The sequence below is a fragment of the Nyctibius grandis genome, chromosome 22 (assembly GCF_013368605.1).
Source record: "Nyctibius grandis isolate bNycGra1 chromosome 22, bNycGra1.pri, whole genome shotgun sequence".
In the NCBI taxonomy this organism is placed as follows: domain Eukaryota; kingdom Metazoa; phylum Chordata; class Aves; order Nyctibiiformes; family Nyctibiidae; genus Nyctibius; species Nyctibius grandis.
The window spans coordinates 2,063,685-2,135,773 of record NC_090679.1 but is presented as its reverse complement, the minus strand read 5'-3'; positions in this window follow the sequence as shown (position 1 = coordinate 2,135,773).

Genomic DNA, 72,089 nt, shown 5'->3' with positions numbered 1-72,089 from the left:
ACTTTGTTAGCCACTAATCACAATTCACAGACAAAAAAAATGCTGTTGAAAAAAAAAAATGACAAAATCACAATCCATGTTCACTGGTGATAATCATACCATCTCAAAGATCAGAAGGACTGCGTGGAGCTTTTGCTGCAATACTAAAACTCAGGTCAAGAGTATCTAGTGAGCTGTGATAGTGGTTAGCTTAACAGCGAGTGTTAACTGGAAGGATTTAGGGATTTTGAAAAAAAAAACCAAAACAAAAAACAAGAAAAAAAGAAGCTGGTGTATCTAAATCATGTTCCTTTTCACGGGTCACATTGCATTTCAAATGAAAACAAAAAAGGACCAAAATGCAATTTGCTTCAGAGTACAGGCTAAGAGGGAGCCTGCAAACTGAGACTGATGCCAAGATAGTTTGCATATCGTTTGGGCTTCATTTCTTTTCCAAGCTTTACAGGGAAAAAAAGGAAGTAATTCTCCCTAGAGAGTTTTTTTTATTTAGCTTTATGTTTTGAGTCTCACGTTAAGAGGAAAACATCACAGAAGCCATGAGAGATTATTGATGAAGCTGCATTATTTCCTCACCATATGTTATTAAGTGACAAAACATCAGTGGAATATGTTTTTTCAAGAAAGATTTTGAAAGACTCAGGAGCTTTGTCAAACTAGCATAATCCTCTTAGATGTGCCAACACTGAAATAAACTTTATTGCTTCTGGAATTAAGAAGTATAAGGCTGAATGGGGAAAAAAATCATTAAATGGTTTGGTTTTGTGGGTTCTTTTTCCCCCCAATTTCAAATGTTCATATTCAGAGGAACTCTTATTTTACCTCCTGGATTTTAAGTACCAGCCATCTGTATTATCCACAGTATTTGTGGATAGATAGATACGAACAGTGTTTATATGAACATCTTAGAAGATATGCATTTGCACTTTCAGCTGTTGGAAAATATTAGTTGAACATGTTAAGCATGATAATATGAATCCAAACTAGAGGTCAGCTATCATCATGCGCTGTCATTTAAAGAGGAACCCAAAATTACAGTCTGATGAGAATAATGACTAGGTTAAATCTGTGCCAATGCCCAATTTATCATCGTTTCATCTGTTTGTGACATCCTCTTTCAAAAAACAGAGCTGCACTAGTTACATTTTATACTAGATATTCTGACCTAAAAGTGTATGATATTACTTAGACCTTTCAAGAATTTGGCAAGGCTTCTCCACTTTTACTGTGGGTTAGCTGCTAATGTGGGCACAGACAGAAGGGAAAAAGGGATGGACAGTAAACAACAGGAAAGATTACAGGAAACATCTTCTGTTACATTTAATAAAAAATATTAGATAAAAATTCAAGTACTTTTTAGTGAGGTATTGCTACAAAACTGGGAAATAGCACAAACAATCCATTGCAATGACAAAGAATGCTAAAAAAAAAAAGGAAGGTTAATTGTAAGTGAACAGTCCCTATGGATATCTCAGAAGATATGTCTCTGTTTCTTATTGACAGGTGGTACTGTAAATTAAATGTGGTATTATGAATTCAAATTGGATTTCAACTGCTCATCATCCATAGTGTGGCTTTAGAACAGGCTGAGATGATTATAGTCTTACAACCATAATGAAAATTGGTATCTTTTGTGCCATTTTCTGGTCTCTCTTCTTTTTTTTTTAAAGTGGACAGATTTGTGATGTTCATATAATATTTATCATCTCAGAAATGTATTATTCTAGATTGTATACATGTGTTACTTTTGATTTGGTGAAGCAACAAATGCATACTCCATGGTACAAGTATAAAAGTATAGCATTTGGAGGGGTTGGGTATTTAACATGGACAAGCGTCAAATCCAGAGCATTAGTTTTCAGTCATTAGGAACAGAAATGCTGACATGATGTTATAGTAGGGGTTACCAGTCTCAAAAAAGCTATAAGACTCTTGGAAAAAAAGTACATATGTATATCCTCCAAATACAGGCTGATTTAGTTAGCCTAATAAACAAGCCAAATGCAAACAATCACCACAATAAATACTCCTTTCCCTCTTTCTCAATTCCATTTTTATATTCTTGACCTTCCAGTTTGTAACTTCATCCAGAATTATGCAATTTATAAATATGTTTTTATGCCAGTATACATAAGCAGCAACACAGGCCCAGAGATGTCCCTGCTAACAGTGCCGAAAAGGCACAGAAAAAAATCACTTTCTCGTAACAGTAAAAAAGAGCAGCTACTGTAAGAAAGAGGGAAAATATTAACACTAAACTTCTCTCTCATGCTCACTATGGAACTTCTTCCCCGTATCCTCTTGCTTATCTCCTTGCTTCCTGCTACTGGCTTAAAGGAGCAGTACAAGATCTCACCATAACAATACAGCTGGGAAAGAAGCACCTGCAAAATGTGCTGGGATCACAGTACTGGGAAAAGAGCAATCATTTCAGAGATACCCAGATACGGCAGAAGCAAGGGTTCATAGAGATCCATTCTTTCAGAAGGAGCTAAAAATAGCAAAACAGGAGTACTCCGTGCATGTAAACCGTGATGATGACTCTGATGTGACCGTTGCTATCCATCAAGGTAAGCACACAGTTTATACACACACACACACAGCGCTCCTACTAGGATTATAAAGCCAACCATGCCAACAGTAGGAAAATCCTGAAACAATTTAGCTATGTAATCTCCTAGAATGTGTCTGTGCTACAGCCTCCACTCAGGGTAAAGAACAGATAGATAGTGCTAATTAATACCAACAGCTGTGATGATTTTACAGCCACAGAAGCAACAGTTAGTTATAATGAGCCTCCATCACATATTACATTTATAATAGAAGACTCCCACTACCAAAATATTCACCGATAGAAGCTTTAATTATTTGACTAGGAATCTATTATTAGCATTTCATAGGACTATACAGAATAACTTAATCTGTTATTTCAAGTCCATTTTCCAAATTTCTCCATTAAACAAAGCAAGTGAAAAGTATCTGATTCAAAATAAACAATAATAATTAAAAAAAAAAAAAAGCACCTCCACACACAGGCTTCAGTTCAAAAGAACAGGGTGTTTTTCTTTACTATTGTTAATAAAATGCAATTATTCATGACATTTGGAATGATTAAACATAAATGCAAGAATAAAAAGGAACGTTCAACCTTTCTGAAGATGGAAAGGGCTCATGTATCTTTATAATATCCCCGTAATTTAATTAATATATTCCTCACACCATCTGGTCTGACTCACTCAAAATGTAACAAAGTAGATCACAATTAAAACATTATAAATCTAACACAACTTTAGACTGAACACTTTAGATTATATCATCATTGTTAAAAGCTGGGCTGTCAAGAAAGTGACAGATGATTCCACGGAAGCTAATTCAGCAGATACTTTACAATGCTCCCTTTGTTAAAAGCATCTGTATATTGATTTCCATATTTGTATTTTAAGACAATGGCATGCTTAGAAAAAAGGAGCTTGATGTACAAATGAGGCATGGAATATCTGTCACTTGTCAGATCTGAACTGAAATCTGGAGACATAAAAATGTCAGGAAATAAAATATTTTACATCTGCAGTGAATAACTAACCAGGCAACTATTACTCAATTTCTTTTGGGAAAAAAAAAATAGCAGAAACTGGGGGAAAAGATCGTATTTGGCTTAGTTTTTACAAGTCTTCTCTCTTTGCTTTTAAATACCAGTAAATTTGAAAATAGCAGCATCATTTTGAGATGTAGATATTTTCTTTCCCATTAAATTTTACTATAATTCAAATATTGTCACGCATTTTTCAGTATCAATTTAATTTCTATCAAAAACAGTTTCTCCAGTTCTACAAATGGGCCTTTCATTATGAAAGTCCATGACCAGGTCAGCAGATGAAGGAGAGACATATTAATTGTATTTATCTATTTTTGGTCAAAAGTGGCTCAGGTCATCCTGACAGAACTAGATTCAATTTGTAAAAATCCTTTCTTGTTTATTCAAATGCAAATAAGTAAAATCAGAATGACAATAACAATTACCATTATTTATCCTGAGCATCTACATACAGATAAGATGTGAAAATATAGGGATAGAAACACTTTTAGTTCATCCCAGGCTCACGCTTTTTTTCTTTTTTTAATAAAATACGACACTGCTTGGGTCACAAACTAGGTCATTTTTCAACAAAGTGGGCAGAAATCAGCAACTTGCAAACCACAATAGTCTTGGGAAAAAGGGGGACTTTCCTACGTGATTGATCCCCCACGGGCAGAATTCTCCCAAACACAGGCAGATGCGACTAATCTCATAGTGAAAATGTGTCATACACTTCCCCAAATTCCTACTGATAAAGAAATCTCTTTAATTTTAAAGTGGTAAGTATCACAAGCTAACAAAAGAAAGATATCACTTGAAACAACCTTAAATATCATACCTTAAAATACATATCTATACCTTAAAATATAATGAGATGTAAAGAGTGTTCCTCAATACTTATTGTAGCGTAAGGACCAAATGCAACCCTGGTATATCAGAAACAGAAAACCTGATTTTTTTTTTTCTTTTATATATACATTATTTTCTGATCTTCACCTTTCACTAGAAGAAGTAAAAGCCTTTAGTCCATAAGGTTTGTGAGAAAAAGAAAATCCTTTTAAAACAAGAAATAAAAAACGATTGATGCTTTGATACCAGATTTATATTTGCACAGTGCACAGAACAGTCTCTTTCCTGGGTGTGAGTGCAATCCACTGAAAATCTGTATGGCTTAATATGATAATATTTGTATTAATTTTTTTTTTCTTATCCTTCAAAGCACTGAAAAAAAGGGTAAATTGCAGATCGACATAGTACATTGTGAGTGGCACCCATTTTAGTGCTGCGGGTGCATTTCCCCAGTCTAACTTTTCCCGTGCTTGGGCTGTAATGGAAGAACATATTTGCATATTGACACAACCCATCAGAGAATCACTACTCCACTAGCCCTGCCAACACGAGGGAGAAAGAGGGTTCTCTTTCACACTAACATCAGTTAATTTATCCTATTTAAAGTACCATAGTTTTGAATTAGGTATAATTGAAAACCTGCAAAACAGGGTAAAATGGAGTTTTAGCTGAAAAAGTAAATAATGAGAGATAAAGTGATGCATGTTACCAAATACCATCTATCTAGATTCCCACCAGTTAAACAAATGTCAAGGTATTGATCTGTTCACACAATAGTTCAGCAGGGCCTAGTCTTGAATTTCCTACGGCTCTCAAGAAATTCAGATGCAGCTTTCCTGCCAGGGCTGTGTCATATATCTGAAAGAGGGCTGTGCTGGCGTGGGGGCCCTGGGTTTTATCAGGAGGCCCAGCTACTGCAAACAAGACACAATATACTAGGGATTTCTTTGACAAACTTCAAGGACTCACATGCATGCTGAGAAAGGACTTGTAGCACCCTTGGAAGAGTATCATCACCTCAGCGATCTGTTCCCAGAGCTATTCACCGCACCCCACCGTTCTCTCCAGTGTAATATATATATGGGAGGATTTCATTCCTTTAGGAAGCTTTTGGCATTTGTCCAGTTCAGCAAGGAATTTTGGCTACTTCTGCATTAAGCACTAACTGCTTTTATGTACTGAATCCATATCTAACGTAGATTTAAGAAAATGGGCCAAATACTGCGAATGGGCTCCTGAGAAACAGACCACCACAAAAAGAAGGCAAAGCCCACGGTGGCAGGCAGCTCCCCAGGCAGCTGCCCAGGCACCACGTGGGCCAGCACATCGGGCAATTTTCTCTGCTGCAAGTTTCTGCAGACGCCACTTCATCCATCACACTTAGATCACACTGCCCGCACCAAACTTTTCTACATGACTATGGAGTTCAGAAGCCATTCTTAAAATACTTCTGTGATGCAGCTACTAATTATTTGGTTTGGGAAGCCCGGATAAAAAGTATATATCTAATGTGTCTGTGACTCAAACTAGTCTATCCAGTGCTGTTTCACTAAAAAGGAGCCAAATCCAAAATATTAGCATCATCTTATTTCGAATATGTGCTCAGCCTTTTGTGAGTTGCATTTTAGTATCTCAGGCAGGCACCACTTGATTTGTGAAGAGAATTTAGAAGCACAAGAGAGATGCTAATTTCCCAGCTTATTATCCTGCCTGACTTCCCCTTTATATTTTCCTTTTCTTCCTGTCATGAACTGAGAAGGTCCCAGATGGAATTTCTAAATGAAAGCATTTGTGTCCACTGCTCCCTACAGAAAGAAACGTTAAGGGAGGAAGTCTGTGGGAGTACAAAGATTGGGTGAGGAGTGAAAGGGAGAACAAAAGGTATCAGTGGGAATATAGATGAAAACAGGCAGGAACTGAGAAGAACTAAGACCATGCATGAAAAAATAAATATTAACTGCTATCCTATACACATATGTCCTTTCAACAGAATAGGGAGCTCCTCAAAACTACTTTTTACCCACTTCCTATTCAAAGAGCCAAATCTGGTTTCCATTTTTTATTAAAAAGTAGATCAATAGCTCTTTCACAAGTAACAATTAATCTGAACATTTTTTGGTTATATTTGCTTACAATGTGGTAATAAATGTATTTCTCATCGAAAAATATATTCAGCTGCTTCACATACTTTCACTTTTAAATCCAAACTATGCGAGTGCCCTCCGCAGCACCAGGAGGGGCGCGCGTGCTGGCAGTGCCAAGTGCTCTCAGCTGCCCTGCGCAGCTGATGAACCTCCAGCGCCGAGCCCAGCGCCCGGCTCTCAGGCCTGGCAAGGCATGGCAGACTCACAGCACCTCTGCTCTTTCCGTTTCACCTCCTCTGCCCTGCTTATAAACATCACCACTGTCATTTTATTACAAACACTTAGTGTAGCAAAGTGCATTAGGATAATATTTTGCTTTCAGCTTACTTGTTACTTGTAATGACCATAATGGGCAATAAAATCTGTCACTAATGTTTAGCTTGGTTTAATCAACATTAAACCACAGTGAAGAAACAGAATTGCTGATCCAACGATTTGGAAACAGATTCTTTGCGTCACTGTCATGTTTTTAGATCCTGCTTGCTAGTGATTTATAGCTGCATGTTCCCTGACCTATATTAAAAGAGAGCGAGATGACTAACTACTTCAGAATCATAAAAGTAATTGGAAGACTACTTTGTAGTTTCAAGGGAAAGATGGCAACATGGGTTCTGAAAGACCCTTTCACTGGAGGGGTAGCGGTAGGGCTTTGTGTAGCAAACTTGCATGGTAAGATGGAAAAATCACACCTTTCTTCTTTAGACAGCCACCCTGTCACCTTTTACCCAAACTCATGCAAATGAAGAAAACGAGCACTGTTCTGTAACTGAATAGCATATGAAGTAACAGCGTGGAAACAAATGAGATGAAACACACCATCCACAGCTCACTGTAGTCACCTACAGAGCTGAAGTAGATGAATGAGGGACATCCATACAGATTTTACTGCCGCTAGTATCTTACTTTTTTCCTCCTTGGCAGTTGCACAGAACACAATCACATGTAGTGATTTGCATTAGAGAGTAAATGTGTGCTCCTTTCGTTATTCATTCACAGGTTAGATTAACTTTGTGTATCAAGACATACATAAAAATGTAATCATTTCATTGTCAGGAGCCTAAAGCTAACGTTAATTACAGTTTGAAACTTCGATTATTAATGCATCTTTACCTATTGGAGTGTGAAATAAGCAATAGTAGTTGGAATACACCAATTAAATTAGCTTTTGAGACTGGAATTCATAAATAGGACACTATCTTGTATTTACAGTTAAAATTGTAACACAGCATGCAGGAGCTGGAGGGTTCCATATTCTAAACAACAATACACCTTAACAGGCATACAAAGACAGAAAAATATTGGCCTTTTTCCATAAACCTATTGCTAAATTATAAATATACAAGTTTTATATCATGTGGAAGCAGTTGCTGTATTTATTCTATCCAGTCAACTATTACAAAAATCTAACTCACCTTTCTCATTAATACACACACCCACATCCCCAATAAAAGCAAATGGATTCTGTAGACAGAACTAAGCAAATATTGAATACAAGTATTCAAGAATAATAATTCAAAGAATTAATAGATTTTTTTTGTTAGTGAATAACTTTTTTTGTCAATTTTCTAAGTTTGTTCATCTCACTTCGTTAAGTTGGAAAGTCTACAGTAAGAAAATGTATCACCTACTAAGTTAATATCTTAAATACTTGGAGAAGAAAATGTATATAAAATTTACAGGGAAGCTGTAATGTTTTGAATATACTGTAACTAAGGACAGAGAAAAATTAAAATTACTTATAAAAATGAAGCCTCAAAGAACAACAGATTTCAATTTCTGTAGAACATACAATATTCCTTTCAGTTGTGCCAGTTATTCCACTTCTAAAAATTTACTATCTTTAGTTCAACCACAGAACAAAATTTCCCTGGCTATCTTTTGCACTTTGCAAATTCTCTCTCACTTTATAATCTCTAATTTTACTGCGTTTTACTTCCCTTCCTATATTTGTTACAAATTATTGCTTTTTAAAACTAGTCTTTCATCAACTTTCATCTTTCCTCTCCTAGTATCCCTATTTTTGTTCAAACCACTTTCCTTCCAATACAAGGCACCTCGGAAAGGCAGTGTGATTTCTGAAATGCTGCACTGAAACATACATGCACTTTGTGATCGTTGGAAGATCTTCCTCAGCCTTCAATACAATTAAGAAACCAACCATCATACTGTAAAAACAGTGGGATTTTTGACACATGCTTTGAACAAGTCCACACCTAGAGGAATGTATTTGATAACTGGATCACAATTTTGTTCATGTTTTGTATTAACTTATACATGTTTGTTACAATTGGAATTGCCAAATTATTATTAATGTGAATGAAATTAAATTTCTACCGAAGAGAAATTGGTAAAATGTCATTCCAGAAAGAAAGAGATTTAGAGATATTTTTTTTAGTTATATGCTGCCAAAACCAAATTTGACTTTCCTAACTTGATATCATTGAAAGCTGTGAACTCTGCACCTCAGTACACCATCAACAGCTCTTGTTTAAATTAACCAACCTGCCATCAAAAAGAGCAACTTTCTTTGGACATCTCTTTGTACGTGAGTCCATACACAATTCATTTGCAATTAATATGGAAGCTTAGAAATCTTCATCATGCATATTTTAAGTTTTTTACAAAAGAGAAAAAATTTTGTGCAATAAATTACTCATTATTAGTTACAGACAGCTTTAATTACAGGTACTGACTTTGAAAGAAAAAGTCTGCACAAAGTGATCTAATAAATTAGATATGAACAAGAAGCATGAAATGACAACCTGAAATTAGTATCATAAAAGGAATTTGTTCTTCAAACTTTACAGTAGATCATAAGCTTAAATTTAAACAAAGAATCTATTTTTTAGTGCTGCTTAGAAAACTTACTCCTTTGTACGCAACACCAGAAACCTTGTTATTCGTAAGGGACCAAAAAGCGGGGATGAGTGAACAATAAGTAGCAATTCAGAGAAGGATTTTCAACATCTTTCTGAAGGCATGAGTACACTGGAGGAAAACATTTAGAGAGTGAAAGTAGTGTGGAAATAATTAAAATCCTACAGAAGACAGTATTTAATCCAGCATAAAGGTAGTGACATGCACAGATGACACCTTATTTCAAAAAATAATCTGATACAAAATTAACCCATCAAAAAATTTTACTTTTTACTTGAATTTATTGCTATTGGGGTTTTGGTTCACTGTATTGTTGGCCCCCAGTTTCAGCTGGTGACAAGAAAAAAATAGAAGTGCTGGTCCACGTTTACTCCTCCTAAGCAAGTCAAACAACTCTATATGTTATCTAGAACAGAAAGTCACTGAGGGATTTCTGAGCCTTCTGTATGTTCACTTCAACAAGTACACTGAAAATGAGGACAAGAATTGATAACCTTAGATCCAAATCTAATTCTGCCAGAAGCTTGTTTGGACACCCCAAATCCAGCATTTCTGGAAGTTTTTCAAACATCTATCACTTCTATGTGCTGTGGTATGACACTAAGAGTAAGGCATTTAAATGTGATGGGGAAGGAGCAGTTTGGAGTCTTAAACTATTAACCTCTTCTGCTGTTGTGTTAAGGGAACTTAATGCTACCATGACTCTTCAGCAGCAAAAAAAAAATTCGCATCAAATAATTTTTAACAAGAACAGACTGAAAAATCTTATTTAAGAAAAAATAAGGAAGAGCACAAGCATTAAATTACAGGGCTCCACTAGCCTTGCAGTGTTCTGGTAACTAAACAAATACCTTGCCTTTACTCTGTCATTTAAAGTATCATCAAAACCTCTGGTGATAGGATCCTGTAATTCATAGTTTCTTGTATTTATTCTGTAAAACCAACAGATTATATATTTCAACTACATTGCACCATACTGCAGAATTCATCCAAAGAGACTGTGATTGAAACAGGCTTTAGTTCACTTCTAAAAACCTGCTGGAAAATTCATCTCACTGAACACCTGCACTGTTATTTCTGTATTTGTTCTGACTCATTATTAACTCATCTTTGCAAGATAAAACACACAGAAGCAATAAAATATTTCAAACTACTAGATTCTGATGGAATATCTAAAATTACAAATATATTCAGAGGAAAATCTCAGTAGAATTCATCTCGTTACCAATCTGACACTGTATTTCACACAACACAGTAACTTTATGCAGGGAAAGTTTATGTTCTTTGCAATTTTTGATGGGACCATATTAAATTAACTTTGTAGTTTTACATCAACATAAACTTCAAAGGATAATGAAAATACTTTTAGTTATTTGAAGCTGTAAATTGATCATAGTATTCAGTAGATCAGAGGCTTTGTACATTCTTCTTTACTGTAAAGCAGGGGGAAACTCAGTTTACTACAGTTATTCAAATGTATTCAGGGTTTAGAAGGGTATGCTGGGCATAATGATTCACGTAGGTGCTCAAAGAGTTGTTTAGCAGATGACATACCAAACCTATACACTCAAGGGGTTAGGGTTGGGGTTTTTTTGTTGTTTTTAATTCATTACATGTCCATTTTCTTTGCTAGGATCCTTATTAACTTTGTGAATCTTCTTCCTTCTTTAATACAGAAAAAAACTCTCTCTCAAATTGTAGATGTTAAATTAGTAAAAAGAGCACTTACATACCTTTCCCAAAATGTCTGTTAATATATATTTATACAAATGCACATGAGCAGAAAGAGGAGATGAAGAATTCAACAGTATCAGTAAGTGCCTATAAAAACATTTTCATCAATACCTATACATAACGCTTTTTTTCAGTATTATCTGGCAAAATAAAACACTGAGATTGACCCGCAAGTGAAAGAAGCATCAAATATATTTTATTCTCTCTTATCTTGCCAATATTCCAATGATAGGTCAAAATCAGAAACATATTCAGAGAGATTTAGTAGAGAGAAAGCTGCACAGGGTCCAGATGGAGCCATAGCAGTAGTCTGCTAATACACAAGACACTCTTGACTTGGTAGGCTTATAGCTTTACCATTCTTAAGACTTATTTCTTCCCAGTTACAACTGCAGATAAAATAAATATTGCTTCCAGTTATGATAATATTGCTAAATATACTCCTTGCTGTATTTAACTCCTTGTATTAAGGGGAAAGACAAAGTAAACCTGTCATCTAGCAACAGACCTAAGGAAAAGCCTGGTTTTTGATACTGTGAAAGATTAATAAAGTTCGTTCTTTTAAAAACAGCAGCAAAAATGAGTCACATAAACACACATATTCCTACTGTAATATCCCATTAATGAAGCTGTACCAGGAAATGATAATATTTGATCACAGATTCTATTTTGGACCTAAAGAACTTTCTTAATGAAAGAGAAATGAATATGTCTTTATGAGAACTCACAACTTTCAGTAATTGACAATTCCCACAAAAAACATCCTAGAACCCTTTAAAGAAAGAGATAAATATTTTTCACTCCTCTCCTACACTGATCCAGCTCAGGTTATATATATCTTGACCTGAAGTTCTTAACCTTTCTTAGGCTTTGAACTAACTTTGAAAATTATTTCTTCTCTGCCTCATGGATCACTGGTATGGCTATAACCCTGACTGAACACAAAAGCTTATGGTCAGTGATTTCTATGAACAGTGATTTCAAGTTGTGAAATCTTGAACACAAAGCTGTTAAGATATGTCCTTAGGTTTAGGGAGCATGATCATTTAGGTTAAATCTTTAAAACTTTGCACACCTGAGGTGCATTTAAGTCTCATTTCCTCCAGGTCTCTTTCTCAACCAGACCCTTCTTTTCCTCTTGACTCCCAACTTAATGTCTCTTCAAGCCTCACTCAATTTTATGATCCTTCTCATCTTTGCCACCTGCTCGGAGCAAGTCCTTTCCATCCTGCCCTGTCTCATCTGGCAAGTTACATTCCTTTTGCCAAGGACTTTGTTAAGTCTGCCAGTTCCCTCCTTTGAGCCAACCATGCTGATTGAGGAAAGCTACAGTGGAAGTAACAAAATATTTTCCCTGCCTTCAGGGAGTTCTAGTTTCAAAGGCACTCAGTGTACACGAGAGTAAACTCATCCTTTAAAACACCTTTTTTTGGAAAGTGGGTATTCAAAAGGACTGCCGAATCTCATGGGGTCAAGCTTAAGTAGCAGGAATGTATGTGCATAGAACTCTTGGTTTGGAAAAAAAAATTTCAGATTAAGTTAAAAGAATAATCAGAACACTACTGCTTTCTATTTCTAAAGATCTTTAAAACCCTACACAGAAGTGTATATGGTGTCCCAGCATTTATTTGATGAGCTGAAAGCATGATGCAACTCTCAGAGGACTGTACAGGTTTCAGTAGATTTTCAGTCAAGCAAGTTTGTGAATCATGTGCTTATGCTCTGTCTGATGCAGGTCAGTGCCATTCACTCACTTTTCTAAGTACTGAAGTGATTCATTAAATTCTGGAAAAAGAAAGAAACACTCTAAGGCCAGCTTTTACAGCAGCAGGCAATGCTTGCTATTTCACTGCATATTTTATATCCATTCATTGCTGAATAACTTAGCCACAATCCAAAGCCATTACACTCTTAACAACCTGCTATTAAAGTGTAGCAATGAGGTATCTCATGAAGACTCAGTACTGTCTGAAGTCATGACCAATTTTTTAAAATGACAATTAAGATGGAAAGAAGTTAGTAACAACAGTAATGGCTGAATAGAAAAATCAATGAATGCCTCTCCATTTTGGGGAGAATTTTAACAAATAAAGAGGAACTTAATCTTATGTAAACTAGCCTGTCACGGAAAAGAAAACACATTCTTGAACTCTAATCCCTTTACCAAGCCTAGTCTGAGCCAACCCACTGATATTTTCAGGAGATGCTGGATGATAGACAGATTCTCTCAGTAGCTCTGAAGTTGTCTGGATGCCAGAAACCTTGTGGGCAGCTGCTGTGTTGAACTTTCATAAGGGTTCAGATTGCAGTGGCCCAGAGTGGTAAGGTGCAGAGAGAGGAATAATGTAAGATCAAAGCTTTGGGTTTCGGTGATTTTTTTCTTTCCGTGCATTCTCCTGGACATACAACATGAATTAGCACTCACAGACCCTTTGAGCTCATGAAGGTTCACAAAGTGTGAAGGAAGAAAGTTAGGGAAGTCAAGGCTTGTTTCCTACCTGTGTTTTCAGAAAATGCAATGATGTGCATTAAAGACATTAATACATATTTTATTATATGGTAGAAGATGAATATCTAATTATCTATGTTTCTGTTAGTAGGCATTACACATGACCACAGACCTGAATTAGTTCTTTTTTCACTACTGGACTCTGCTTCAGAAAAGTATGATTAAAATGGGGAAGATAGATAAAGAAATATTTGAATTAATTGATGTTACATAACCTGACCTTCCAATCTGCTCAAATAATAAAAAAAATAAGAGATATTTTGCTAAGTTAAACCCATCCAGACAAGAAGATGTCTGGTAAGAGAGAGCTCTTCAGTTTAACAAAATAGAAATTTGAACTTCAATTATCAGGTGGAAGAGTGAGCCAGCTGTCATTTAGAAATAATCAGAATAAGCAGAACGTCTTTCAAGAAAACCAACCAACACAACAAAAAAGCTCCTGTACTTCAGCTACATGCTATAATTCTGTTACTTCACTCAGCGACATTCCTCCTTCATTGTTTGTATAAACACGTACACCTTGGTGACAATGTCTCAATAAGGTCTAAAATACCTATGCCTCAGAGACGAGTTTTAAGACAAAATATCAAGGCAAGATATGGTCTACAATTTTGTCATATTCTTATTCAATCACCAGCACTGTAATGTGACAAGCTTTTAATTATTCGAGGTATTGTTTGTAAATTCTCTCTATCCACATACATCTAAGTCTTTTGTGAGTACTACTGAATCCTTGGCTTCAAGGATAACTTCTTTACAAAACTGTTTCTTCTTAACTCCTATTAGAATATGTTAGCTCAGTACTGGTCGTATTGGGAAGCAATATGTTCAAGACAAAGTTAATTGCCAGAGTTCAAAAATTCAGTGATGATTAAAAAATCACATTAAACTATTAAGTAGGGCCACGAGTTGGCATCAAGTGACTCTAAAATCTTTTTTTTTTTTATTTCAGCATAAATTTGGAACATTCCTCCTTCGTTCATGATTTAGCCTTCTTTAGTTACGTACACCATCATCTTGATAACAGCAATAAATGATAAATGGGTCTGAAACATCTATTCAGAAATTGAATTCCATCCATATTGCCCAGCCTCCTCTCTAAATGCCACTAAGAATCAGTACAAGTGATAAAATCTTAACTGAGTATCATCAATTAGATGCAGTTATAATGAAATAAACTGTATCATAATGTAATCTGAGCAGTGCAAACCTTTGAGGATGAAGCCTCAAATGAGAAAATGGTGCTGGGAGATATCTCTAGCAGAAACTAGATCAAACTTTCTCAGTTCTTTTACCTGAAATGAGGACTTAGAAGACCATTTTAATTTATAGTAAAACTCTACATTCTTCCCTCATGCCCCCAAAATTGGTGAAACACCTGCAAATCAGAGTGCACATACAGCAACATAAATTGGACACACTTCTGACTGCAAAGAGAAAATCCCCAAGGAAAGAGACCAAGGAACATTTTCTTTGAGCTCTGTGTTACGCTGCTTCAGTAAGACAATGACTCCAAAGAAGGGATGAAGCTGTTTGAATATTAGGGAGCATAATGAATAGATTTTATTCTATTTGTAAACCACACTGGATCACTGATAGGAAAGAAAACAAAACAGCTGAAATCTTCTCAGAGCACTGATGCGGCCCCAGAAGATTTCCTTCCCCATATTTGTTGCTTTGGGTTATGTCAGTTTGTTTTATAGCTGCAGTAATTTAAATGCATTTTCCTCTCTTGTGAGATGCACTCTTTCAACTTTCCTTGCGGGAAGCTTGAGGCACTGATTTATGGTCAGATATGTTCACACATATCTGACCATAAAACATACTGTACTTTAGCATTTACTGCTAGAAGACAGACAATATTCCAGATTCAGTGTCTGAGTTATATTAGCCCTCTTGTTGTATGCTGGTATCATAATATTCTGTTAAAAATAAAAAAGATCTGGTTTATTAAATTATTTCAAAGTTTTTGCAAATGTAGCATGTCAACCTTCATTAATGGTAAAAGGGAGACCTATAATATTCTGATTTTACTTATAAATGAATCTTAAGTCTTAAATTTTCAACCCACCCCCGATAAAAGATGGAGGCCAGAAGCATTTGAAATTTCCATTATCAGATTTAAAACAGACAATTTTTTTCTCCTTATAGTTTATAGAAATTGGATAATAGTGTTAGAGTCAGAAATGCATAGAAGAGGGAATCATCCATGCAGTAAATTCCAAATTTGTTCTTTCTATAGTTTTGAGTTATAAACAAACCTGATTAAAATTGCAGGCAGCCCACCTGCTAGCCTGCCTCAGTGCTCAGGTTGTGGGCTTCCGCGGCTGTGAGAGAACTGGGTGATAGGCACAGCAGGGACCGGCCAGGCTTACGTGCTCCTGGCTCCTCCGGTGGCCTGCCCAGCGAGGCGGTGAAGCCAGGCTGGTGGAGTGAGACTCCCCAGCATCGTGATCAGGGACAGATGAAGAGTCAGGTATGTATGTGAATACCTGTTCAGTTGGACTGTGCCTACTATTTGTCCTCAGCCAAATAAACCACCCATGCAACACACACCACAGTTTCAACATGTCCGTGTTCAGAGTGAATTTCCACATAGACCTCTAGGAATACCCCATATAGATCTTATATTTCACAGCAAAGGTCACTAAAACATAGTAGCTCAACAGTGTCAGCACGTCACTGTCTCGTGGTGCATATCACATAAGAAATACTCTTTGAATTGAAGTTGTGTTGATGCAGAAACTTCTGAGGGATACGAACTCTCAGTAATATCTAAACATCCACGCTAATTTAAACTCGAGGAAGAAAGAATGCAAGAGAGATTCACTTTTATTATAAGCAGAGATGAGTTTCTTTTTTAAGCAGGTTTCTTGCTCCACTGATATTCCTTCTTCTCACAAACATAGGGACATGCAGCAGAAAAACATCACTTTTGCCCTGTCTGCAAAAGCTCATAGAAAAAATCATTGAAAAGAAATCCATCCCATGATTACTCTGCATTTGCTATGTTCACGGATCAGATGACCGCCATTTTTAGTCAATGGAAGTATAGAAGTAAATGGTTTTCTTTAAATTCTTCTTGTTATTTATTGTATTAACATTTGAACTACTAACATAGGCTCATTCATGCAACATTACTAGAAAGAATGAAAAATTGCACTGCCTATGTAATTAATTACCCAGATCTCAAATACTGAACCCTAGATGTGCTGTATAATCTAAACTTGTAACTTCTAGAAGGAAAATCATAAGCCAATAATGCACCATAAGAACTTGAATCTTATGAAAAAAGTTTAAAAAAAAAAGAAAAAACCCTACCATTTTTTAGCTATAAGATCCCAATAATATTTGTAATATCAGGTGTACAAAAACTCATAGGCAACAAAGATTGTCACAGAATCAAGTAAAGAGCACCAGACTCTCCTAAGAACAATCTAAAGGGTCAGTCCCTGCCCCTTTCTATCATAAGATTATAAAACCAATACCTCTGATTACAATACCTAAAAGAAAGAGGTAATCTGTCCAGCACACCAAATTCAACATCTCTAATAATCTTAAAGTTTTCAGTTCTGTTGTATTCTTTTGAAAAGCATTATCGAGAACATATCTGATAGAAAGTGCTCACAAAACACCATTTTCCTACTGCAAAACTGCTTTCCAAACCAGGTGCAGTTTCTGCTTTCATTATCAATAGTTGGTCTCTCAGGTGGCAACAGGCACAGATGTCAGTGATGGAAAGTGCTGCTTCTAACAGAAAGACAGCCGAAATATTTTCCTCAATGACTGCAGGTAGTAAGAAAGTTTTCATCTGACTTCAGCAGTATGGCTGTGTCTAGACTGGTAATTAGGGTTCACCTTTAGGCTTCTTGCTTGGAAACAGGCTTTTTCTATAGGAATCAGTCTACAGAATATTTGTTCTCTCTTTTGTTCTTGCCATCATTAAGGGACATTAGAAAGAAGAAGGAAAGAAATACGAAGAAGAAAGAAATATGAACTACAAAAGGTACAAAAGTTATTGGGGCATCCTGTACAAACAAGCAAAGGTATGTCTTGTGTGTGACCTTAAGGCCAAATCCTGACCATCCATACAGGTATAGGCATGTTCCCCGATTCCTCTTAAGCTTGCAGGTATTATCTGTGAGAAGAACAACTACAGCCTACAGTTTAAAGTTGGAATAAGACTACATACTTCATGCAAAAGAAATATTGCCTGAATTCCTACCACTTATATTTGTGTGTGCATTCAACTGCCCTGCTGAGAAATAATCACTACGATTCAAACATCTCCTCAAGTAGTCAGGGTGACTAAGGTAATTTTGGCACCAATGTAGCTGCTTAATGTTAAGGGATGAGTCAACAGCACTCTTAAAGAAAAAAAGAAGAAAACTGGAGAGGAACCACTTAGAAATTAAATTCTTTATAAAATAAATTTCTTTATAAAAGAAGTACCTAGACAGGTACTGAAATAGCAGAGACACAGCAAGACTGTAATTTGAACAGGTATGACGGGGCTGTCATTTCTCTGCTTCCCTCAGCACACTAAGTCCTGGCAATACCTACACACTTGCACAACAAATTCCTTATCCTCCTGAAGTTAGCAGGCATGCAAACAATAAAAGTGCATACAAAGTTATTATTACCATTTTTATTGGGATAAATAACTGTCCTGTACAGGGGAGAAGACAGACTAGAATTCCACAGCAGAATCTGGGGAGGTTGGAAAGTGGGGTTTAAACTTTAAACAGTCCAACCTGAGCAGAACACGGGTTCCATGTTCTTGTATAGAGAAATCTGTAACAGCCACAGCACTCCTGACAGAATTTGATATAAAATTGATTTCTATTAGCAAATGTCTGCTTTGCCAAACAGTGGAAATTAGGTTTAGAGCTTCTGAAATCAAGATTTGACCCAAACCGCCACCCAGTTTGGCCAGACTTGTTCAGGCAAAAATTTCTTGTCTGAAGAGTAGTTCCCACAATATGCCTTATTTAGCGCCCAATACATATTATTCCCTTTTCTTACATTACAGCTGATAAGGTACAAGATTCACCATGTCTGAGCTTATACATGTAAAAGTATCTCATAAGTTGGATGCTTTTCGTATCTAAAACATTTTTAGTCAAATCTAGACATCAGGCTGACATTTAGGAAAGGTGTCTCTGCCTGTGGCAGGGGGGTTGGAACTAGATGATCTTTAAGGTTCCTTCCAAACCAAACCATTCTATGATTCTATGATTCTATGTTTAGCCTCTAATCCATTAATGGAAAGACTTCTTTATATATTGATTTGTACCTTGCCCATTGCTCCAAGACTTAAAAATGCTACAGAGATTTCTTAAGCATGAAGTTGAGAGGATTTTATAGAATACTTGATTGAGGTATGTTTCTATTTCATTCAACTCCTCCATTATGTTAACAAGAGCAGTGTAAAACCAGTGGAACAGTTTGTATCACTTACGCAAGAAACCATTACGGAAGCTAGTGCTTGGGCTGACATAGAAAGCTTCATTAACAAAATATTTGGGTAGCTGCATTAATAAACAGGGGTTTTTTTCAAATTGTTCATTACCTTTTAAATGCATCTTCAAGAAAAAAGTTACCCCTTAAATTTCAGATTGAAGAAAATACCAAGGGAGCCTTTTCAGCTCATTTGAAATCTAAAGGCAATTGTACCCATATTTAAAACCTGATCAAAATTCAGTCTGCTGTTTGTTACTAAATTATGTATCTCTGAAGCATAAATGTGTTAGCTTTAGAAAGTTACAAATTAGTGTATTTCCATATAGCTTGGGAGAATATAATTTTAACCGCTTTGTTTTGGGTAGGAAAAATATTGCTTGCATTATAACACAAGGGAGCTGTCAGTATATACGGCCAGACAGTTTCTTCGGCAGTAAGGTTCTCAGAGTGTTAAAAGCAAATTACCTAGAATTATTAACAGTATTTCATGTAATGTCTGCATCTATTTTTAACAAAAATATAGATTTTTTCATTGAATTGTCTTTATGAAGACATTTGATTTTAATGTAGTATCTTTTTATTCTATAAGAAACTTCTTTGACCCAGACTACTGTTTTGCTATACGTCTACTTGATTCTATAAAATTATAAAATCTGTGCATCTGTAACAGAACATTTTCCTACTGGTTTATCTTATAGTGACAATTTGGTCACACTGAGTAAACTGTTCAAGCAGAACTGATGACTTCTGAAAGTGCAATCAATAAAAGAAATAAGGGCCAACTGTTACTGCAATGGGGGAATGTTGCCATGGATTTCAGTGGCTTTAGGATCAGGACTTATGGCAGGAGATAAGAACCAAATTAATTAAAATAGATTACATCTATGGAAAGTAATAATAAAAGAAAGACACCAAAAGGAGCTAAAGGGAAAAAGAAGGACTTAAAAGAGTTACATCAGGAAAAGAATAATAAAAATCAGAGGAGGAAGAAAACTGTATAATGATTGCATTAGGTTAGAAAATAATATTTGCAAAAGGAAAGAAAACTAATAGAAAAAAAATACGGATTAAAAGAAAATTTCCCTCCTCAAGCATATATGTTATCAGGCTAAACAATAAAATCCCAGGACATATCACAGAAGTTTTAATTTGTAGCCTTCAATGCTGTGAAAGGAAATAATGACTTCAAACTGGAATAACAAAAGGAAAATTAGAGACTAGATCACAGCTTTTATGTTATTACTATTTATTTGCACTAACGACTACAATATTAGAATCCATCCCATCCAAACCTGCAATATGGTTTTACAACCTTCTCGTGTCATAGCTATTGTTCTAGAGGCTGAATATGGTTTTCCTTTTTTATCTGTTTTAAGCAATTAGTAGCTGTGTAGACAGAGGATTATTGATGATGATGATCAGAACTCATGGTTTTAACAACAAATCTACGGAGCCAGCAAACAAAAGACTTTCTTGAACAAGAAAACAGATATCCTGGAAATCTGAAGGATGAGCAAAAACTACAAATAGCTTTGCATGTATCCTTTTCTGTGCATGGCAGATAAGTAGGCTAGTAAGTATGATGGCTGATCTTCAGTTTTGACATGACAATTGCAGCTCTATTCAAAATATAAAAACCAACAACAACAAAATCAATGACAAAGATATTTTTTGTTCCTTTTTGTTTCAAGAACTCTTTTTGTGTCACAACTTCAGCTTCTTTGAAACCATCTCCTAGTGAAAACTGGTTAAAACTGCAATCGGGCTGTCTCTGCAGACTTTCATCTTGCTAGCAAGACAGGCAGAGTGACTTTGCATCTTCTTTTCTACTGTAATATTATTTAATTTGGAAAAGTGAAGCAGGTAAAGCTTCTTTTGCCTATTTTTTAAGCTATTTGATGCTTTTAAGCAATTTCTAAGCTTTCACTTGGTACTGTTGCAGGGAAATGCTTAAGTGTAGCATTTGAAATACGGGGGGCTTCTTTTGTCACAAATGGCACCAATGCCATGTCACATCTTCGTGCTGGTCCAAAGTCTACAGCAGTTATGAGGAAGGCGGCAGTTCACATGGGTTCTATCTCCATGGTAACTTGTTTACAAGGACTGAAATACAAGCTGAAAATTCAAGGTTAGCTTTCCCTTTGTTCCTGTTTTGATGTTTTTGGCAATATGAATAATGTGGGCATAATCCTAGATTCAAACAGCTTCATGGCAGACTGAGTCAAAACAAAACTACACAAAATGTGCTTTCATCACCCCCATTAGAAAAAGAGAATTCAAAAGGCTGTTTAATCAGACCCATCAGTTGCCTCTCCCTTTCATACTCCAGAACAACCGTCCTTATTCTGCATTTCAGCTTTGTATCTTGAGGAATGAAACTGTCTAAAGATTTATATTTTTCTGAGGTGATAACTCAGGGTATGCGTGCGTCTATGTTGCATCCATATCACAGTCTAAAGAACTTGCTTTGTCTAAAATAATTTCAGAAGTAGAAATGAACAGGCACCTTTTCAGAGCTTAAGCTAAATCACATGATGGGAGCCTTTTGTGTTCTAAAAATCAAATGTAATAAGAGCAACACACTGCAATTCTATAACCTCCTATAATAATGCTCTCGTAAATGTTTTAGGAAGATTCTGCATCTCCCGCTCAGCGAAAACAATGATTGCAAGAGTACCCCCTGGAAAAGCCAACAAGGACTGAGCTGACCTTGCTATCTCATGTGATTAGTTTAGGTATGCTTAGAATTCCTCAGCATTCATTTAATGAAATGTTTGAAAGAAACATCTTTAAAAAAAGTTTAAATCTACTGAGCTATTTTTTTCTTCTTAGCAGATTAAATATAAAGAAGATAATTTATGTATTAATAAGACACCCTCTAGTTTGGGCTTATCCAACTTGCAGCAAATAGCTTTGATTTTTACTCAGCAGCTAATATGCTTGCTTACTGTGTATTTTCCCAAACAGAACTTTAAAAAATCAGCTGAAAATGCATGTACCCCTTTTAATGGCACTGAATGCAAATGCCTTATTACGATAACAGGCTTGGGAGACTTTTGCGAAAGTTCCTTTGCAGTCTTTTTTTTTTTTTTTTTAAGTCACCTGACATCTCCTTCCTATTTAAAACTGGAGATTTCTATCACTCCCTTTTCATTAGAACAGAAACGCTATAAAAATGGATAGATAAAATTCACCTTCTGAACAAGGCAGTTATTTTATCAGTGCTCAATCTAATATACGGTGCCTAGTCTTGACGTACTCATTAGACAAACAGTTAAAAGCTGCCAAGCTGGTGGATAGATCAAATTCTGCAGGATTTGGGACTAAAGCTAATGAAATGAGGAACGGCATTAAGAATTCAGCCACTACATCAGGATCTCTATCTGAAACAGAATATTCTGTGTGTTCACAACTACACATGCAGAGCTCAACTCCGGCTGTGGAAAGAAAGCGAAAAAAGACAGATTTTCATTTAGTTACAGGTTTGAGAAAAGCAAAAAGCCTTCAGAACCATTACTGTTCAGTTTTAGCCTAAACTTGGAAAAGTTTTGTTAGTACCACAAATGTCAGCTTATATTAATAAAAATGTTGACACCACTTTCCTAAGCAAAACAAATTAACTTTGGAAAGAACAGTATGGAAATATCTATATTACATGTTTTGCAAGTACAAAATGAATACTAATTATAAAAATCAATATGAGTTTAAAAAAATCGTGAAATTGTTCTGCAAATTGTTTTTACTAAAGCTTTGTACCATCTATTGACTAGCTTTACCTAATCGAATACCTTGTAATTGTACTACATTAGAAATATTAAGCATTTTTATTAAATTAGCATCCATTGGCTGTTCAACAGATATTTAATGGATAAGTAGGACACTTCACTTTTTCCTGGTTGGCACTTGTAAATGAAAAACTGAAGGTTTTGCTCTGTAAAGGAATTCTTATAATGTGTATTTAAGGTTCAACTCTTCCCATTGCCATACATCTTGAAACATTGCTAGTAATACAGTTCTAAATGGATACAAAGTCTGTTAGGTACTGCTGCCACTCCCAAGTAAGCAACCTGCATGCAACGTGCCTTGCCACCTGGTCTAGCAAGGGTGAGTTGGACAGGTATTTTATAGGAAAAATGTAAATATAAAACCAAACATACTTTCATCCTTTCTTTTTAAATTTCTTTATAACTTTAAGCTCATCAAGAGTTGGAAAACTTTGACGTCGTTTGCTAACAAAAGACTTTTTAAAATAAGCACCTTTCTCCAAGTTTAGCTTTCCTTTCATGTTTACTATTTTGTATTGCACAGCTGAAATGTGAAATAAAGTGCTGCAGAATTTCTTCATCTGCTAAAAGTTGCTATTCCTGGTTGTATATTAGGTTTTGTATTGCAAAGAAATCATAAGTTTCAAAGCTTTTTAGTCGAAGTGCAAACAAAACAGTGAAAGAAAATAGCTTTTGGTCCCCTGATGCAATGCCTGACAGTTGACTCGGCATAGCACAACGAACAAGACATGCATCGCTTGAGAAAAGACAGAAAATGTCAGTTGGGGCTATTCATATAGTGAATAGGATGTGATAACCTTTAAATACATATAAACAATGTATCCTCACATACTGTGCTTTGCTGTTCTCTTCAGAAAGATAGTGTCCAACAGCTCTGCATATGGTACAGAAAGGAGTATGCCTGCCCATTGAAAGTTAATGATATTTTTTCAAACATAGAAATAAAGCTTTCTAAAGATCTACTTAGTTATAATGACAAGGGGAAATAGTCAGAATTAGGATTTTTTTATGTGGTCTGAGCACCAAATAAATTCCAATCTAAATCAACAATGGTCTTAAGTTACAGAAGGAAATGCACACACAAACCTATGACACTGCACAGCCCCTCCTTTAACAGAAGAAAACTAATCCCATAATCTCTAGCTGATTTATAAGGATAATGAGTCAGAATAATTTCCAGGGAAACATTCTAGATTTGGCCCTGAAACTTTGCTTGGGGTTAGAAACCTATCAGTCATGTTATCTGTATCTGGAATATTCACGGTCTCTTATAAAGGAGCTGTAATAGAATCTGTGTATGTAGCAATCCTCTACTAATGACCAGGAAAATCTTTTGTGCTTATTGCTGTTTAATAAGACTGTGACTAATTTAGGATATCTGGATTATTATTTTAATCCTTATATGTATATAGACACTGATTTTGAGAAAATCTACATTTTTGTATCTTCAGATAACACGCTAGTGCCTTCTGTAGCATAGTCCTTCCGACTCCTATCAATCATTTGTTATGCCTGGGGAAGATTACAGTGTGTATTCATTTCTAGCATAACCATTTGGAAGAGCTATGTAAGGTTGGGGATACCAAAATTTGAGAAAAAATGTAGTATTTTAAATAGTTGCAGCTAAAAAAAAGTCTGCAAAGATGACTGAGTGACAGAATTTGCTCTTGGAAAACAGGGTAAGGGATTGATTTACAGAAAATAGTGTCGAATTCTGGTGCTTAAGAATATAGTAATCTAAAAGCCTGGATATACACATACATAATCAAATAAAGCAGCAATATGATTGCAAGTAGCTAAAATTAAACCACTGGAATGAAAACAAACAATATTTGGAGGCTATTGAATCTGTTGATTAATATTGGTTCATTGACTATTTTACACATGAATCCATCAAAGCTAGGGATAAGTCACAAGGTGAGCTGATAAACTGCTCATTACATTTACATTTATTTTGCATAAATTCAAAGATCTGATGCAAAAATAAAGGAATGAAAGAGGAATCTTGGTCATCACATCCAATCCCAGACTATTACAGACATTCACATTACATAAGATCATTCACAAATTTTTCAAGGTTCATCACAAAAACTTATCTGCTTATCCCCCCTATTCCACCTGAAAGACTATTCCAGAAACTATCATTATTATGGTCAGAAATCTTCTAATTACTGCCCTGCTTTTCTTCAAGTCTGGTAACTATTTGCCACTATGCCATCACCATCCTCCTGCTTAAATAGTTCTTTCCCATTCACTGTGTCTATTCCCTTGATACATTTACAGATAGGAAACCACTCTCCATCTCGGCCCCCCTTATGTGACTTTGAGCCAGCCAAGTTCATCCAGTTTGCTGTGGTACCATAAGCTTCCTACTCCTCAGGTCACTCTAATAACCCACCTTGTGTATTTGACAGTCCCCCTGCACTTGCCTGCAAGTTACTCATTGCCTGTAATTGTTGCAGTATTCCAGACCTCTGAGCACCTTCCAGTAACTGCTTTCTTTCTGCCTCCCTTTTTTTGAAGAACCAGAAAGAAAATATTATATTCCTTATAAAATGTGACATATCTATTCCTGTAATGGTGATGATCGATGTTGTACAAATAATAGCTTTTTTGGTTTGGTGGCTATGCCAAAACATATACGAAAACTCAAGCAGAAATACTTCCTGCCCAAGTTTGCTGCTAAAGCATGGAATATTTTGTTTCCTTCCAAAACAGCAGAAGGAAGTAGTCCATGCCTTTTTGAACAGTAAACTAATCTTTACTGACATGACCTGGGTTTAATTCCCTTCCTTGCTGTGACACCTGTGTCCATCATCCCAAAAGAGTGTTCTGATAACCACATTTCTGGAAGAGGTGAACACTATCTTCATCTAAGAGAGGTACGTAGGAGAGCTTCATGGCTGAAGTTATGCATCCTTGCTGTGATGCATGACGACCGTCACTACTCAGGTTGCCTCCCTACCATCTAAGACAGCCTTTGTAATTTGGGTTGGCAGGTTGTCTTTCATTCCTTCCACACAGACTTGTTCTACCTGATGTGGAATACTGACACTTGCACTGCACCACCAGGAGGGAGGGAGCCTGTATCCTGAAAATCTCTCCAAGCTTAGATGAAAGTTCAGATTCGTTCCCTGGCTGAGTCAGAGACTGTGAATATTGCCTTTGAAAGATAAAAATCACAGTTTTGCTTTGACAAAGTTATGCATAAGTCTTGTCCAATCGTGTACATTTAAAAACTACTACTAATAATTATTTTATACACACACATATATACCTACACACATATATTCTTGCCTCTGCTGGGTGACTATCTTGAGCATGCATAAATCTTGAACAGTAGGCTTATCAATGCAATTATTTCAAAGTAGTGACAGATTCACACATCTCGCATAGTTTTGCACTCAAATTAAGAAAGAAGTGTAAGTTTTCCCTTTCACCTTAGAAAAAAAGAAATTTAAACCACTCTTCAAACAATCTACTTTTTTCTCATTGAGGAAAAAATGTCTGACTAAATTTTTTCAGCTGAAAAGTATGACATCTTTCTTATTTAAATAAGCTTTTACCAAAGTTGACAATTTAAAGTAACTTAAATTAGGCAATTGAATCCTTACTTGCAGAGGGAGACATGGCATACAACACTTAAGCAGGGCTAAGACTTTCAAATCTATCTCAGACTTCCTTGTCTACAAGAATAAGCAATATAGTTGACATTTAGCCTGATAACTCAAGGGAACTGTATAGATCAACTCTTTCCAACATTTTGGCAATTACACTTTTATTTTAGAAAACTGGCAGTGTTTCACAAATCACTAGATTCAGCACTTGACTTTCCTTGCCCAACCCTTGGCCTCTCACTTCCTGGGGCTGCCACTATCTCCCTCTCCTCTTTATCTCTTCAGCTCCTCCTGTCTGCATCTATCACTGCTGTGGGACTGGCAGCATGGTTTTGTAACTGATTTAAGCCACACAGCCTCCAAAAGCATTGGTCCTGCTGTCCCATGTTCCCTCCCCTCCTGTACTAGCACTCCAAATGGCTCTGAAACCAGCTGGGTGAGAGAACTTACAGGGCTCAAAACTAATTTCTTTGGGGGGTGGGTTAGCTTTCAGCCTTATTAGCATGCTGATCCATCTGAGCAGCTGCATGAGCAAGTCTGCCAGTGCAGGGCAAATGGCAGGCAAGCCTGGCTGGGCAAGTGCCCTTTCAATGGGGGTGCACAGACCGGCTCTAATAGGTCACAAAACTGTACCCTGGACTAACCAGGTCTGGCTTGCTCTAGTCAGCTTTGCCTCCCTCGTGCTTCCAGTGCCAGCCCCGCTACCCCCAGATCCAGCCCGGCTCTGGCTGAGTTTGCCAGGGGTCCATGTCTTCCACTGAGGTACCACAGAGAGGTGGCCCTTTTCTCAGTCCCACCTCCACTTCACATTAAAACCAACAAACAAACCAAAGCCGCCTCCTGTTCCCTCTCCAAGGGCCCGAGAGGCAGCAGAGCCCCTGTGCACAGCTGCAAGGGCTGTATCTTTCCTAGCCATGGCTGTTCAGCCACTGCCTGATGGCCAGAACAAGGATCAAACGCATGATGACCTTCCCCTCAGCGCATACCTCTATTTGTGTGTGTTTGTGTACGCATAGGCGTATACACATGTAATTATACTGCATAGAAATACACACACATAGACATCTATAGATGGAAAATACACAAAATTAAATAGTTACCCAAATGGGGTTTTTTAAGAGTTCAGTGTATAGAAAGATAATAAATTGCCAAGATTTCTATTGAAACAGCACGTATGCTGCTCTCTTCAGTCTCCTGTTTTCACAGATTTGGAGATTCAATGGCTCCCAATATAACCCCCGATTTTCAATAGTCAGTGTCCTGTCTTGCTCCTGTTTTAGTCAGTTGGAGTTTTGCTGTTATCTCCAGAAGAACAGGGGTGAGCATGTGGTTAGTATGGCATTTGCACAGTATTAAAATAACCTCTCACAATTGGAACACTTCACCATAGTTAATTAAATATATGAATTATTTGTTTGAACAATCTTCTGTTTGCATTCTGGATCGTAGCCATACAATCTGCTGATGGCACCAGGGTTATCTCTGCTTTTGCTTAGACTTTCTCTGGTTTGTTCTGCTTACTGTGGTTTGTTAAGCATATGTTCTTGCAAGTGTTTCTAACCCCAACCTCCACTTTTTTTTATACTTATATAAACTGAAAGTGACAAGCCATTTGTTTACTGTGGTTCTAAATTAATTAGGATTCTCTAAGGCATATTTCACACTGTTTGCTGCGGATCCTGTTTACTGAGCGCTGTAGTAGCACTTTGCACCTTACACACCTCATTTTTTAAAGGATCTCAGAATATTTTGTTATAGAAAGTAATAACATTGTATAAGGTGGAGATACAGAAACACAGAGAGATGACATATTAATGCACAGTAATTCAGTGACACAACTAAGAATAGAGGCTAGAATGTCTATATTCATAACTGATGAGTAATTACTACAATGCTGATGCCACATGATTAGTCTCGTGCCCTTAAGCACATCTTCTTGCTAAGGCAGAGATTCTTCCAGATCAATGAGATGTAAAATAGAAGATACTGAGATTCTTACTTTGTTCATTCCTTTATTTCAAACTCAGCTCTAAAGCATTTGCCGTTGTATCATGATTTGTACATGAGAACGCAATGCAAGATCTATTTTGCAACAGTTAGATCTGTATGACACTGACATCCAATGGTTAAATTGTTAAGCTTGTTGGACTCTTACACCCAGATACATAATACTATTGCTCACCTTCAAAAAATTTCAGCTGATGAAGGGAGCTTTAGAGCATCTGTAGAATTCTATTTTTTTGCAGTTAACCACACAGTCAAGTGTACTAAAAAAGTCAGTAAAAAGTATAAGTAATCATAAAAGAATTCCTATTTACTAGTCCTCAATAAAATAATAAATTTGCTAATTTGCTGTGATTAACAGTTCCAGGACAACACCTGACAGTAGCAGTGACATACAGCAAACCTGTCTAGTAGACATGAAAATTATGAAAGACCTTGAGAGCACTAATATTACTAACAGCTGATGTCTTACCACTCGTACCGAGCAATCCAAGTCACTGACAATTGAAAATCTAACATTAGCAACAACTGCCACCTCATTGTATAGAACAAGTTAAAGCCTAACTTGTGGAACATCTAGAATATTCACTTCCAATCAATTACTCCAAAAGCTTTTCCAAGTCCTAAAGCTACGATGCTGCCATTCTTATGGTGATTCACACAACAGAAATCCTCAGACTTGTCAATACTGTATTGGACCTTCTAGAGATACATACTGTATCAGGCACAAAGGAAACACCGGTTAAAATATTTAGTCAACTTCTTTCCTTACCCTAAGATGATGCCTCTCAGTAGCATTTGTTGTCCTTACAGTCTGAACAACACTCCTTTCAAAAAGTATGGCAGCATCATTTTGGGAAGTGTAGTGTCCTTGGTTTGCCTTTTTGTGCAGCCTGTCTCAAAATTCTGACAGGATTAAAGAATGGATCAGAGACAGCTATATTCTTGTAAGCTATGAGTACATACTTCTCTAAACTTTTTCCCGTTTCATCCCATGTTAATTTACAATCAATTGCAGAGTTGTGGTTCTTATTAATCTCTTCGGAAACATCATGGTTTGTTTGCTCTTCTTTTCTTTTACCTCCTGCTACCAACCACCAGGTCACACTATTCCTAAGAGCTAGATCATTATATGCATGCAAGCAGGAGATAAATTAAATATAATATAAATGCACATTTTAAAAAGGTATTATAAATGAAAAAGCTTGATTAAGTACTAACCTTCCACTTTTAAAAAAAATAAAGATTAAAATTATTCTAGTTTTATGCTCACTTTTATTTGCTTTCTTTATACAAGAATGGTCCTGTCTCTAGGCTTAAGTTATTTGCTCAGTACAGACACAAGGCACAGCACTTGTTAATAAAGAACGTATCTCTTGTTTTTCCCCATGGATTAGGCTGCAGTAAGAACATATTTACATTCTTCCCTTAGAGCTTGACTTACTTGATACCAAAGGCTTGATTCGAACACCGAAATCAGCTCATAATTCAAATGCAGATTCATCAGAAACAAATCTTAAGTTGTGTTTTGTTATGATAGACATTCTGTGATAAGGAAGATGGCTAAGAACTGTAGGAAGGGATTCTTTATCCAGAGGATGTAGCTGGAGAATGATTTTCTAGAAAATAAGTCAGATTGTCTTCTGTAAATGGCGCAAAACCTTTCTATTTATGAAACCCTTTCTGTCATGATCCCTTATAATGCAAACACTTACTACTATCTGATCACTATCAATCCCCACCCATGAGTAGAGATTTGATTTTAAAGGGAAAAAAATAATACAGCTCCATACACTCTACTACTAATCATGTTATTAATATAGATTAGATAGTGGAAGACAATTGTAGTGTAGTAACACACAGAACTCATTGAATTTGGCCTAAAATCTATACAATATGTAGTACAAACATCACAGGACTGTGCTTAGCTAAGTCTTCCTAAGAAAACCTCATCCTTTAAAAACTGCTGCACAAAACTCTGTGTCACGAGCTCAGCCAGCTGTCCATGCAGGCCAGTATTCCGACTGTTACACTGAACTGTGCTAGTTGCTGAGCAAAAGAAACCCTCCACAGCTTCCAGTAAGCACTGAACTCATATGTTTTCAAAACAAGAAAAAGCACTTAAACTGATATAGATAGAGTGCAGTAATAGCAATCGTTCTCTTGGAAAATACCTATTTGTCCAAGGCAAATGCCCACAGAAAGGACGAATCTGTTTTCTGTTTAGATCTTTTAGGAACATGTGGATTTCTATTTCAGAATGTCTTCACCTCAGTTTGTTAATAACATTTAGGGAAAAATAAGTCATAGAATTGAATGATTCCCAGGAATTTAGTTTTGAGTAAAATTTCACAGTTACTGCAATGTTGTTTTGGAATGAAAGAAGTGTAATTAAATCCTAAGAAAAAAAACGACATCTGGTTTTTCGTCTACTTGAACTGTAGGAGATGTTAACTGTAGTTTTTTAGCCGTTCAAGCCACTGTTACATCTCTTCTGTCTATAAATTTGCTCTATTTTGAATCTGTTTTTTTTTTTAAAGAAAAAATAGACTAATAAAATAATATCATTAGGATGTTAGTCCTAATGTCCTTAGCAATGACCTAAGGAACAGAGGAGAAATGGCATCTAACAGAGATTCAGACTCTTACAGTGAAAACTACGCATAGGTACTCTATCTGATTAAGATGCTATCCCATTAGTCATTTTGGAGAAGAAGTCTCTCCATAATAATTTCAAAATCAGTGTCAAAAGCCATTCATCAAGATTTCTCTTTTAATTTAGTTATTTATCCTCAAATTTGTGTACACAAATTATCACTATTACTGTCAGAGCAGACATCAGCTTCCGCAGCAATAGTTGGGTGAATGGATTTTGGTCTTTCAGAACTGGATCAACTCCGCAAATCAGATCCAAGCATTTCAAGCCAGGCAGACAAAAAAATAAGCAATGGGAAACAGAAAATTAATGGACAGTTGGGGATAATTGGATTTTAAGTGAATTAACAATGCACAGGAACTCCATATTTCAGTCTTGAACCAAGAAGCCATTTTCTTGCTGTCTACTACTCCCAGCCTTACTTTCTTCACCATTTAACTTTTGCAATACCTGAGGCCATTATTCTACTGATAAGAATCATTGTCTTTACACATTGGTTTAATATCAGAAATGGGTTAGAAAAAATCATCATCAGACAGTTTCTAATTACATTGTAGTTACACACAAGGCAGCTTAAATAATATTTCACATACATTTCCTAACTTTGAAGCTTTTACAATCTCGTAATAATCTTCCAGTAATTGTGTGTGTAGATGTGTTCATAATACTATGTCTAAGCTTTTCTGAAGTAGTTAATGTTTCATTCCTGGAGAAGACTAGCACAATCTTTACCAGTTGTGAAGCTTAGCTATAATGTATACATAAAATAAATGTCTGGCAGTCATCTGCTACCTGTCAGCCTCCACTTGTTTTCTAATACAGTTCATTTTCTAACACTTGATAGAAATACAGAGGAGACAGGCAGACAGTATGTCTATGTACTGAGGGAGGATAGAAAAAGAAGACTTATTCACAATTATGCCAAGCTTCACTTAAGATAGCAAGTGAGAACCTTGCTTGGAGTCTGATGACAGCAGACATGACAGCTTTTAAGTAAAGACAGTTCCAGAGGCCACAGACTTCCAGCACACAAAGATGTCTGGAGCGTGCCAAATATTGTCTATGCCATATTTAATGACTAACAACAACAGTGTTGTTGCTGTTTTCACCATTAATGAAACTTAGAGTAACATTAGGTACTTTAGAAGCAGAAGTCTTCCTTCATGAACAAAAAAGTGGTTGTGTGACCCATAGCAAGACATAAAAATTTTCTTTGGACATAAACTGAACTTCCCAGAGCTGGGTAGAAGTACTGATTGGTTATTCAGAATTAAGAGTGGTAGAAAAGATTGTTACTGTTACCAACTATACTTGCTGGCTTCTGCCTACTTTTTTTTTGCATCTTTCAAAAATTCATTGCAATAAAATATAATTCCAATTTCCTTTTTCTCTGCAGCATACTTATTGAGCTGGACACTTACTGTGCTGCAGTGTGAAAATAAGCACACATAAGTTCCCTTTCCTTAGAAAGGTAAGCTAAGCTGAAAAAAATCAGCTATACTATATTCTAGAATTGAAAATTTGATGGCAGTGAAATTTATGCATCCCAATCATCTAGATGTTTCTTAAATACTACCGTTGTAAACTTAACTTGAAGATTTTACCTTTTTATATACACAAGGGAAAAAAATGGCTTTTGAACCACACACATACAGGTCAAATGGCAGGATTCTCTTAACTTCCATGTTTGGATTCTCTGTGAGTTCCTCACGGATCAAAGAGCGAGCAAATGAACCAGTAGTCCCATCAACAGAGACCAACAGACTGCAAGATATACCTCTATACTTTCTAATAAGGTTTGAAACATCATTCGTAATAACTTTAGACACTCAAGTATTCACAAGTAAAAAGAACTTAATATGCATGAAATCATTCACCAACAAACAAAAATAATGAACAGTACAGAAAAATTCATCTACCTACAACCTACCAGGGGGAAACAGGCATTGTGCTCCAATTCTAACAAGCACAGAAATATTTATGAAAAATATTGACAAATTAGATCACACTTGCATGCAACAAAATAAGGCACATTAAGCAACACATGGTCACTGTATTTTGAGAGTATGAGTTGGGGGAACTAAGAATCCAGGTTAGATATTAGAAGAACATTTTTTTGCAGCGGAACTGATTAAGTAGCTCTAAAAGGCTTCCCAGATGAAGGAAAGGACAAATATCTACAAGGAATAACTGATCTGTTGTGAAGCAGGAGTCTGACCTCTTGAGGATCTTTCAAACCTCATTTTATACTTAAAAAGAAAATACTAAATCATTCAGGATGGCCACAGCAAAATAATTTGATTAACACTACAAACTCAAAGTTTCCCAGTCATCAAAATTGTATTCATGCAATTAATAATTAAGTTCTCTAAAAGCAAATAAGCCTAGCTACATTGTTTTATAAACTTAGCTTATAAACCCAAAATTTTATCAACAACTTTATTACCATTTTCCATCTGTAAATTTATAGTATGTTAAGAAGATATTTCCTTCCATCTCCAGTGGTAACGGCAGAGGAATACTTAATAGACCATAAACTTAGAAATCACTGTTCATACAACTAATTTTTTTAAACAAAATTGCTGTCATTTATATAACTGCTATAAAACTCAAACTGTGCCAATTGGAAAGCTGTCTCTCATATCAAGGAGTCTGTGCTGAGTTAAGATAATTTTGTTGTATTTTTAACTTGTCAGGCTCCTAGATGCCATTGCTTAATGCAAGCTTTCCATAATTAAAAGGGTACAAATTATCTTCTTTAAAAACCACTTGGCTCAGAACTCAAACAGCAACTGTTTTGCTCAGTTATTGTCTTTACTGGTCTGAAAGAAGATTAGCATTCCACAGTACAATGCTTTTCCCTATTTTATTTACAAACAGCCTACAAGGATGAAATACAAGAGGAGCAGTCACTCTCTAAATACACACACTGTACATAAAACTTCTGGCAGGCGTTAGTGAAATTGCAGACAGTGATATCTCTGCCTTTACTAAACACTGACAGTAGCACACAGTATTGGTAGGCAGGAATTACTTGTTATAAAGCAAACTGGGAACTCACTCTCAGGCTTTTGAAGTCCAGGTATTCACTTTATCTGTTTTCTACTCTTTTCACTGTAATATCCCCTCACTTTGAAGATTCAGCTGATGGCTAAAGTGTAGGTTACAGAACACTGTTTTCCAGCACCCTAGGCCTCCCTAATGCATAGCCCCAAATCCCAGCATGAGCTATGGAAACCCATCAGGAATCCCGACGCTGGCTCAGACTCACCAGCCTGGGCTACGCTTCCTACTCCTGAAGGCCATGCAAAGCGGTACCGCGTACAACCGCAACCATTACATTAGGTAAGTAAAAGACTGGGACCCACCACTTCTGCGGCTTGAGTACTGAGCCCACACACGGGCTTTTTGTCTTCCTGTCTTTCACAGGGGTCAGCTACTTCATTATATGAGTTTAACTTAGTCTTTAGGCTGGATGCACTACTCAGACCTCTGATTCTTTTGCTGTGTTTATGTCCCCAGAAGAGAAATTCTTAGCCAACTGTTTATCTTGCCTACTAGGAAAAAATTTTTAAAAAAACCCAAAACTGGGGGATTGAGACAGAAGATTTTGAAATCTTGCAAAATGCAGAGCTAACCAGTTATACTGAGGTTGAAATTTTGCTTTGCATAAATTGCTGCATTAATTGAAAATACTGTCTCACTACTGATATACATGTCATAAATGCTTTCCAAAAGTGACAGGAGAAAAAATATGGACATGCGATATTTATATCAAAATGTTACCTTACCAAAATAGTCTACCAAAAAATAGTATAATATGGAAGCATTGGTGCAACAATACAAATTTTACATAATGGACTGTTTTATCAGTGGCGATCAAGAATTTGGCTAGTACTCCAGAGCACAATCCTAAGGCATCGCACTGCCTGCTATTTCTAATGTCAGCATGTCTCCTGCTGTTGCAAAAGCAGCTAAGAAAAAAACGTATTTTTTTGTCATTTAAAATTGCACACATGTTGTCAGAAATAGCAAACTGCCCAGTCTGTTTGCAGATTGGCAGGGACCCAGGGCTTGCCATTTTCCAAATCACAACTGATTCCTTTGGCAGACCTCTAGCTATGCCACTATGCTGTCAGTGCAGTGAGGACACAGAGCGCCGACTTCTTCATTATTCTTAAAAAAAAAACCCCCACCAAGTAATGACCAAATAAGCTTCAAAGTGTTCTGCTGTAGGAGGAATAGCAACCAAAATAAAATACCCTACAATGCAATCTGAAGACATGATGCCAAGCCAGTATAAGGACAGTATGGTTTTATCAGCTTCCGTATCCTGGTGGTCAGCACAACTACTACCCCCAAGATACTCTGCAAAATGCAGAGCAGCTCAACACTTCTACAAACTATAGTAGTTTGCTATTCCAGAGAACTCTGTGGAACATATGCCTTCACGTATTATATTTTCCTCTTCAGTTAAGTGAAAGGAAAATAAAGGGTAGTGTTAGAGTGTTCATCTAGCACACAATACAAAAATAGGTGCTCTAAAATGAGGATTTAAAAAAAATAAATCAGACTTAGTTGCTCCCCAGAATTGTTTTAAATAGGTGTCTTGTTAGCAGTGTCCTCCATAGAGGCACTTGCAAACAGAAGAGAAAAGTTAATTGTGCCACATAGCTCCTCCCCTTTCAAAATGTGTATCTGGTTACAGAGAGTCCTGCAGTAAATGAATAATAGTATTAGAAGTCTGACTATTTATCCCTTTTTCTCACTGCTGAAAAATCCTGCTCAGGTTAGTTGAGTGTGTGATGATCTCATCAGCCATGTCACCACAAACTTTTAAAAGTAAAAAGTCAGAACATCAAATTCACAGTCTAAATTGTGATGTATGTAAAAATAATAATTTTTGTTGGCTTTCTCTTTTTTGAGTCTTTAGAATTTGCATTTTCCATTTTTCTATATAGTTGTGATTACCAGAAACTTTGAGAAAATCATAGGATTCTTATACGCTCAGGTTGGGCTTTCAAGAACAACTGGAGTGTCCTGAGATGAGGAATAAAGTGCTGAAAACTGGCTGTCGGTAAATAGTCCTGGCATAGCTTAGTGCCACGGTCCTAGATCCCATCCGATATGTCTGGAGATTCTGACTACAGTTTCATTCAGACATTCAGAGATTCACTTAACGATTTCATTGTGAACTTCCAAATCAATTTTTCTTACATATATTTTGAATGCCCTGCAGCCAGTTCCTCATAATTTTGTCCTTTCACTAGAAGGGAAATAAATATTTTCATGAAATCAATATTTCATCTGATCATCATATTCAAAGGTATAAATCACACAAAATACTCAAATTACTTTATCCTAGCAAAAAAAAAAATCTATTTACCATGTAATATCATTAAATCACTTTCCCAAGAATTGTAGCCTTTCTAATAAAACTATGTGTACGAATATTCATTTAAAATAATTATCAGCGATCAAACCCTCAAGCTATTTCACCAATCTCAGCTAACGCAAGATGGATTAGAGCAACTACTACATGAAATGGAGCATAAATATTTAGTTAAATGCTTTTAATGCAAGTATACACACCGGAAAAAATAATGAAAAGTCTGATAAAATATATTGAACCTGCAGGAACACGCTTTTTTATTTTCGGCAACAAGAATACATATGTGATCCCAGGCTTTATTTTCTTTGGCATAAGCCATCATAAATAGAATTAAAAAGTATTTTAAGAAAACCTAGTATGGTGTCATAAAGGGAAACGTATTGGTTTATAGCTTAAGTAGTAAAAAGAAAAAACCCTAAACCTACAGATATTTTGGATCACCCTGTTTAAACCAGGCCCAACAATGCTTGTGGAGCAGAGTACCCACAGGCTGCTTGGGGAGTATTGGGCCAAAGCTCGGTGTCATTCTGGCTGACAATGCCCTGGGACGTCTGCTTTCTTAACACTGTGATTATAAGCAAAACACTTGTAGAATACTAAGTATCAGACAGGACAGCAGTTCACCCACACCCTTGGGTTGAATTGTAGAGAATGTTGTTGCTAAGGCCAAGATACAACAGACAGACACACGCATGACAGTCATGATTACCCATCCAAATCTCTGCTGAGTTGCATTTCACTTTTTTTTGCTCCTGATAAAGGACACAATCTTAATGCTTTATGTGGATCATTGTGCACCAATATTTGTGCAATTAATTCTACCAAGACAAGCCAACAGTTCAAATCTATAAATATTTACTTCTCACTTCATTGACTTTCTATTTATTCTTTTGTTGTTTCCATGATGGAAGTGTTAACACTCCTTTACACTGCCTTTGCCTGTGCAGTTTTACTCATCATGCTGCACCAAGGTTGAAAGAGCATCACAATGTAACTTGGAGAAGGCTTCTAAGGATAATAAATGCCTTTTCATTGACTTGAATAGCCTAAGCCCTAAGTGTATAACAAGCACATTTCTCTCTCTCAACTAGTGCCCATAACAGCTGATCATTCCCGGAATAAAAAAGGCCTATAGAAGACATTTTTCGTAAGTGGTTTGGGCCAGATTTTAAAGACAGTGGCAATCCAGCATCTTGAAAATATTCTTTGGTCCTGGATAAGATAAACTGAAATCTAATTGCTCCTAAACTATTTATGCAACATCCAAAACTGCATACTGCAAATTCAAGTTAGATGTTAAAATGTATTATAAGAAGAAATTATTGTCAGGAAACTATCCTTTGCTCAAAACACAAAGATTAACTGTTCTACTCTACTGTTTGAGAAAAACTACTTCAATTGTCAGTGAAACAGCTTAAAAAATGAAACTGCTACATGCATCCTCGCAGCTAAACTGGGGAAGTGTGGTCTGGATGATCGGGTAGTGAGGTGGATTGTGAACTGGCTGAAGGAAAGAAGCCAGGGAGTGGTGGTCAATGGGACAGAGTCCAGTTGGAGGTCTGTGTCTAGCGGAGTCCCTCAAGGGTCGGTACTGGGACCAGTACTATTCAATATATTCATTAATGACTTGGATGAGGGAATAGAGTGCGCTGTCAGCAAGTTCGCTGATGACACAAAACTGGGAGGAGTGGCTGACACACCGGAAGGCCGCGCAGCCATTCAGAGGGACCTGGACAGGCTGGAGAGTTGGGCGGGGAGAAATTTAATGAAATATAACAAGGGCAAGTGTAGAGTCCTGCATCTGGGCAAGAACAACCCCATGTACCAGTACAAGTTGGGGGCAGACCTGTTGGAGACCAGCGTAGGGGAAAGGGACCTGGGGGTCCTACTGGACAACAGGATGACCATGAGCCAGCAGTGTGCCCTTGTGGCCAAGAAGGCCAATGGCATCCTGGGGTGTATTAGAAGGGGTGTGGTCAGCAGGTGGAGAGAGGTTCTCCTCCCCCTCTACTCTGCCCTGGTGAGGCCGCATCTGGAGTATTGTGTCCAGTTCTGGGCCCCTCAGTTCAAGAAGGACAGGGAACTGCTAGAGAGAGTCCAGCGCAGAGCCACAAAGACGATTAAGGGGGTGGAACATCTCCCTTATGAGGAGAGGCTGAGGGAGCTGGGTCTCTTTAGCTTGGAGAAGAGGAGACTGAGGGGTGACCTCATTAATGTTTATAAATATGTAAAGGGCAAGTGTCATGAGGATGGAGCCAGGCTCTTCTCAGTGACATCCCTTGACAGGACAAGGGGCAATGGGTGCAAGCTGGAACACAGGAGGTTCCACTTAAATATGAGGAAAAACTTCTTTACGGTGAGGGTGACCGAACACTGGAACAGGCTGCCCAGAGAGGTTGTGGAGTCTCCTTCTCTGGAGACATTCAAAACCCGCCTGGACGCGTTCCTGTGTGATATGGTCTAGGCAATCCTGCTCCGGCAGGGGGATTGGACTAGATGATCTTTCGAGGTCCCTTCCAATCCCTAACATTCTGTGATTCTGTGATTCTGTAATGAAAGTCCATCTGTACATACACTGGTGCACTGGGCATGTCCCTTCCTTGAGCAATTGGAATTAATCTTAGTAACTTTTGTACTAATGGGCTTTTTAATGCTAAGAAGGGATAAAAAAGACAGTCGTTTCTGCTTGCACTATTGCATAACTAACTGTTACTGCATGGTGTCCCGAGAATGTCTTTACCAAGATGAAGTATAGACATAAAAGTCAGTGAAAAAGAATGGTTCTTTTTGTCTGATTATCCATAGTCTCATTCATCTTATATTCAACTCTTCTTCCAGGAGTAATGTTAAAAATATGAAACCGGCACTGAGTGTGGAAATCCTGCTGAAGAACACTGCACAGGAGAAAAACATACTAACAGAGAAATACAAGAGAAGAAATGCAAACACTGCCTTTGGAGCAAATACCCCTGTAATGGTTATATAAATGTAGGGCAACATTTTTGGACATGATGAATTCTGCCATCTTTTCCCACTAATGCACTTATTGTACTTAAAAGGTACAAATCTTGTTCTAAGTGTACTGATTCTTTTAGAGAAAGTAGCAAGCCATGCCAATAACAACATTTGCTTAATAGAAAGGTCTAAGCTGAAGTTTGAGTATATATTGCATGGAAAAAGCATCATTTTGAAATTGTTTCCAGCTTTTAGCTGGCAGGTTTTTTTCTTTTCAGTGTTGAACTCCTTTTATTTTGTCATTTTAAAGGGCTCCAAATGGTCTCTATTCTATTATGACTCACAAGAGAAAAGTGCATGTTTGAATTATGAAGCACAGTGATTCTCTGGAGAACTGTATGTGTATTACAGGAGGATTTTTTCACTGATTGATTGAAAACTGTTGTTTCTGAGCTGCTGATTACAGGAGATGTCAATTTACGGACCCGCTAAAAGGTTTGCCACAGAATTATACATTTCATTTTAAATAAGCCCACACTAAGTACTTCTATAAATTAGCATCAATATAATATTACAGACTGGTTATATTGACACTGAAAAATGTATTGGTGAAGATTTAAAGAAAAAAAGTCTAGTGAGCGTGTCAAGCTAAATAGAAACAATTCAATTTCTTCTTCAAATGAGGAACTGAAACATTCCCTTGTTCCTACATTCTCATCTTGACCTGTGCCACTGAAGTCCTTTGTACTGAGAATTAGTTTCAATACAGAAAGCAAAAACATCTACCGTATGCGCATTTCTTCTCTCGGAGTACAACCAAGATTGCAGCTTACATTATACATTAAAATTCCTGTAGCCTTACTCTGGTCCTTATAATTCTCTATAACCTGGAAAAAGAAAATTCTGCATATATAAACAAACAGATACCCTATTTTGTAAGGTAAATGTAGTAGGTAAAAATGGCTAATATCTTTTGTATCTTCAAATACAGTTTTCAGCTTAGAGTTTAGCCAGAAATACAAATAAGCCACAGTAGAAATAACCTTTGAACTTTATCAGAAGCATAGAAAAATGTACTGACATTATGTCTTCCCATGTGGTCAGTTTATAAAAAAAAACATCTTTTAGTCTCTCTGGTTTTCAGTATCTTGTTAGTTTAAATGCTCTCATTCTTACTAAACAATGGATGTGTTTTTGGGCTGATGCTTTTAGCAACAAATACCATGCACACAGTATTCACCTTGTCATACATTCAGGAGGTTGGCTGCAGATAAAACCTCAAGACTAAAATGCCTTGTGACCACCTTTCACATTTTGTTAAAATGTTCTGATACAGCAGTGTTAGAAAAGAGAACAGTAACATAATTCTCTCAGTGCTTTAGCTCACGGAGTTTAAATGATGTTCTTATTCAGCTTAGATAATGCAGACTGGAAAAGGTCAATTGGACAAAACGAGAAAAAATTTGTAGGCCTGACAGAGAATAGGAGATGACATTCCCTGATTTCAAGAAAAGAACAGAACATTCAAACCATCCTGACTCTCATATTTACCAGTTTAATTTAATAAAAAGAGGGAGAAAGAATGGTGAATTATTAGCTCAGGCAAATGGTGATGGGTTAAACCTGCCTTTCATTTGCAGCAGTTACTTTTTAATAAAGAAGGCAGTGTATTTTCTCATAGACTTTAGAGAAAACAGAGAATACGCAAAGAGAAGGTGTGCAAGGATAGTGAAAATTCTTAACTGAAAATGCAAGTAAAACCTAAAGAACTCAGCTTAAGTTATACTGTACATTAAAAAAGAAATAGAAAAGAATGTGACACGCCAAGTTTGCAAAGAAATATCTGTATTACAGCTATCAAATGAGAGATGGCATTTTATGACTAATTAACCTTCCTGACTAGAGCTGGTATATCAGAGAGCAAAGGAAAGCACTATTAGAAATACCTTATCATGAAAATCCAGACTTTAGCCATCTTTGGTGCACACTCTATGTAGCTGGCAATGCTACTCACAGGGCTCACTGGAGTATCTCTACACCACACTCACAATTTCATCTTTTGAGGCTATCTCACACAGACGTGGCTCAAAAGTTTGTACACAATTGATGTTGACATGTTACTGCCACCTATACTAAAAGATGAAAATGGGACCAGGCTAGTTATAGGTATACTTCTTTCATCACAACAATACGCAAATCTTTATAAGAAAAAAAAGAATAAAAGCATAGGGTAAGTGGAAAATGGATTAAAATGGATTTGCCAAGCATGGATTTGCCAGTCTTCTAGTGGTAGAATAAAGTAATTTTTTTAAAATAAGATAACCAGATTTTCATGATGGAAATGGAGTCAATCCAATCTCTCTGTAATACAAAGGGAGATCCAATATTATGTCTCTTGGGAAATAATAACAGCGTACTGTGCAGAAGATAGACACTGGCATAAGAACTGGAAGAGATGAAAGAATGTGCAGAGAAAAGGGAGGAATAAACATCAGTTTGTACAGAAAGGAGAACTAAGCACCTGGAGCTTGCTAGTGGAGTTTAGCATTAAACTGAATACACTGTATAATAACATATAATGTTAATAGCAGACAGAGTCCATACCAATAGAACGTAGTGTTACAAGTAAATATTTTTCAGTCTATCATGGAGGGATCTAAGACAGGTATCGAATCACAGGGGAACCCATCAAAATTAGTAACAGGTTGAATAATTCCATCAGATTGTCCTGGGGTTTTTTTGTGCATATTACAGCAATTTTCTGTACATTTGTAGTCAGATGAAATGGAACATAAAAAAATAAAAAGTGAAGAAAACAGAAAAAGAATCCTGCCTTTAATTTTTTTCTTTGGAAATACAAGTGGAAAATACAAGTATCTACAGCTACTCTCATATAATCAAGTCCTGCTAGATTTTGGTCATTATAAATCATTGGAATATTATTATTGAATTATTCACTGAATATCAATTAAAAAAAATAAGTTCTTAATTAGAATACTACAGTTGATGGTACTTTTTATTTTGAAGACTGACCTAAAAGCTTTCTAAGACATTTGAATATGTAACCAATATAAGTGTCATACATTACAAAGTACTTATTTCATAACTGTAAACCAGAGAAGTGCAGAATCACGTGGCAGTGCACAGGACTACACTCAGGAAAGTCCAGGACTTTACTTGATCTTGAATAACAACATTTCACAAGACAGATTATAATTTCTATTATCTCTATGGAACTGATCCCATGGTCTTATTAATAGGGGCTGCATCGCGTAAACAAAGCACACTCATGCAGTGTCTCAGAATTTGGATAAATTAATCTAAAATTCCATATGTCATTCACTTTTCATAGCTGATTGGACACTGAAAAACTTCACTGTGTAGGGTATATTGCTTGGCTTTACAAATATATGTGTAAATTTTCCAGTTTTGGGGATTATTTTATGATGGCAAACAAATTTATTCTAGAGTTGGAGGTTGACTACTATTCAAACACAAATACATGGAGGAAACAATCCCCTTATTTGCTAGAGTAATTTGAGAGACGATTCAAAAAAATCAAAGACATGGTTGTAAATGGCACAGTAGACGTGTCTGTCTTTCATGTACCTAGAAAGCATTTTGTTTAGTTTAAGTTATCTTGATTACTATACCAGTATCTCTTGCTTGTTTTCAAATTACAGAACACCATAGCTGGAAATTCATGAATTTCAAAACATTTACAGTTTCCTAAGCTTAGGCAGGGCTTTTGAATTTTACATCCAACTGTTTACAAGGATTATTCTGTATTACGTTTTCTGCATAACAAATTTAGATAACATCCTTGCACTTCTCTGCTTTCTCTTGATCATGTTGTAAAATAACCACAGTAGTTCAAATACAACTGTGGGAATAAATACATAAGATTTCCAGCCACCATCTGAGATAAATATTTGCATAATGTTTAGTTAAATCCCTGCTGAACAGACTGAGACCTCTTATCACTGTCCAGATAGAATCCTGAATTTATCAAAGCATACACACCTTTGCTGGTATTAATTTACGTATTTAGAAAATCTAAAGCCAGTTTCCATTCACTGAGGTTTTTTTCTAGAAGTGAAAGGGCACTGAAATGTATATATATTAAGAACTAAGTTGTGCATCTGTGCATCATTTACAACATATCCTTAAAAATCATCAGAGACAGTTTCATCTACAGGTAATGCTTAAAACCTAGGTGTAGTTCATTTTACCATCTACCAGGGTTCAGGTCCAAAATAATTCACTACAAGTGTGATAGTATAGATTTAAAATCTCTCTGGATGAAAATACAGTTATTTTAAGAATAATGATCGTCTTTTTAGACTGAACATATGTGGCGAGGGCAAAGAGATAAGAAGGTGACCAAATTGTCACCTAAGTAAAAGCCTTCATAAATATTGCATAGAAATAGGCAGAGTGGTGGCTGGATTGGTCTTGAGCCTATTTTTTTTTCCTGTAAATATTTGCATACTTGACTCTGCAAGCCTTTATGTTCTTAAGGCTGGTACACAATTACACATGGAAAGACTACAGGGAGTGATGGGTAATACCAGTGTGAATTAGAAGAGCAGGAATTGTTTCTTTTATTATGATCACACAGCACAGTGCCAAGGACAACATTACTACGCAGGATGGAAAGAGAGATAAGATCACAGCCAAAGGCTACAGAAATACTGATGAAAGAAGATTCCTTCTGTAGGGCAGAATTCAAAGCTAAGGAAACAAAAAGCTCTGTCCCTCATCAATTTTGCCAGCAGATACTTAAGGATGTGGCAGAATTTACAAAAATACATTTTTGTACTTTTTTTATTATTTATTCAAAAGTTTGTCAAAATATTTTTGATACAAACCTTTATTTTGAAATAAGTGAAAGGATGTAATGATTCTTCTTAATGCTCCATCTTTCAAAATTATACCCTACACTACAGTCAAATATAATATTCTACCACAATGATTTAGTAGCCTATCACATCTATTTATCACTGGTATAAAATCAATCACACAAGATGCAGAGCAGTAAGGACTGAGGCCCAAGATTCTTTTATAAACAGCAGCATGACTAACAACAACAGGTAATGAGCCTTTCTCTGCACAGCCTTCCAGTAGTTTGCCTATTCACTCACCTAGGCAAACCACTGAAACAACAAATTGTAAGTTCAGTTTCACCCAGAGGCCATTTGGATATATTTTGACCTTGGACTTAACTAAATATGAAAAAATATTGCAAATACCTAAATTAAAATAAAGTCTACTCCCCTTTTGAGTTCAGTGCTGCAATTAGTTATAATATTGTTTCATGCTATGTGGCTTCAGGTGAAAAAACATCTAAAAATATATCATTACTTCATTTTATCAAGGTTATAGATAGAATATATGCAATAGAGATATGCATATATGTACATATAAATATATATATATATATGTAAACATATATAAGTAACAGAAATTAAGGGAACAAAACCAAACAGTGATGTTTTTGGAGTCTCCTCTCAGATTACTGGTTGCACGTACAGTTTAACTTACTGCAGTTCCCTGGAGGTACATTCTCCAGACAGTCTCATCCATGTGAAATTATATACCCTTCTGGCTCCTCTCTGATCTAAATGAATACAGCAAATGATAAACCTGAAGAACCCCCACTCATTTTTAAAAGCGCTGACTCCTTCATGGGTACAGTTTAGAAAGCCCTCTGCCAAGAGCTGAGCTCATACCCCTGGGATGATGACCTTCTCTGTCAGAGGAGCCCATACTAGAAGAGCAGCCTGGTGCCTTTGAAGAGTTAACACACAATCAGCACTGGCTTTAATGTAGGATGACAGAAGCGGTTCCTGCTCCCAGCTCCAGGAGCCCAGGCTGTAGCCTGCAGTGTCTGTTCAGCTTACCCAGCTTCCACTGCAACGCAGCTACTGCAGGGGAAAGAAAAAAACACTGCAGCATCCTGAACATAACCCAGTGCTGACTGCCTGTCACCGCCCTCACTAGACAAACATACTGGAGTTTCTGAAACAAGCTAACACAAACACTAAAAGCAATCTAACTTAGGCATATGAGTTCTCCATGAGTAGAAGAGACTTGAATTCTCCTAAGAAGAAAAGTCTTCATGTATATCCCACTGTCCTCCTGGTGCTACTGCAATAACTGGTGCCAAGGTCAGAGGTCTTTCCAATTAATCTGCATAGTGCAGCACAGCACACTTTCACTTGCCTTTAACAAGTGACATTCCTGATCAATCATAACTGGAAGCAGTACTCACTTCCAGGTCATGATGAAATGACATACAACTTTACTGAAGTCAATAGATTTTTCCAATGACTTAAAAGCAGGTCCAAAACATATGTAAGGTTGAGGAAAACAGATTGAAACTAGGTACAATCTGAGGCTTTTCCTACTTGAAATATCTTTTTCCAAAAATAAAGTTTGGGTTTTGGAAGATGTAATGGGTAAGAGGCCAAAACAAGCAAACTGAAAGTTTTGTTTCCTCAAAAACTGTGACATTTGTTCAATGAAGTTACCTCTTTATGAGCAAACTAAGAGAGGGTCTGGATACCTTAAGTAACAGGAAAGTCTCTCCAATAAAATACAGGTGCACGTCACATTGGGCAGCACAGTATACATTTACTCCCATAGAGCCACATGCTCAGCTTGGAGCCAGACACAGCCATCAGCCTGCACTGCCTTGCACACGCCTGGCTTTGTCTGTAGTGGTTTCCAGAATTCTGATTTGTACAGAGATGTATTAGCTTGCAGACAAATGCGATGACATTTTGTGCAAGAAGCGACTTTGCTTAAGGAGCTGTACAGATGTATTGCCACAGTGCTTCCCACACTGCTCATAAGCCCTTCTGTAAGTAACCTGGCTCTGTTCCCTGGTTTCTCTACATCCACAGCACATTTAAAGTGCAGTCTGGGTAACGTGCATGCCTCTAAACCATTTTTGTTTTACCTATGATTTATTTGTAAAAACTATGTGTGAAACCTTTCTACTGGAGATGCTAACTGATCCCTGGGAGATCTGATTTCATATGACTAGAATGAATCATTTATGTGCCCTTATCACGTATCATTTTCTTCTCTGCTCTCCCCCACAGAACTCAAACCCTGATCTCTTTTCAAACAGATGCAATATTTTCATTCGGTGCTATGAGCAATCTCAGAGCTACTGCCACTGTTCGAAAATTGCAATATTACACGTTACGTCTTTTCATGTTCGACATTAAAATGTATTTTTGGACAATCAACAACTTATTGTTTAAATTTATCATGGACACCGACATCCATTTTTTCCCTTTGTTTGACTGAGCTGAACTTCCTTTGATTCATGTGCTAATGGAAACAAACAATATAATCCACAATGAATAATTTTGCTCTGCTCAAGATGTGAAAGCAATAATAAAATAGTAAACACAAGTTAGCAGACTTCCTTGTAAATGCTACAACTGCTTTCTTTATCATGACAACAGATATTTATCTGCTGCCTACATTTCATTTGTATGCAACATAATGAAGTAAAAGTGTCTTTCCTCTCCAAAACAAAAATTTCCAGGATTAACAACTCATATCAAGCTACGAATGACAGTTTTCACTGTGTGTATCAGCATTGTCTATCAGCAGGTTAAATGAACTTCATTTAAAATTCTTCTCTACCTGTCACTTACACTTGCATGATGCAGATTTAGCAGTAGTAGGGTTTCCAGAGTCAAGTTTATCCATGTGTGATTCAGACCTAATCTATATCGAGTTTTATACCTCGAGTTAGGTAGAAAAGGACTTCCCCAGGGTACAAGTATATATAAGGCTTTTTATATTACACTATAAACAATATTAACAACAAAGCTCAGAAAAAAGTCACAGCTTGTTGCATTAATACAGCTTCCTTACAGCTTCACAATGAGAGTAGGAAGGGAATGTTGGCTGCAATCAACATGATCTTACCAATAGTTTCCAAACCTGCAGAACTCTTCAAAAAATACTTACAAATAGCAAGCGTGATGAACCTTACTGTCTTATGGTAACCTAAATATGCCTAAGAAACACTTTAACCCTCTTAACACCATGTCAGCCTTTGTTCAACAGGGCATCTAGATATCCAAACTTCATAGTCATTTAAGGCCATTTAGGACCAGGCTGCACCCCTGGAATTCAAAACACATTTAAAGGTTTTAAACAAGTGCCTGTGCATCAGTTGCTTCCGTCCCTGGTCTTTGCTCAAACTACAATAAAGACAAAGTACTGCAGGCAAATAGGAATTGGCAAGAGAGGATAACAATTTTTTGAATCACCACAGTTACAGTTACCACAGTTCATTGATTTGCACCCAAAGATCTGCTTCTTAAAACAACACTGCCAAGAGAGCTTGGGCACCTTTCTATACCGAGTCCCTTTAAGCACAGAGACTGGCCTGATAACTTTCTTTCCGAAGATGGCACTCTTCAATTATTGACTTCCCATCTTCTCAAGCTCCTCAAGCAGGACTTAAACACTGCTGCCAGAAATAATCACTAAAGTTGTCACTTCACGAAAGAAACCAATAATTTTTAGCCATATGCATTTGCTGTCTAATTCACTGCCTAAAGACTATTTAAATTCAAAGTGTACGTGACCATGGACAGGGGAAAAATCCTTCGTAATATTTGGCCAAAGAATTCCTCTTCCTCCCTCTGTCTCATTTTTTATTTTTCAATACCAAACAATTCTTAATATTTAAAAGAAGCAGATTATTACCTCAATTATCAGGTTGCAAATCAATTACATTCAAGTTGTAATTATAAACTAACGAGTCTTTAAAACAAGAGTTTGGCAAAGAAGCATTAAAGTATTAGAAAAATGTTCTTGAATAGTAAGATATGCTGTACTTAAATGCAAAATGCTTCATAAATCTGTTTTAATATTCACAGTAAAGATGGCAGAATTAAAACCAAGTGTTTTGTTTTTGAGCATGTATAAAGTGAGGAAAACAGGCTGCTGAGGGAAGGGGAATAAGAGAAAAGTAATCTATGTCAACTAACGACAACTGATTTATATTCCCAGTCGAGAAAATGATCAGAAAGAAACCAAAATAAGATTGTTTGACCTATGTACCAGTCATAGCGTACGTTTTAAAGGGGAAAAAACATGAATACAATATATCCCTTATTACCTTCCATTGCCTTTGATATGTCCAGAGAGAAGATGTATGAGATAAATTTCTGAGGCTGAATTTTTCACAAACAGTTTGACAAATTAAACAATCACAGAGATATAAGATTTCCAAGATCTTAGGCAGAATTCTTCATAAGTGATATATTGTTTTCATTAGGGTTTCAAACACAGTTTTATGTACAATAATACATACTTAAGAGGAGGAAAAGAAAACAAAAATGTTATACAGTGTTTTTTCTCTCTACCTACGAAGTTAAGTAATAAACTTTTCCCAAGTTTTCTAAAAATTTTGTTGAGTTCAGAGAGAATAACCTTCAGGAAGATATTCTTTCAGTTGTAGTTTCACCAACATGGTCTAGCGTCATACGTGATATTCTTACAGATAAGAATCAAAATTAGGGGCTTTAACTTTTTTGAGCTTTTTTCTTTGTTTTTTTTATATGATGAGATAATATTCTTCCAACTTCTTCCATAGGTTTGGATATAAAAATAAAGCAAAACCAAAAAATGAAACCCTTGTAATTTCAGTTCCTTCAGTCTGGGGATTAACAGACTTGCTTTTAGAGGGGATATGCTTATAAATTTGGAAAATCTGAACCTGTCATTTTTCAGGCTATCTCCACAATCCTTCATCATGCGTGAAAATCATTGCCACTATCTTTGTTAGGTAAAAATTCAAGAAATTGGGAAGATGACTTCAATAAAAATGTGTTCCTAATTTCAGTAAATTTGAATTAAAAAAAAGAATCTGCTCTTTAAATCCACAAGAACAACTGTTTGCATAGAGTAACTGCATGGTTCTTTCTTGTTACAGAAATCTAATTTGTGTCAATTGGACTTACATTTCCCATCATTATTCAGAATACACATCTCTGATCATCTGTTGTTCCCACATTGTTTCAATATTAAATTCTCTTTCAAAATCTTATAAGATTACAGATAAAAAAATCTGACTTTAATACAAGCACTAAACATGTGGTTTTTCAATCCCAAAACCTCAAAATTTTTGTGGTGGTGTTTTGTTGGGGTTTTTTTGTTTGGTGTTTTTTTTTGTTTGTTTGTTTGGGTTTTTTTTGTTTTTTTTTAAATTGGGGAGAACATGTTACAACTTTATCCTGTATTCAGAGTTTTAATTTTCCATTTAACAAGATGTCACTGTGATATAATAGCTAAAAATTACTATACATCTAAAATATTAATGTATCTTTCTCTCTGAGCATGTGTTAAGGAAAATAACTTTTCATATAACAGAAGATGATAAGCAAAGAATATTTCATTGTCTCCTTTGATGGAGTTTGTAGAAAATATTTGTACTGGCCAAGCAACTGCTTTGAATTCAAGAGAAGGAACAATACTGATACACCCACAGTAAATCAACAAGTTGAATATTGTAGTACCCCAGTACCATGATGTGAATAATTGATTGATTTGTGTTTGTTCTCCTAGGTAACCTAAAAAAATCTCACTCCTCCAAACATTGTGAGGTAGATAAAAAGTGAAACACTTTTCTTTCATTCACTTGTGTGGTGTATTTTTTAATACCCATACAAGACTATTTAATTTAGCTCATTTTAATTTTACTTTTGATTGCACTTAATTATATTCCAACACAAAGTATCATTCTGACATGAAAATTCAAAATATTTTATTCTGAGCATGTACAAACGAAATGTTTGGATTTAAATTCCCCTCTCCACTTTGTTTTTTTTATATAAAGCAATGTGCTACTATTTAAGTTAATTATATTCCTCTTGGCAAATATACTTTTGTTTTAAATTTGTATTGAATTATATACCTGAGACATCTGTAGATTCATTTGAATACTTAAATCCCAAACACATAGAAACTGTTGTGTCACTTGATACACATAAGTAATTGTATCAAGTAATGATAATCTAGCAAATATTTTGTGTTTTACTTTCAGCCACTCTACGAATCTTTAGCTTCATGTAATCCATCAGATTATTTTACAGCTGCCCATTTTACCTAACATTAACCCTTGCCTCATTGTTTTCTAATGGACAGCAAAACTTCTGGGACTGTTTATGGACAGATACAATATTAACAAAGGATCTTTTTTAAAAAAAATCCTTACTACTGAGGGCAACTTGGAGAACAATAAACTTTTGTAAAAATTTATTATCATCGAATACTGAACCCATTTAACGTCTCGGAAGGACGCAACAAACGAAAAGGCGATCAGCATGCCCAAACCTCATGGGAAGCAAGGCTGTGTGAAGTGAGAGGGCAGCATTCACATGCTGTCCGAGTAAGGGAAATAGAAAGAGAAATACATTCTGGCCACTGAAACAGGAAAAACCGAGAACAAAGCAAATGATAGAAGAGAGCTTTCTCCAAGGGGAGTAAAAAGAAAACATTAGAAAGGCCAGTCTATCATGAAACCCTTTTCAAGCACATCAGAGCTTGCATGCAGAATACTGTGCACAATCCTGTTCCAAGATGCTAAAAGTTTACATGAGCTCTAAAGCCAAAGACACAAATTTATAGATATAAAAGATAGGAAGGTCCACTAAAAGAGGCCAACCTCTAGCTCAGGAAGTCCCTGAACCACCCGCTGCTGGGAGCTACAGCTGTTCTGGGGTTGTACTGCCACAGACTGCTTCTACCCCCATCCTTCAGCCAAAGCACCTCTGAAGATTATAACTGGCGATCTTATGCACTAAAATAGCCATAACTGTAATACTTTTCTACATTTCTGTCTTCATTTGTTTCTTTTTTTGCTTTGTAATTTTTCTTTAAAGTTAAATGTTGTGTCATCTGAATTAATGTCTTAAGGTAATGGATGTTATCTGAAATTTGGAGAGACCTCAGTTCTAACAGAATCTCTTTTCAGCAAACGTCTTTATAATCTATTTTGCATACAGACTTAATAAATTCTATGGCTTCGACCTTACCAAGTTTATTAATAACTTTGTAATTATGCAGATTACAGGTGCAGTATTCAAATATGTAGAAGGAACATTACTTTTATAGTTACAGTCAAATACACGTCTCACAAAATCCTGTACCATCCCAGCATTCAGATCTTATCATGTACGTGCTCTAATCCGTGATCTGATCCTATGAGAGTCATATTGATAGATAAGCTCTTTGGCTGTTTAATGACACTTGCATAGTGGGAGGCACTGAGAATCTTACTGAAGAAGAAAGAATTATTGCCTTCAATGGGCTATTTGCCTTCGCACTCTTTCTGGGGCTTGAGGTGGTCAGTTCTGCTTGGTTTTAGGAAGAATCTGCACAAGCATTACATGGTTAAGAACAGACCTGCTGTTCTTTTGGATCAACTAGTTCCAGCAGACGAACCAAGCCTGGTTTTAGTTTCACAGAGTATCACTCAGAGTAAGATATTTGTTGTGTCCTAACTATATTGATTTCTAGATTTTTAAGTCACTGTTTATTTTGCATTTATTCTTAACTCTCAATCTCAGACACTTTACTGCAATACCTTTGTAAAGCTTCTTATAGCTGTTAAATCAGGAGCATTAGACGTAAAACCTAATTTGTCAGTCTACACCAACTTTTAAACATTCTCCAGACTGGTTCAATGAGAGGGCTAAAATTCACCCGTTTCCCCCTCATTTCCCTCTGGTAAATTCTAATCAGAAAAAGGCCATCACTGAGGTCTAGAGAGAATGTCACTGTGACAGTGTGACTCAACAAGATACCTGCACTGAAGAGATCTTCCACATACTAAATCAGCCCTAATGCATTCTTTCATCACTCTAAGATGATGAATATTCTCTTAAGAATTTGAATGTCACTGTAAAGCAAATAATGATAAAAGTGCAGATACATTTATAGTATCACAAATATACAGCTTCAGAGCTAAGGCATTATATTGCGCTTGCATTCTACACAATATCACATAATCAGTAGCATTGTCCTGCACATCTCAGGCAAATACCACCCAGAAGTCGACTGTGTACAAAATTTAAAATAATATCAAGGTTCCCTACAATTCTACAAGTGACTTTTTATAATACAGTTTTCTAAAGTTACTAACCTTAACACTAGTGGCTTATAACATTCATAATAGGTATTCATTGCACAAAATCCCTTTATATCAAATATACCAAAAATTAGAAGTATTGAAGGGATCAATTCTATTTGGTGCTTTCAGGCAGATAGCATACAAAACACTTGTGAAAGGGGCATATAGTCCGATACATGCAAGAGCTGCTTATCTGGAATGTAAACGCTGAGTAATAGTGAGGGGTGGCAGGGGGGGGGAAAAACTTCAAAAAGAAAAAGATCCATTCTAAAGAAAAGTACAAAAAGTACAATTTCTTGTATAAGACGGATTTTCCGATCTCTCTGTATTTGAGATAACTTCTGTAATAGAATGATGTTTCTGTGCATGTCATATAACACCCCAGAGTTATTGCTTAAGTGATCTCCTCAGAGATATTCGAATGCTCTCTACTCCTCCAGTCAATTGCAGTTCTGACGTTCCACACTCTTACCCCACTTGGATTTCATTAACACCTCATTTACAAGGATAAACCATTAAACCATGTAAATGATTGTAGCAGATGCAGAAAAATAATTATAATTTGGGCTGAAGTCTTCATTTCCCAACCTAATTCAGTAACAATAAAATCTTCTCTCTAAAGAGTAGACAGGAAAACTTTATGCACAAATCCAACTGAACAAATATTCTCAGCCCTGGGCATCTAATTTCTGGAAGCAACCCATGAATGGAGGAGTAATGTCCCAAATTATGAACCAAGCAATGCAGGACATTGTTCTCCACATAAAGATTATGGTGATAAAATAATTATGAAATAGGAAATTCTTAATGTCTCCAATTAAGAAGTTTCTCAAGTCTTTTAAAGTACACAATACTTGGCTTCAAGGGAAGTTTCCCGAGTGCTGAAGATATTATCCACTAGGTCCTACCCTCAATCTACAGATCCAGAAGACCTTTCTCCTTTTGGGGTATTTTTGCACAAGACCTTAAGCTTGTTTATCTCATAAAACACAGAACAATTCAGAGACTTTTGCTGATGGAACCTGGCAAAGAACAAACAATATTACCTCCCAATGAGTTTAATTCTTCTGATCTCTGGAACCACTCTCAAATAATGCCCAGAAGCATACACTTGGGTGGTAGAACAACTGCTGCCTCATCTATTATAACTTTCTTCCAGCAATAAGCCTGAACTTTTTTAATACCAAAGCTGCATCAACATTTATTTTATTCATTTCACATTTCTACCATGTCCATTTTTTTGCTGCTATCACATTTTGTACTAGTATATATCTATGACTAGATTGTACTAACAAAGTGCCATAGTTCAATTTGGCAGTAGACAAGCTTGTGAGTTTTAGTCATGTCAGAGATGATGCTACTCTCTACTCCAGGACACACAAACTAAATGAACCATGTGACAGATAAATAGCATGTGAAGAGAGAAAATTTTATAGCTATGCAAATACTGTAGAAGTAGGTCATAACAGCTGAAGTTTTACTGTAGTAGATTCCTTTGAAATAAATAGCAATAGTCATTAATGATTAGCTTGCTGAAAGAACAAAATTAAATTAATAAAATCTTGCACAAACTTTTAAAGGATTAAACATTTTTATTATATTCAAAAACTCTTCTATATTTGCTTTACACTTGCACATTGATTTCATTTATTAATTCATGTGTATGGCTGTACTTAGCATCCTCATGTACTGTTCTCAACTAAACTGATAATCGATACCATGATGCTTAATTGAAGACAATGAAGAAAAACTGGGATTCTGAAAATTTGCTACAAAACATCCACAGATCCCGTTTATGTTTATTTCACAGACAGAAATGTTAAATTACTGTTTACATTATTACATAATATCTGTTTAATTTCAGAAATAGTGACTTTTCTCTATTTTCTAAATTGCATTGAAATTTAAATATTCAATAGTTTCTATTTCAGAAATATAATTACTAACAGAAAAGACTATGTACGGCATTTCGTACTACCGAAGTTCTTGAGGGGGATATGCAAAAATCCCCGCATTTTTCAGAAAACCCATTTTGAACTTTAAAAATCTCTCAAGCTAATCTAGGATAAGCAATGTAAAAAACAATAGGAATAAAACAGAAGAGAGGATCTGGGTAACATTCATAAAAACTCATCTGCACACTGGAAACTCAGAGTCTGCACCTGCAAAATCTCTTGTTCCAAGATAATCAGTATTTACACAACATATTGTGCATGTTACTTGAAACCAGTTTAACCTCTCTAAGAAAACACAAAAGCCATATAATTCTAGCACTTAGGGGAGTGTTGACTGCTTTGCACTTCCAACAATTTAAAGACAATATCACAGATCAATGAAATAAAGCTGATCTCTTTCCAAAGAGCAATTTGAAAAAAAAATTATTCCTGAAGCAAAGAATCCCTGAAACTTGCCTTTTCCAGACTAGTATTTTATTTCTGTAACTTCTGGGACAGTAGCACTCTACATTTGAGATAACTGGCCAGCACTCTGCAGGGTAATAAACCTAGCACGCTGACATGGAAAAGCAGTAAGTAGGACTTTGGAAAAGCAAAAATTTATAATCCACACAGAGACCACAGAACCTGCAGTGAATGGCATCACTCAGTCTTACACACTTGAGCTAACTGTTATACTTCATTTGACTGAGGTAGGTTTAACTGTGACATCATGGAGAGAAGTCAAAACAAGCGCAGCCAGCTTAGATAAAGAGGGAAAGAGAAGCAGAGAATTCAAACTCCAACTCTTAAACTTGACCTCCAATCACCATAAGTATATGAAATACTACTTCAAACAGCACACTTGAGCAGAAGAATAGAAGAACCCTGGCACATGAGCTCTCTTCCATCACCCAAAAACCAGTAACACACAAGAGAGAGAACTTACTTGAGGCATGTGAAATCTACAAGTTTTATTCTAAGATGGTCTTGATTATCAAGCTTTCTACATCTTAAAAAAGTTAGGTTAGCTCTATTTCTCTAATGGAATATATTTTTTGCTATTTATGCAAATCATCTTCTGTGAATGAAACGCAGTATGAAGGTGCTTGGCTGAAAATTTAACAAGTGCAAAATGGGAGCTAGCATCATAGGCTGATTGGACACAGAAGTCAGTATTTTGAATATCCAATATTTTTGATTTTAAAAAATAACAGTAGGAAGGAAAGCTATTGGTTGTTGGCTATCAACATGTTAGTATGTATTTTTCAGAAGCTTTTACCTTAATTTAGAAGAAACTCACACAAAATTAAATCTTGAAAACTTTCACAGATTGTGAAAATTGGATCCAAATTCTGTCTTGTCTTTAAACTGAATACCATTTTATATCAGCTCAAAAATATGCAACAATACCACTTCATGGATCCTTAAACAGAGACTATAATTATCTTTTATTGATTATATCATTACTTTTAACTTCCTATTTTCTCTTGCCTTCATCCCTCTTCTCTAGTGGATTCTACACATTCGTTGAAATAACCTTTTTTCTTTAACTCCTGACATTAGCTACCCGGAAAGTATATATTTCTATAGTGATTCAACACAGAATATTCTCTTGTTCATGTAATCATACGTATTACTTGAATGGATGCTTCTGTTGAACTCAGACCTTACTGTATGTCCCTAATGCTCCTGGACATCTGATGGATTACAATGAGCTTCATAATAGTTTAGAACTCCCTCATAGACTTGCTGACAAGAGAATGGGTGCTAGCAGACTTGAACAGCTAACTAAACTCGACAGTCCTGTCATCCCTTCTGAGAGTTGTTTGGACAGAGGGTCAAGCAGAGGAAGGAAGAGGACTAGAAGGTGAAGGATCCCGATGGCGAGAAAGTCAGTTAATTCGCTTTTGCTTTCATTTTCTTGGTTTTGTTCATTTGTCATAAAATTGAGAGTCTGAATGAAGGACATTACTTGCATATCTTAACTTTTCACTTCTGAACAGAAGGAATTGAATTCTGCTGCAATGACAATACATTGAAATCAGCAGGCAATCCAATTTTTTGGTTAAAAATACGTGGAAATATCTATAAACTACTTCCTATATAAAGAATTTCATTATTGACAATGCATTTGAATTTCTCTTTATAAATTAAGATAATGTATATAATTTCACAGAATCAGAGAATAATTTAGGTTGGAAGGGACCTCCTGCTCAAAGCCCTCTCAACTAGATCAGGATGCTCAGAGTTTGGTCCAGTCAAGCTTTGAAAATCTCAAAGGTTGAAGAGCACACAACACTGTTGAACAGATCTTCCAGTTTTAATCACATTCATGATGAAAACATTTTTCTTACATCTAACTGGAATTATATTGCAACTTATGTTCATCACCTCTCATCCTTTCAGTGTGAGACTCCAAGACTATCCTTTCATCTTTTCTACATCCTTCCATCAAACAGTTACAGACAGCATTAATATCTCCCCTTTTCCTTCTTCTCTTAAGGCTTCAGCCTTCAACTCAGCAGTCTCAGTCTCTCCTTGTACCACATGTGCTCCAGCTTCTTAATAAAGACATTAAGCAACATTGATCCCTGAGTGACACTGCTCATAACTGGCCACCAGCTGGATTTCTACTTCTGATCACAACCCAGCCAATTTTCCACCTATCTTTTCTACCCACTTATCCAGTCTGCATCTCTCTGAAACAGCTAAGCTTACTATGAGAGAGCACATCAAAGCCCTGCTAAAACCAAGTTATCCAACAACAACCCTCCATCAGACTCTCTCTAGTATGTCCATGTCCTCCTTGTCCTAGGGAGCTCAAACTGCACACAGCACTCCAGTTGTGGTCTCACAAGTGCAAAATAGAGGGGGAGGATCACTCCCCTGAAGTTGCTGGCTGCACTCTTGGTAATGTGGCACTGTATGGAGTTGGTCTTCCTCACTTCAATAATATCTCTGTTGTATTATATGATCTCACATAGCCTCACTGGGGAAGAGTTCCCGCTGAGTATAAAAGACTCACTTATTCTCTCACAGCATTGCTGTAGCAATCAGTACAATTTTGGCAGTTCTGAACATAACAAGAAATGGAGAAATGTCAGTAATCCAAAAAAGAAATTGTGGGTAGAGGAGACAACGAATGTTGCATAATAACGTGACTTATTTTTACATACGATTCAAAACATATGATTTAATTTCTTTTGGTACGACAGATAAAAAATGACAATGATCCTGAAAGCTGTTCTGTGACTGAATGTAATAACTTCTATTGTCTTAGATACCAATTACTTAGATTAGAGTCTATCATAATTGTTCTGTGACAAACTGTTCAGCTTCCAGTTAATCCTTTTATTGCTTTTTTCCGTCCACATTTTATCAATCTGCTGTAATATTTTGGGAGACACACCTAAGCACTGTGCTAAAGTGCAGGTGATTTGCATGAGATCCATTTTCTGTTAGAGGTTCAGTGCTCCATGGGTCTATGCAGATTATTTTGCTATCTGAGAGAAAACAGATTTATGCAATATTATTGCATCATTAGCAACTATGCAACATTTGATCTAATTGCTCTTCATGATGACTTCAGCAAGAGAAAACAATTCAAGTTTGTTTTAATGATTTCAAGTTGCAAAAACTGCAAGTATTTCTAACATTGACAAAATGGAACAGCTATCAATTCAAATCGTTGTAGCAACTGGCGCAATTAATTCATGTGAACAACCTAAATTATTTAAGTCAACATCAAAGCTCTGTGGCCTATAATTTTTTATTTAAAATTTTGTTTCCATCAAGTTGTCTTTCATGTATTTAAAATTAATTTCTACAAATTAATACAGCAGTTTTATTAGCAATAGAAGAATTTCTAATCAAGAGAAAGCATGATGACAGCTACAGATTCTGAACTAAATATTCTGAATAACTTCTGGGATCAGAAGAGTTAAAAAAAGAGCTTAAGTACTGGATTTTTTAAGTAAAAATGTTTGGATTATTCTTACCTCTATACCAGATATTTTTTTTTTTCCCTTTTTCTTAGTTTTTCCCGACAGCTTGGTCCTGAATTATTAGCTACGGTGGCAAATACTGTTTCCCCACCCTTAACAACATGGAGACATTGCTTATGGATTTACATGCCATGTAATGTAAGACCAGGGTGAAAAAAAATTACTCTAGGAAAATAAGTGGCAAACGGGAGGTGACGGCTCATGTCGATCCTCCACAACTTGGTAATGACATTATCATAGAATCACAGAATTTTTTTTGTTAAAAAGGATGTTTAAGACCATCAAGTCCAACCGTTAATCCAGCACTGCCAAGTCCACCACTAAACCATGTCCCTAAGCACCACATCTATGTCTTTTAAATACCTCCAGGTATGGTGACTCCACCAACTGACTGGACAGCCTGTTCCAATGTTTGATAATCCTTTCGGTGAATAAATTTTTCCTAATATCCAATCTAAACCTCCCCTGACACAACGTGAGGCCGTTTCCTCTTGTCCTATCACTGTTACATGGGAGAAGGGACCAACACCTCCCTCGCTACAACCTCCTTTCAGGTACTTGTACACAGCGATAAGGTCTCCCCTGAGCCTCCTTTTCTCCAGTCTAAACAATCCCAGTTCCCCCAGCTGCTCCTCATAGGACATACCCTCTAGACCCTTCACCAGCTCCGCTGCCCTTCTCTGGACTCGCTCCAGCACCTCAATGTCTTTCTTGTAGTGAGAGGCCCAAAACTGAACACAGTATTCAAGGTGCAGCCTCACCAATGCCAAGTATGGAGTGGGGGGGCAATCCCTTCCCTAGTCCTGCTGGCCACACTATTTCTGATACAAGCCAGGATGCTGTTGGCCTTCTTGGCCACCTGGTCACACTGCTGGCTCATATTCACCCTGCTATTGATCAACACCCCCAGGTCCTTTTCTGCCAGGCAGCTTTCCAGCCACTCTTCCCCAAGCCTCTAGTGGTGCATGGGGTTGTTGTGCCCCAAGTGCAGGAGCCGACACTTGGCCTTGTTGAACTTCATACAGTTGGCCTCAGCCCATTGATTAAGCCTGTCCAGATGTCTCTGCAGAGCCTTCCTAACCTCAAGCAGATCAGCACTCTTGCCCAACTTGGTGTCATCTGCAAATTTACTGAGGGTGCACTCCTTCCACTCATCCAGATCATTGATAATGATATTGAACAGAACTGGCCCCAATACTGAGCCCTGGGGATCTTGTGACTGGCCACCAACTGGATTTAACTCCATTCACCACAACTCAGCTATCCAGCCAGTTTTTTACCCACCAAAGCGTATGCCTGTCCAAGCCATGAGCAGTCAGTTTCTCCAGGAGAATGACGTGGGAGATGGTGTCAAAGGCTTTACTAAGGTCTAGGTAAACAACATACACAGCCTTTCCCTCACCCGGTAAGCGGGTCACCTTGTCGTAGAAGGAGATTATTTTAGTCAATCAGGACCTGCCTTTCATAAACCAAGGTCAGACTGACAGGCCTGTAGTTCCCCGGATCCTCCTTTCTGCCCTTCTTGTAGATGGGCGTCACACTTGCTAACTTCCAGTCATCTGGAACCTCCACAGTTAGCCAGGACTGTTAATAAATGATGGAAAGTGGCTTGGTGAGCACTTTCGCCAGCTCTCTCAGTACTCTTGGGTGGATCCCATCCGGCTCCATAGACATGTGTGTCTCTGAGTGGCATAGCAGATTGCTAACCATTTCTCCTTGGATTATGGGGGCTTAATTCTGCTCCCCACCCCTGTCTTCCAGCTCAGGGGGCTGGATACCCAGAGAACAACTGGTCTTAATACTAAAGACTGAGACAAAGAAGGCATTAAGCACCTCAGCCTTTTCCTCAGCCTTTGTCACTATGTTTCCCCCAGCATCCAATAAAGGATGGAGATTCTCCTTGGCCCTCCTTTTGCTGCTTATGTACTTACAGAAACATTTTTCCTTGTCTTTTATGGCAGTAGCCATATTAAGTTTTAGTTGGGCTTTGGCCCTTCTAATTTTCTCCCTGCATAGCCTCACAGCACCTTTGTAGTCCTCCTGAGTTACCTGCCCCTTCTTCCACAGGTCATAAACTCTCCTTTTTTTTCCTGAGTTATCTTACAGTAGCTCACAGGAGGACATGTCACTGCTACATATCTAAAGCTACAGCTACCTCCCCTAACATCCCAAAGAAAATGCAAACAGCAGAAACAGGACTCATCAAGGTCCACAGCTTATATTTCCTCTGTTCAGTTCCCCTAGTTAACTGTTAAAACAGGAATTTCAATACGCATTTTCTGCCTGTGAGGATATTATTGCTTGGGTGAAGTAGTCAACATCTATATTATTAAGACGTATTCCAAGAATCCAGTCTCTTACCACATTTAGCACATGAACAGGCAAAATCACCAAGTCATACACCTGAAGCATAAAGTAATAACAAAAATTGAAATAATTTCTTGCTGATTTCAGGACGGTGTTCAAGGTACTTTATACTAAGCTAGCAAACGCTGGACTTGCCTAGCTGAGGGACAGCAGGAACTACCATTCAGTGCCACTTTCTGGACCCAGAAAGTATGTCTACATGCCACTTTGCTGCAGTGTGCACAGATATCAGCATCCGTGATGTCATGCACCACTACATGGCATAGCACAACTCACCTCAGTCTTCAATTGTAATCGATAGAGGCATTTAAACCAATTCCTACTGTTCTGAGAAACAGTATCATTGGCAAGATTGCTCTGCTTGTTTTACATTTAGGCTTGAAATATTTATAGCTAACATACAGTGCAGTGGATTGTTAATGAGAGTGAAGTATAGTATTTTGAATGGCTACCTAGCTATTTTAACTACCCTTCATACTCAGACTACAGACTACAAAATCTGAACTTTTTTATTGTCACTACTCTTTTGTTATTAAAAATGAATATCATTTTTATTTGAGTGAAGAGTGCAATATCATTAGTATTACCCATGCACTGTGTACCTTTGGGCTGAGGAAAGGAGGAATGGAGAGAAAGTTAACTTTAATGAGCTCTTTCTCAAGTTTTTTCAGTAGATACACTCTAGCTCTGTACACACTGACACATTGGGTGTGCTTCTTCTGTTCTGAGAATATAAACACAGTTCTAGTTGGCAAATATATGCCCAATTCCCTCAGAAACATAATCCTAAAGAGAAGTCTTCCAAACTATTCAGCTCTACAAGGTACACCTATCATTAAAAATCAACCAACCCTGCTTGATAAAGGCATGAACCTGAATTATCCATGCATTGTTAATTAGCATGTCATTTAGGGATCACCACTCTCATCTATTTTCTTGCCATCACTTATTAAGCACTGAGTAAGAAATGGTGTTTTCATCAGTCCAATAGCTCATAGCTTGTATATATAAATTGTCTGCAAGATTCTAAATTCCAGGTAACAGAAGGTTTGACATTGCCATTGGATGAAAGAAAAACATTTTTCAGAGACACAATTTCACACACCCATTTAAATATTTTCTGAAAAAATGACAGTCAGTAGCTCTTATCACAACAGACATGATACAAATCTTTGTGCTGGTAAACCAACTATGCGATGTAAACTCTATATTCTGAAATGCCAAACTGTTACCTACAAATGCAAAAGCAATTCTCTCTTGCACTTGACATACTCTAATTCTTTTGTTTTCTCTTAAAATAAAAAAAAAAAATAGAAGATATTGGGGAAGGGAAATTCTTGTAGCAGGGCTTGAAATTTGAGTGTCAAAGCTACTTAGGCAGGAAAGAACACAAATCAAGCCATAGAAATTCAATGTTTAAAGACAGGATATCATATCCTGCTTTCATTCTCTACTTCACTAATGACTAAAAGCACAACATTTCTGGTTTCGTTTTATAAGACAAATTTTAGTTGTGCTTTTATTTTAAATCTTTTTTGGAAATTGTATTTTCCATAATGTGACAAATTGCATACTGCAGAGGAAACTGTCTGTCTTGGTGAATGAAATCATTTTAATCTGAAGAGTTTTATTATCTGTTAAAATGTATTTAAATATAGGCATTCAATTTTACGTTGCTTGACTTTTATAGAGGAGCTATTTTACAGGAGCAGGATTTTGAACAGACAAGATCACAACAAATACTTGTGACTTTGACATGTAAGATCAGAAAACATGAAGAAAGAATTATATAAATTTTCAGAGTTATTCACATGCATCAAAATATTTTCATAGGCCATAGACATTCTAATATATTATACTTGTTACAATAATGCCTTTCTGACATGTAGTAATGTGAAACTGTGTACATCTCAGGCACACACACACACACAAAAAAAGCACCCAGGGCTGTTAAATTTAAAACTGCTGAAGCATTTTGATGCTTAATCATATAATTCTATTATTCCTTTTGAAACATATTAATTGATCACAGATTACTGAATACAATACATTCATATATTACAGAATAAAAAGGATATTTTGTTAGACTACTGTTTCACTTTTGTTTTAAGCAGATTGCACAAAGGCAGCTTGACTTGTGTGCTATAAATAGCATCACAGGCAATTTTTTTTTTTTTAAACATACTGCAGCAAGAGACATCTTTGCTGTAACACTTGACCAAATTGCCAGCTCTAGTTAGAGTTAAAAGAATTGAAAAATTGAACTTTGTACATTAGATTTTACACTACTGTAGGCTCCTCATGCCTGGTGCATGAAAAAGAAAACTAAGATACTTATGAAAAAGAAGCAAATCATTGCAAGATTTTAAATTACACTGAACATTCTGCATGAAACTTCAATCCATCAAATGGCCACTGAAAAATGAGGTAATTACCTACAATAATTTGCATGTTAAGAGCTAATACAATATTACAAAGTAAAGTCCAGTTGCACGTTAATTGTGAAAGCAGTGCATAATTTCCTGATTAATGTTTCATGCCTAATATTCTTCCGTGCTCTGTCAGATGCTAAATAACAATATGGCCAATCAATCTACAGAAAGTAGGCTCAGGCAAGGACTGAGCTTAGTTTTCATAAATCCTGATGCAACAATTTCAGTTACAATAGGTAACATTGTGAAGTTTATAAAAGCAACTGCTCAATTTGAACTCAAAAGTTATTTTAGACCAACTTTTCAGTAAAAGGAGCCAAGACACAATCTCTGCTTTTCTGATCCTTCATACGCGGAAGTATAAACTCCGCTTCTTCCAAGAAAGGGACAGCAGACTGGAGCTGGGGAGAGAGCGATAAGAGGGTAATATATTGTCACCCTTGGCTCACGGGTGTCTGTCTGGTCAGCAAAGGCTAAGCACGTCAAAGAAATGATATGTTCAGCCTCTCTAGAGGAGGATTTCTATCCATGCTCCTCTGTCGAGGCACGAAGGAGTATTCCTCAAGGACTGCAACTCACCTGTCCTGTCAGCCAGAGACAGGGTGTCACAGGTTTGAAAGAGTGTCAAGCACAGAAATGAAAGGATGACAAAAGTAAGGAAAAACAAAAAATACTGCTAATAAATAGTGCCAAAATGAAGGTAGCATTAACTGTCAACAGCAGAAAACAAGTGTGGCCTGGAATTTCTCTCTTCTGTATTTGCCAATTCAATGGCCAGATTTTTGCCAGGCATAATTTGCCAGGCATAAAAATTAAAACGAACAATTACAGGACCATAAAGCCTTTTGACTTTCTATTGGTTTGCTGGGAAAACCCTCTGAAAGGCTTGACAGGTGAGTTACTAACTCAGTGTCATTCAAAACTGTAAAATGTTTCACAGAACTTGGAGAGGGTGGTTGGGTAAATTCTCAGAGCAGACCTTTAAAACACCAAATAGTCAGGCAGAAAGAGTTAACAGGAAAAAACAGTTACAAACCAGAGCTATTAGCATTAATGGAAGCATTGCCCACCTATAGAAACAAGAGACTTCAAAGAAAGAATATTTGATTTTCACTGGATGCTGAGGAAATTGCTGGAGACTTTGTGATCCAATGGATGCAGTAACAAAGAACTGGAATTTTTTTAATGAGCTATGCCACAAATTTAACTGGGTGACCTTGAGCAAGGCATGTGACTGAAGTGTGTCACTTTCCTCATTTGTAAAAGAGGTATTATTCTACCTATTTCACAGCAGTATTTGGAAACTTGATTAATTTACAAAAACTGCCTCCAGACTCTGGGAGGAAGGTGACTCTTAATTGATCTTCCCTAAAGCAGACAATTTTGATTAGAATAAAAATGGCAGTAAAGCAGCTGCAGATTTCCAAAGCCAGACTCCAGGGACAGATTCAATGCGTCCATTTTTTAATCCTTAACAATAAATATTTGCTGGGGGTGATATGAATATGTTTTGTGTTCATTTCCCTGCCTACACAAAAGCTAGATGATCAGCTCTTCAGCTGTGAAAGCTAAGATTTCACGCTACCCACGTGTAAAGATGTGGCAAAATTTATCGATCTGATCGGTATATCTTGAACAATTCTTAAAAAAAGAAAATCTGTCACCTACCCATGAAAATAAAAAAAGAACAAAAAACCCAAGACCCTAAAATGGCTTATGTGGTTTAAAGATCTTCTCAGAAACTCGCTAGTAATTTTTTATATTCTCGTACTGTCATCCTGTATCACCTTCCAACCTCCAGGCGGATGTCTGCAGAATCCTACTGGGACTCTCGGAAGCCAGAAGAGCTGAACAGCTTACTGCAGCAGGCAGCAGCAGCTCCAGTTTTGCCAACAGTTTTCTTATTTCCACCCTTTCTCAAACTCTGAGCTAGGCTTTCTTTGCTACTTTTTTCAGGATTATTCATTGAATTTAGACTTTCAGACCTGACACTTCAAATGGGCTTACCACACTTCTGCTATTATTTCACTGCAGGGTCAATCTGAAAGTATTTTTGAGTCCATCATGACAGTAAATGGTTTTCAAATGAGATTATTAAACAGCAGCACTGTTTATTAACTACTGCAAACATTTTATCTTTTTACTTACTTTCCAGGTTCTATGTCAGTGGAGGACCAGACAAAAGAGATACCCTAAGGCAGCAGAGGTAAGAAAAAACAAGAGAGGGGAAATCGCAGTTTATTTTACCCACGTCTTATGTAAAAGCAAAATGCTTTAGTTTTCCACTGCGGGGTGCTTCTAAATGAAATTCAGAAAAGTTATCACGGTCTTTTTCTCATCTTTCACAATCAAGCTTGTATGACAAAATTATTATAACTACTTAACGTTTTGGGGAAAGTTGCTTCAGAGAAATTTCTGTGTAATGCTAAAACAAATAGTGCTCACCTTCATGCGTACTACACCATAACTGAAACACTAATGAATTAGGAATCTACTCATGTAAATATATGCTTCCAAGAGTCACATAAGTAGAAAAAAACCCCCAGACTTCAAAACACAATATGAAAAATAGGAATTTCTAATCTAATGAAGTTTCAAGCATCTCCATCACACGCATATTTTAAGAGCATGTGTCATTGACTGTTAAATTTTCTATTTTGATTGAGCATATGCAATTTCCTCACCATTCTCTTTCTCTTTACTTTATTCACAATTAGCTAATATACTTTGATTTAGTAACCCACATTGCTTCCTCTTAGGAGTACTTCCGTGAGCACCAGAACTAATAAAGACCAATTTTGTAGATAATGTATGTCATAGTGTATGATCTAAATAAAGTTTTCCACATAAAAAATCCTCACTTATCTTTTTAATTACAAGTAATGTGAAAGTATATTCTATTTATCTTCATAGGCAAGAGAATTCAGCTATGCTGGTTCCCTCTGCAATATACTGAATGAAAAGGAAATATTAAATACACAATGAACTGAGAGAAAGTAGGAAGAAAAAAAGAGCTTGAGGATGGGACAGGTAGTTTAGGAACCAATAACAGACATATTCCAAAGAAAATCTTTTAAATTTTCACAGCCAACAGGTATTGCCCACTGTCATTGTAACTGGCCTCGTGCCTAACCATCTAACACATAGATAAAGTGTCAAGGTACTTTGCCTTTTTTTAATCTGTGCCTTGAATCATACTCACGGTTGCTGTAGAAACAAGGACACCGGGTTGTAGGGAAGAGGCTTCTATGGAAAGCCACAGAGACTTTTAATTTTGGGGACAGTGTTTTTGAAGTGTGTGCTACACATTTGGTTTGTGGGAAAGGAATATGATAGTTCATGATCTTACCTGCTCTCCAGTTATTCACCAGTCTGCACAAACAGAATCAGGAGAGCAGAGACTAGAAAAAGCGTTAACTTGCTAGTTACGCTAACTGTAGGAGAAAGTGGAATCCTTTTTTTTTTTTTCTTTGGTACACCTACACTATAACCTTCATGAGTTACACTGAATATCAAAATCTGTCAGGGTCTTTCCATGTTTTATTATTTAATTAGGAAATATATATAACAGCCTTCTCCTAAATACACACATATACATATCTATGCATATATAGGTAGATAATAAAAATCAACTTTCAAATGCCAGCCTAGAACAAAACCTAATGAGATAATCTTCTATTATCGGCAAAAAAGGTACAAATAAAGACAGAATTCCAAAACCGCAGGATTTATAATGTAATTATAGAGTAACATTTGACAGTGGTTAAATAGCTGGCCTGAACCTTAGGTTGGCTATGAGTCATTTGCCACTGTGTTTCCTTTCACATCATCCATTTTCTTTTCTTGCAATATCTTATCTTACTTACTTGACTTGTATGTGGTTCCCCCAGCTGCTCGCCTTTCAGAAACTCAGTCTAATGAAATAAGTCTGTCTTGTCCTTTCATTTAGACACGCAACAAGAGTTGGAAAGATTCAGAGTGTGCTATAAAATGCAAGCACGCAGACATGCTCCAGCCTCTGACTAAGCAGCATGACCATTTCAATGACTCCAGACTCAAGATCCAGATGCTTACAAGAAAGTCTAAAAGGAAAAAAAAAAATCCCCAAATAACCCAAACCCCCCACCATACCTGAAATCTGACTTTGCCCATGAAGACACTAACATGAAAAAATTTCAAGCCTCATTCCCAGAGCTGAACTCTTCCCGGGCTCCTCTTCCAGGACAGCTCTGCTCAGCCCCCAGCCAGCCACCTCCTCGCTCCCACTGCACACAGCAGTCTGTCACCTTCCTCAGCTTGTTCAGGAAAACATTCACTGAATTTCAAGTTTAATATGTCTCAACAAGATGCAGTTGTTTCAAGTAAGCAGCTCCGATTTGACGCACACTTATTTCACAAACAGATGCTACTCTTTTGCCAGAAATTAATGAAAGAAACTCAACAGAAGGACATATTCTTCATAAGCTAAAGACAGACAACTTTCCTCCCACCCAACACACTAGGAGTACTAAATAAAACTGACAATTGCTGTAGCACAGACTCACTCCTAAAGAGAGTTCAGTGGTGAAAGCATAAAAAAGGCTAGTTTAAACTTTTTGGTCTTTTTTTTTTTTTTAAGATCACAAAGAAATCCAGCATTTGCGGAACAGAGATTCAAGCGAAAGCATATCTGTAACTTCCACCCATCGTATTCTGAATCACTTCTTTCTCACAGGTTCCTACTGTATTAAAAGGAGGATTGTATTTCTATATTTTCACACGCAGTAAAACTTCGACTTGCTTAAGGACCAATCAGACCCTACATTTCATTCAAAGCAAGCAACATACTTAATATCTTTGTGATTAAAAAGGTACCTTGAAACAGTTACATAAATATGTACTTTCCTACGACGGACCAAGTTTTCAAGTATTCGCTACCATTGTCAGTAGAAAGTTCATTAAAATATATTTTGTCCATGACAAAATCAACTCTTTTGGGGGAAAACACAACTGCTTGGGGCAGGGGTGGGGGTGGGGGGAGAAAAGACTTTTTGAGAGTTAATACCGAAAATATAAAGAAACGTAAAAAGTTTTCATAACTGGATGTGAGAGGAATCCAGATGATGACGGGGACTGTCAGTGCTTAAACATGATGGACTATATGTTATTGTAGTTCTGTTCCAGCCTGCATCATCTGCTTACACTTTTACCCTCAGCTACAGAAACACTCAAAAGTTCTACTTGAATCTGCATATAGTTTAACCATGAGCTTACGTGAACAATATATTACAAGATACATTTAGTTCTAAAGTACAAAAGAAGATAAAAAAATAATCTAGATTATATGTTACTGTCTATGAATGAACATTTAATTAAGCTCTGCAGATTTCTCTACCACCGCAGCCACTTTCTACCTCTTTCCACCTGGACAGCTTGAAAAGTAAATTTGATCAAACAAGGGAGAAAGGCATAGAATCTGACAAGCAAAATCAATCTCAAAGTAAATATTGTTTTAACTGTAATGTTTGTACTAATTCTCCCTTCTAAATCATTTTCACACTATTCCATTTTAAAGAAACAATCTGAAACATCAATGTCATTTCTCTATAACAATAGGAATGAATAGACCCCAGGCTTCTAGCAGGGATATTTTGATAAAAGCCCTGATATGAAAAAAAGGAATAATAATTATAAAATCATTTGACATCTTTTTTCAAAGTCTAGGTCAAACTACTTCTGAGATACACAGAAGACAACAAAAGAGTAAGCATAAACATGAACTGTAGGATCATACACATTCTTGCAGTTTTCTTCCCATCACTTTTTTTCACCTTATCCATCCTTTTCTCACTACATCGGCTGATTATTATTACTCAAGAAAGAACCACCTAAGTGGTGTATGTTTCAGTGACAGCTGATGTGCATGGTTTAAACGCATCCTCTCCCTCTGCACTGGCACACAGAGTTCTGGCTGGCATTTATTTTCAGGAAACTTGCAAGAACCAATTCAAAACTACTTGGGAGGGCCGAAGAGAGGAAGCAGCAGAAATCAGGCAGACACGTTGTTAACACCATGATCAACCCTAGCATTTGTAGCGGAAGGAGAGATGAAAACATGAGTATCGCATTACGATTCTTGAATACTATTTCTTGTAAATTTATGCTATGGTACAATCAGACACTACTCTCAGTTCATTTTGGTCTGTTCCAGTTTACACGAAAGCTGCAGGCAACATCCTGACAAATTCAGCAGCACAGCCTTGTCTCTGTAGATGAATATACATGCACATAACACCTTATACTTCAGTCTTTTTTAAGTTGGACTTGCAAAATAAATTGCACTATGTACTGATGCAATACAAAATATTTCTACAGCTGGAGATTTGATTGTTAAAAAACTCCTGAAATCTTCGTCTATCTTTTTTACTTCTCTGATATTCACCATTTGTGCCTGAGAACAAATGTGTTAAGATTTCTGCATTGCTTAGGTTGCTCAGATCGAGCATTTGATAAGCACATTGTGAACCAGAACATTGCTCACTTCCCCAACATACCATTTTCCAAAAATTTAAAGCGATAGAAAAATTATACTATACAAAGTGACATTTTTCTGGATATTGTCAATCCCAAACCACAATGGCTGCAGAAAACTTTCGCAGGTAATACTTTCAGATGAAAAAGAATTATATCAAAACCGGTTTAGACATTGAGGGAGGGATCTTTGAAAGAAATGCTCAATGAGCCCATTAACTTTCAAAATTACCTGAGCTCTAAGCTACTTACATGTTTAGAAAAAAATCTTTAGCAGGAGCTATCTGATTTATGGGCTCTTACCCAGAGCTTCCAAATTGTGATGAGTAGTCAGATGTCTAAATGCAATGATATGCACCTCAATTACACTCACAAAACTGCAGACAAAGTAATAAGAATCTTACTGACACATCCCGAAAACTGTGGACCATTGTAGTGGCAAATAAGTGTAGATTAAATATGTATAGGTCAAGAGCCTTTTTTCAATCTTTTCTGATTCTACCCATTAAATACATTATATAGCTAGAATGAGTCACATTTTTCTGCAGATGTGAAGAGCACTGGATATTTTCAATGTATGGGTTTGGATTTACAATAGTTACTTAAATGCTTCAAAATATCAAGGAAACAGCAGTGTGCTTTTATCCGTCATTTGTGTTGATTTAGTTGTTCCTCGACTCCAGCAGAAGCTTTAAAATCAGATTTTTCATGGTCTCTTGTTTTCACAAAACCCACAGTTTAGAAGGATATTTATTCATCATACTTTTGAAAAATTATGTGGGAGAGAAGGGGGGTTGTGGCAGGTGTGGAGCAAAAGCTGAGCTCACTTCTACACTCCCACAGTAGCTATAAAGAAAATTCAAACAGTTTTCTCCAAGGACTTCTAAGATCTCAAATACATGCACTAAGAGGGGAAAAAAAAAAAACCTAGAACATTTTGTGTATAGATGACCAGAAAAATCTGGCAGGGATAAAAGGTTTTTAATTGCTTTTATTCACTTTTCATTATATTAAGTGTCATTACTTTGAGTTACTTCATAGAGGACAAGATACTTTTAGTCATAAACAATATTTCGCTCTATTGGTGTAAACACCTTCCACTTATTTGAACAGTTTTCATGTAAAACAGAACCCCTAGCAACTGCAAATATGGTGTCAATTTGATAATTACCATAAATATTAGTGCAATAAAATAGTGTAAGCATTATAGAGGATAGTGACTTCATACATGCAACCCGCCAGTCAGTCAAAAATCCATTGTCATATTTCACCCACTATCAGAGCTGACAAAAGATCATACAATACACAAATTTCTAGGGATGCCCAGGTAAGTACTCATATATGTTTAAAACATTTGAGTTTTTTTCTTCTCTCTGGAAAAAAAATTGCAACTATATAATTAAAGATAAAGACAGAGATTTATAGCATCAGGCCAGAAGTTGATCTCTTGTGCCAGTGCAATGCAGGAGTGCCACTCCAAACCAGCAGCATGGGTAGAGCTTTTGCAAGTTCAGGGAGATGTCCCTAAAATTACATAGCTATGTCCATTACAAGTTCCAACTGAGACAGGCGCAGCAACAAACCTGACATTGCAACCTGCCTTTGAGAGGAAATTCAGTGACACAGAAAAGCACATTTGACAAGTACATAGTGAGTTCTGCTAAGAAATGCATAGCTCTGTGTGTGTGTGGCGGGGGGGGGGCGTGTCTGGGTTTATTTCTTTTTTTTTTCTAGAAGATAACTAGATAGAGGATGAGCATATACTGATGTAACTTCTCCCTTTCTAAGATAAATTTTTATGCAGCTATGTTCCCCCCCAGTACTGAAAAAGGCATTTGTTGCTTCAGCTTGCCCTGAGCAGTACATGCAGCTTTGCTCTAGGGAAGTAGACTCCAGTTGCTCCTCAGTTATCCTGATGTCACTTTACACTGCCCTCACTATAAAAAGAGGCCTTTAAGAAAGTTGAAATTACATTTACATTCACTGTAAAAATCTCTTCCAGAGATTTATAAAATAATTTTCATATACATAAGAATGGTTTGTTCAGTGGTGTAACTCATGTCAGAGCTAGCTGACGTCACCTAGAACAAGACTGTAGGCTGCTACTAG